This window comes from Scardinius erythrophthalmus (assembly GCF_964197995.2).
Source record: "Scardinius erythrophthalmus genome assembly, chromosome: 7".
Lineage (NCBI taxonomy): Eukaryota > Metazoa > Chordata > Actinopteri > Cypriniformes > Leuciscidae > Scardinius > Scardinius erythrophthalmus.
Window position 1 is genome coordinate 43618007 of NC_138227.1, and position 72089 is coordinate 43690095.

The following is a 72089-nucleotide window of genomic DNA, read 5'->3' on the forward strand; positions in this document are numbered from 1 at the left end:
ATTTGCTTGACCTGCAGCAACAGCAGCACATTGCAAAATTATTTATTTACCCCCAACTCTCTTTGCAGAACACACAGTCCTTGCTCCCCTTGCCTTCCCAGCTATTTCCTCATGCATAATGTTTTTCTTTTTCTCCTTTTCGCTGCAAATCAGTGCACAGACAATTTGGATCGCAAGCTTCTTGCAGGCTATCATTTTTAATAACAATTTCAGTCTCGCGCGAGAACTGCGGTCTTACGCACGCGGGATTTTGCGCTATATTTCCTTATCACTTCTCGCGTGTGTTTGGTTGCGAAACGTAGTTTGCGGACCAGACAGAAGTTGTCGGCAATTCTTCCTCCTGAAAGTCATGCAGTGTGAAACCTCCTGTCGCCGATGCATCGTGCAGTGTGAACACACCAGCAACTGAATGTTACCCCAGATAGTCACACAGTGTGAAAAGAACAGTGATCTGACTACTTTGAAAATCGTGCAGTCTGAACTCGGCTTAAGTTTGGTTTTCCCGCTCCTCATTATTAGTTAATTTGTGCCAGCTGCGTTCTGTTAATCATCCTTGTTCGTGTTTGCTATATAAATTGGTCCCTCAGATTTGTTCTGTTTGGTCTATGTTGCTTTAGTGTGTGTTGCCCTAGTGTGTGTGTTGCTCTGCCTGTTTGTTTATTCGTTGTATCTTTGCCATTAAAACTTTGTGTTAAAACTGAATCTTTATCTTTTTGCATTCTTGCAACCACCTGTGACAAAAATATTTTTATTTATTATTATTTATTTGAAAAACCTGGCTTGTTGTGCAATATAGTTTTTAGGCTTTATATTGTGATTTTAAGTTATATGGTTATGTTTTTTACGCTCTGTGGCTTTATAGTGTCATTTTAATTTTCATTTATTTTAGGGCTGTGCAATATGGACAAAATAATCATATTGCGATTTTTTGAACGAATATTGCGATTGCGATTTTATTTGCGATTTTGGCAACTGTTTTTGCTTTTTCAAACAAGCTACAGCCATACATTCTAAATGTATTCAGTGCACAAGAAGTGCATAACAAAACATTTCACAATGAAATAACATAGTATTAAGTTTAATAAACAAAACTGTAGTAAAATTGTCTTTAAAACAGACAACATAAAATAAATTAAGATTAACTAACCTCAAACTCTAGTTACAGTAATAACATACTGTACACAGTAGTACTAACTGCTTGATAAAACTGTAATAAATTGTCTTAAACAGACAACATGAAAAAAATAAAGATTAACTAGCCTCAATTCCAGTCATAACAATAATTAAAAACTAACGTAAATCAAAACAAAAAAAAACAGATTGCTCTCTTAAAGGTTTTTTGCAAGAAAAACCAGCATGTCCACCATTTCTGGTTTTAAGCATGACCGGTGACATGTCACCACATTTCCCCCAGTACTAAACACTCTCTCCGAAGGTGAGCTGGTGGCAGGAATACAAAGATACTTTTGTGCAACCCTGCTCATTCTTGGAAAATTTATCTGATGGAGTCTCCACCATTTCAGAGGATCTTCCTCATTGTCAATGGATGGAGAAAGCAGGTAGCTGTTTAACTCAGCGGCTATGGCTTCTTCAAGTCGCAGAGCTGCTTGCATGGCTGATGTCGTTTTGAAGAAGCTTCCTAAGGACTTCCGTGCTTTTTTGCCTTGTGGAGGTAGATCGATGTCAGGATTCTCTCTGCATGTGTTACTCACAGATTCAGATGCATCCTTCGACATACAGAACAGAAAGAAAATATTAAAAAGCCATATGAAATAGTGTTTATCTAAGGAGATGACAGTTTCATCCAGTTTACATAAATTAACTCACCTTGTGTGAACTCATTTCCATGTCAGACATGACCCTGGCCTTAATGTTTAGAAGTTTATCCTCATCAGTGTAGCTGGTTTTGAATCTTGGATCCAAAAATGTTGCTGTATCCAGAAGCTCTTGGGTAGTTTCATCCTCATAATGTTTGTTGAGGTAGTTCAGAATTTTTGACTTTATAGTCTTTGTCAAGTCAGTATCTTCATCCTCCACTGCAAGTATCTTGGTGTTCAGCAGGTGAAGAACCGGTTTCACATACGACACACTGATGTAGTTTTCACTGGAAAGGGCATCCGTGAACTCCTGAAGTGGACCTAATGCCTTACTTACAGATTCTAGAACATCTGTGTCTTGCCATTGGGGCACTAGGTGTCTTGTTTTACGGTCAGCTGACAGGACCTAGGACAGTGCCCTCTGTTGCTCCAAAACCCTGTCTATCATTTGTTGCATTGAGCCCCATCTTGTTGGGCATGATGTTATGAGGGCATGTTGGGGAAGCTGGAGTTCTTCCTGGGCTTCGGCTAACATCTTCTTTTTTTTTTCAACTGTGGGAAAAATGTCCCACTAGCTTTTTACACAAACCGTTGGCTCGGGAAATGCGAGGTTCATCTTTGATTGCATTTTCTAAAAAATTAAATATTGCAAAACATAATGAAAATGTGTATTTCATTCATTTAAATATAAAACTATTGAGTAACACTTTACAAAAAGGTGCTATTTGTTAACAACTAGTTAATACATTAGCTAAAATGAACTGACAATGAGCAATACTAATAATGTTAGTTCATGTTAATTTTAGCATTTATTAATACATTATAATCAAACGTTGTCATTGTTAACATTAGTTAATGCACCATGAACTAACATGAATAGCTGTAGTGACATGAACTAACATTAACAAGAATGAATAAATGCTGAAAAAGAAAATTGTTTATTGTTAGCTAAAATATTAGTATTTGTGGCGACATATATGCAAATTCATTCTCCGCCAGTAGGAGGCTGACATCAGAGCCATATAGAGAGAGAGTTGCGACAACTCCATTGACAACAATGGAACGCTTTTTTTACAGCAATGGCGGCTCGTAGAGCCTCTCAATAGTTCCCGGAAGTAAAAACAGCGTGGTAGAACAGACCGTTTGTGATGCACTTTTAAAAGGTAAAACGTTTAAAGAATAAGATTGTATATTATCAGTACATCTGAATCAAATAAACTTGTGTTTTAAAGCATGCTAGTTGATTGCGAAGCACTTCCTGGAACTATCTGAGGTCTACGTGAATCACGTGACAACTAAGCATTTTGAACTTCCGTTGTCGCAACTCTCTCTCTCTATGGCTCTGGCTGACATGAACTAACGTTAACAGAGAGCGGTTTCCTTGGTAACGCTATATACAAAGCATTGCAACGCTCGTCTGCTTTATCAGGCATATAAGTTATGGAAAAATAAAAAGAAAATGACATCCAAAAATTTCTGATGACAATCGGTTTCCTTCAGACTTATGGTACCAACTATGGTACAAGTTGAAAATACTATTACAAAACATTATAATACGTTTTCATATTAAACATATTTGCGCAATTTGTTTCTTAATAAAAAAGTATGCCCTACAAAGTGTCCTAATGTAAATTATACATTACTTAATGTGAAGTATAATATATGTATAATAAAATCTAACTTACCAATTGCCAAATGCAGTCTGTGTCCGAAGCACTGCAATCGTGTCCAGTTGTTCAAAGTGACAGCCTTCACTATATTAGTTCCATTGTCTGTGGTGATAGACACTTGTTGCTCTTCACAAAGTCCCCATGATTCTAAAGCTTCTTTTAAACCTTCAGATATATTTTCTCCAGTGTGATCTTCTGGGAAGAATGCTGTTTGCAAACATCGACTTTTCATTTCAAAGTTGTCATTCATATAGTGGACCGTTAAACTCATGTATGGCTCCATCGTTCTGCTGGACCACAAATCTGTGGTCGTGGTGGAGTATTTCACCTGCTTGAGCTCGTGTTCAACGCCCGCCTTAAATTTCTCATACATTTCGGGAATAGCAAATCGTGTGAAATGAGTGCGAGATGGCAGCTGGTATCTTTTGTCAAGTGTTTGAATTAGTCTTCGGAAGCCGTCTTTACTGACGATGTGCGCAGGCATCATATCTTTGCATATATGATAGGTGATTGCGTCTGTAATTTCTTTGTGCCGTTTTGATCCTTTCTCATAAGGCACGGCGCTTGCAAATGCTTGAGCAATGGATACTTGTTCAAGCTGTTTCGGGCTGGCTATGATGTGTGCTTTTGTTTGTTTCGATGGACTTTGTCGACATGCATTGATCATGCAGTTTTTTATGACGCTGTTTTAAAGGAGAACTCCGGTCAATTTTAACATTGAGCTCATTTTTTTGTACATTTGGAGTGCTGTCAATACAGAGAACAACGACAAAAATCGGTGTTGCCTACACCGAGTTATTCTATTTTTAAAATGTGCACCCTGTTGACTTCAATAGGGCAAGTAGTAAGCCTGCTTTTAGCCTCTTAACATCCTTTAAGTGTCATTACAAGTGCACAGAAAATGTGAGTGATTCCTTCCGAGTGAACACGGGTGGATCTGACTGCAGTAGATGTTAGAGATATTAATAAAAACGAAGTTAATTCAGCCAGCGGTCATACCTTTGTTTACATCCTGTTTTCGGTGGAACGCCATAGTAATCGATTGTCGAGTTCACGTGCATAGGTTTAGTTACCAATGATCAGGCGCGTGAACTCGACAATCGATTACTATGGTGTTCCACCGAAAACAGGATGTAAACAAAGGTATGACCGCTGGCTGAATTAACTTCGTTTTTATTAATATCTCTAACATCTACTGCAGTCAGATCCACCCGTGTTCACTCGGAAGGAATCACTCACATTTTCTGTGCACTTGTAATGACACTTAAAGGATGTTAAGAGGCTAAAAAGCAGGCTTACTACTTGCCCTATTGAAGTCAACAGGGTGCAAATTTTAAAAATAGAATAACTCGGTGTAGGCAACACCGATTTTTGTCGTTGTTCTCTGTATTGACAGCACTCCAAATGTACAAAAAAATGAGCTCAATGTTAAAATTTACCGGAGTTCTCCTTTAAGTGTTGGAATAGATTTGTAGTATTGCTCCGTTTCGTTGGAATAATCACTTCACAAGTCTTGCAAATTACCTTGCTCTGTGACACATCCTCTCTCCTGAATCCAAAATACTCCCAAACGACTGACGTTGAATTTCTCTTTGGCACCAATTCATTTTTATTTTGACCTGCATCCATATTTTATGTTCTTTCCTCCCGCTCGCCTATTCGGTTCTCCCGCTCAGCTTCGTCGTGCGCTGAGTGAGCTTTGATTGGTTAACATCTTTCTCCCGCTCAGCTTAGCTGTGCGCTACGTAAGCTCTGGTTGGTTAACATATTAAAATCATGCGCACAAGAACGCATTCTGTATAAAAATCTAAATAAATTAATAGATAAAATCGCAGCCTTATGCGGTTTAGAAATCGCATGTGCTTAAATCGCGATTTTTTTGCGATTGCGATTAATTGCACAGCCCTAATTTATTTTTATTTAATTCATTTTTGGATAGTTATCCAATTTGTTTTAAAGCTTTGTTGGCAAAAAAATAATCAATAAACAACAATTAAAGAGTGTGTACAGTGTTGTAATAAGCTATGCTACAAAAGTGTAGGTTTCATATGGGTTTATTAAAGCAACACCAAAGATTCTTTTGTACCTTAAAATAATGTTTCCAAATCGCTTCAAAATCAACTCGTAAAAGGGTGAACGGCACTTCTGCATTCGCTTTGCGACCCTCTATCGGCTATAACAGCACCATGCGAGTTTGCCAGATCAGGTAGTGGATCTGTAGTTCGTTCAAATGAAACTACAAATTTGACTTGCTTGCAAGCGTTACTATAGCCAATTCGTGGAGCCTATATGAAAAATAGCCGTTTCTAATGGCGCAAAACATCATACTTTCATAAAATCATGCAACATACTCTACCTTGGCTGCGTTCCAGTCCAAAATTGTCATGCCCTTCACTCGCTAACTTCCCTCCGTCTCGTTCACTCGGATGTACGTCATTGCTTACGTTGCACGAGTGCCCACTACTGGCAGAAACTGCAATGGGCTGAAATGAACGTCCTAAGCCCTTGATCACTTGGAATCAGCTGTGGAGTTGATTTATTATTATTTATTTATTTTTTCCTTTAAGAATTTGTATAATGCAGCATCCAAATGTAGGTGTGTTTAGGTTGTTTTAAATAAAAAAAATGTTTAATTAACATATCATAGAGTTGTTTGTTGTGGTGGTGATTAGCCGAGATCTGTGGTGACGTCACAATCGTACTGCATTGTGGGACATATAGGTGCCTGAAGTGTACATATGAAGTAGACTCGCTCCCTCGGTCAAAATCGAGGGAACGAGGGTCTGTCCATATAAACTTCCCTCGTCCACTTCACAAAGTGGAACGCACTTCAAAATGGCGGCAGGGATTCCCCCGAGGGGAAGTGCTTCGGGAAGTTCGCAAGTGCGTGTCTAAAAGTGGACTGGAACGCAGCCCATGTCTGTGGACATCGTTATTTCCAAAGCCGGTGCTGGATAAACAAATAGCGTTCGTGCGACAGTAGGCTGCGGTAGGCTAAATTATTTACGACAGCGGTAATGGACAATTCTGCTTCCAACCTGTGGGGGGCCGAAGAGGAAAAGGTGTTGCTTTAAATAACTGCACATTGAAGTTATATTGTTATACACAGCTTCTGTGTCTTTTAGGTTAATGGGGTCATGACATGTTTTTTTTTTTGTTGTTGTTTTAATGTTCCCTTAGGTGCAACAAAAAACTTTTAAATTTCAGTGATTTATGACCCTTTCCCATCCTGTTTCTCATCCTCTGATTCAAACTATCTGTTTTGGGGGTGTTTCCCCTTTAAGAGTTCAGTGTTAACGCCCACTGTTATGATTGGCTAACGTCATTGGCTAAAAGTAGTTTTAAGATGAAATACATTACTTACAGTTTGCGGCATCGGTGTTGGTAGTGATGGGCGATACTGCAAATTTCGGTATCGATCCGATACCAAGTAAATACAGGGCCAGTATCGCCGATATCGATACCGATACCAATACTTTTTCATTTTAAAAGCATGCACTTGAACTTGTATGCACTTTCCTGTGCTAGAGCAGTGTGTCATGATTTATGAGGTGAATGCATCATTATGCTAAATCTGAAAACGTTTTCATGACTACTAGGCCTAAATATTTTGTGATTTGTGCTCTCAACTCGCCTGTAATTAGTCAGTGACTTACAAAACTACCCTAATTATAGTACAAGCCTACTAGCCTACTGTTCAAAGGTTTGGGGTCTGTAAGATTTTTAATTCTCTTCTGCATTTATTTGATCAAAAATACAGTAAAAACTGTAATATTACAATTTAACATAGGCTATCTGTTTCCTTCGGTGACGCATTGCTGCCACAAACTATTATTTTTTCCCCTCAATTATGTCGTATGTCGTTAAAACAGCATCTTTTTCTCGTAATAACGAGATCTTATGTCGTTAAAACGACATATTTTCTTGGCCTTAAGGACATGTGTAGTCATGTACAAAATATGCCTTTATCCACATAAAATTGATAGCCTATCACGCCTTTATCACACTTCTACGTTCAAAAAGCTTAAGCAAATAGTAGCAGCCCCCAATCAGGCAAAATAAATCAATGAGGCCCTTTTTTTAAAATATATTTTATATAGGATATATATATATATATATATATAAGATTTATTTTGTTAATAGGCTATATCTTCATTACCTAGAGATATAATTAAACAAAAAGTAGTCAAAACACATCTAACAGAACATAGCCTAAGTTGTTTATTTTTTACAACATTGTGTGCTTATTTTGTTTAATTAACGAAATGTCAATTTTCGTCTTTATAACAGAAGATACAATACAATACAAAAATCTTCAAGACACAGCCTACAATCTTCACATGTATAACGGATTGTCAGCTTATAAACAGTCCGTTGTGTGGTGGAACAAGCAATGCTATGTTGAAATATGGTTAGTATCTTAATTTAAACTTTATTTTATTATTTTATTAGTTCATTTACTAATTATGCTAACTCAACTAATTTAATGTAAAGAGCTGGGTGCATATAATAGCCTAGTGGTCAGTACACTGCATTGACATTCATTGCTTTTCAGCTTATTGCGACCCGAGTTCAAGCCCCGGTTTGTCAAACTTTCTTGATACTATACTGTCTTATCATAATAAAAGGCAAAAAAATATGTTCTTTAAACTGATGCAAGTTAAGCCCCATCCACACACAAAAATAATATCAGCATTTTTTAAGCCATTACATCAACAACTCTCATAATGGGAGTGGGGGAACGGATTCCGACAGCTGTTTTTTTGCCGTCGGATTCTGTTCCCCCCATATTTCTGACACACTGAGGTTCTAATATTTATCAAACTGAAAAATGCTGTTTAAGCTCCATCCACACACAGAATGGAATAAGCATATTTTAAGCCGATACATCAACACCTCTCATCATTGGGGTGGGGGAACGGATTTCGACAGCTGAACTATTTGCCGTCGGATTATGTTCCCCCTATGTTTCTTACACAATGAGGTTATAATATTTATCACATTGCAGCTAGTTACTAAACCAAATAGCATAGTGGTCAGTACACTCTGCACTGTTATGCATTGTTTTTCAGCTTATTACGACCCGAGTTCAAGTCCCGGTTCGTCAAACTTTCTTGATACTATACTGTCTTATCATAATAAAAAGCAAAAAAAAATATTCTCTAAAGTGATGCAAGTTAAGCTGAATCCACACACAAAAATAAAATCAGCATTTTTTAAGCCATTACATCAACAACTCTCATAATGGGAGTGGGGGAACGGATTCCGACAGCTGTTTTTTATTGCCATCGGATTCTGTTCCCCCCATATTTCTGACACACTGAGGTTCTAATATTTATCAAATTGATGCTATTTAAGCTCTATCCACACACAGAATAGAATAAGCAAACGACTGGTACGTCACTTCGTACCGTGATGTCACTTCTTACCATGATCCCCAACGAGCTGTAATTACTATTAGAGTAATTACTCTTATATACCAAAAGATCAAGGCAAATTTGGTTTCTCATGTCATGACCCCTTTAAAAAAAACAATTTGTAAACCTTTTAGATGATTTATTATGGACTAAAACATAGTGAGTGACTTCATTATGCATGAATCCAAAATACATAACACTAGCCTTTTTTACTTATTTTTATTCAGAATATCACAAAGGACAACTCAAATCATATAACAAGGGGATATAGCCTATCATTAGAGAAAAATAAATTACAGCTGATCCAAAATTAGTAATAGTTAAGTCAAATATTTCCCATAGACTATTTGTATATGGCTATGATATTTACTGAAGATTAGAATCCACTCTCATTCTTTGCTTTATCGAAGTGATTTTCCCCCATCATACAGAAAAAGTTTAAAACATTAACCACATTCGATGTTATAAAAAAATAACCATCATAACAAAAAAATCACAAATATATTTAAACGTGGTCAACACAAAATTAACGAATCAGTCTCGGAGACAACTAGTTTTTTCCCGAGTCAATTAAAGATTCGTCACACCACTAGAAGACGGCGGACTGAGTGGCAGAAGAGAGTGAGACTGCTGCATTACTGGATTTAATAGGGGGAAATGCGAAAACGTGAGTAAAACAAACGATTATCAGTTTAAACTAAAGGTTGGACTCGATAGTGTTACTTACAGTTTACCAAAGATCCAGTGATCCATGGATATTGACATGCAGCCAGGAATCGTGTTTCCTGACATGTTGTACCTGATTTCGACACCAGGAAAATAAAGCAAATTTCCCTGTGAACGCAAATACAATTAAAGCTGCAAGCAGCATTTATCGGGGTTCAAGCAGTTAAGGCCTTTAAGGCATTTAAGCACAAAAGCATCAAAAGTTATTAAGATTTATTTAGCAAGCATGTAACCACTGACATAATAGATGGAAAAGACCATTTACAGCCAATACAGGCAATTTGCCATGGGATATATATGGTTTTAAAGCTTTTTAACAGTTATAGCGCCACCTATGCTCCGATCTCCATAGAATTGTTTACTGTGACCTCAAATTGAACCCATACACATGTGTACTGAGTTTGGTGAAGATATCTCATTTACTTCTTGAGTTATAGCCATTTGAGTAAAATAGGCTCCTCCCACAACGATTTGCCACATTCTAGAATTATTTAATATGATTCTAGCATGATTTACTATCATATACCATGTTCCAGAATGATTTATTAGGATTCTAGCATGATTTACCTTGATACACCTCATTTCAGTATTATTTACTATGATTTACAATGTTTCTAGCATGATTAACCACATTACTAGCAATTATGTGAAGTGTCAGTGCAAATGAGGTGATGAACACTGACAAAATGTTATTGTGTTATAATAGTTAGTTATATACGTGATTTTTAGTGTGTGTCCAAGTATGAATGCAAAAGCACATGTAAAAGCTCCAAAACTCTGGAATAGCCTTCCTGATACTGTTCGTTGCTCAGACTCGCTCTCCCAGTTTAAAACTAGATTAAAGTCGCATCTCTTCAGCCAGGCATTCATATAATATTTTTAATCTTACAGTTCAAATTACAATCCGGCCTCTAGTTAATAAACGCCAGAGGAGAACTGGCCCCCGACTGAGCCTGGGTTCTCCCAAGGTTTTTTTTTTTCTCCATTGGGTCACCTGATGGAGTTTTAGGACACTATTAGGTCACTTGATGGAGTTTTTCGGTTCCTTGCCACTGTTGCCTTTGGCTTGCTCAGTTGGGGATATTCTGGGGATATCTAATTTGATTTTATCAATAAATTCCACTAGAAACAAACCTTGTTGTAATATTTTAATTTAATACTGTGAAGCTGCTTTGATACAATCTGTATTGTGAAAAGCGCTATACAAATATACTTGACTTGACTTGACTTGACTTAAAATATTTCATTATTGAGTAGAATGGCCAGCAGAGGGCACTAGAAGACCACTTATTGGCTCACTTTCACTTTAAACCAGTTTTCTGCACTAAAGCAAACCAGTTTTTCCATGTTAACTCAATGCATGCTTACACACACACACACACACACACACACACACACACACACACACACACACACACACACACACACACACACACACACACATACACACACAGTTTAGTTAACCATGATTTACCATGATATACCACGTTCTAGTATTATTTACCAGGAGATAAACGACAATCTAGTATTATTTACTTTGATTTACCATGTTTCTAGCCTGATTTATCACATTACTAGCAATTATTTGAAGTGTCAGTGCAAATAAAGTGATTAACACTGACAAAATATGATTGTGTTATAAAAGTTATTGCTATATAAGTGATTTTTTTAGTGTGTATTCAAGTATGAATGCAAGCACATGTTGAAATATTTCATTAATAAGTAGAATGGCCAGCAGAGGGCAGTAGAAGACCACTTATTGGCTCACTTTCACTTTAAACCAGTTTTCTGCACTAAAGCAAACCAGTTTATCCATGTTAACTCAATGCATGCTTACACACACACACACACACACACACAAACACACACACACACACACACACACACACACACACACACACACACACACACACACACACACACACACACACACACACACACAGACACACACACACAGCATAGTTAACCATGATTTACCATGATTTACCACATTACTAGCAATTATTTGAAGTGTCAGTGCAAATAAAGTGATTAACACTGACAAAATATGATTGTGTTATAATAGTTATTGATATATAAGTGATTTTTAGTGTGTATTCAAGTATAAATGCAAGCACATGTGGAAAAATTTAATTAATAAGTAGAATGGCCAGCAGAGGGCAGTAGAAGACCACTTATTGGCTCACTTTCACTTTAAACCTCATGATTTTGACCAGTTTTCTGCACTAAAGCAAACCAGTGTTTCCATGTTAACTCAATAATGCATACTTGCTACATATGCTACACACAATAATGCTACACACACACACACACACACACACACACACACACACACACACAAATGTTTTAGTGATATTGGTGTCACATTCACCTTCATCACATTCACCTTCTGTCTTCATCACATTCACTATATGTCGTCATCACCTGCACCTGCTCCTCATCACCCTCCTCATCATCACCTGCTCCTCATCATCATAACCGTCACCTGTTGTCCTTGTCTTGATCTGTGTATTTAAGTTCCCCTCTCATCCATTATCATTGTCGGTTATTGTTTGTGCACTAGCACTCTGTTATGTTTGTTTTCATGTTGGAAAATAAAACCTTTGTTATATTTGTACCACACACACACACACACACACACACACACACACACACACACACACACACACACACACACACACACACCATCATTTATCATGATTTACCATGGCTGATACCAATACCAATATGAGAAAATGACTATTTTAAACAGCGGGGGGCAGTAAAATACCACTTATTGGCTTAACATGCCATTAATTCATATCATTTTCACCTTTTTAACTGTTATAGAGGCAAATTTTGTCCGATCTGTCTGAAAATTTTCATGCTTGTTCAGGGTGATATTTCACACGTTCTGACTTGTTTTTAAGAAGGTCTGAGCATTGATTAAAGAGATATAGGCTTTCGGGGACACTTGGTAAAGGCCAGATTTTGAAGTGAACCTATTATAGCTATCCAAATGAAGTAGTTCAACTTTTTCTGACAATTATTGATCTAGTGAGTCCAGAGAATTGTATTGCACTAGTTTTGAACATTATGATATGAAAATTATATGATCAGAGATGGAAAAGACCATTTACAGCCAATACAGGCAGTTTACCATAGGAAATATATGATTTTAAAGCTTTTTAACAGTTATAGCGCCACCTATCGTCCGATCTCCATAGAATTTTTCATGCTTGTTAATGATGTTATGTCACATATGCTGACCACTTTTTGTGAAGTTCTGAGTTTTTATTTAGGATTTATAGGCTTTTTAATGTATTTTGACACGCCCATTTTATAAATGACCCTATTAGAGCCATCCAAATGCAAAAGTTCAACTTTTTTTTGATAGTTTTTGATCTAGAGAGTCCAGAGAATTGTCCTAGACTGGTCTGGTTCCGATCGGGCGAAAAACCTAGGACTAGTTCGCAAAAGTAGGTTTTTAACATGTTTGCGAATATTTAATGAACGGTTTGATTGACAGCAATGGTTCTTGAGGCAAAGTTGTTCAGGATGAGGAGATCTATCAAATGATATGCATATTGTGTGGATATTTGTAACACCACGTGATTACAGAGCCATAAAACTCGTTAGCGCCAACTAGTGGCCGATTTCTTTCAAAATTCTTACAGACCTCTAGGGCCTTGAGTCGAACATGCCCATCGAGTTTCGTTCCGATCGGCCTCCGTTAACCTTGTCTAATAGGTGCTCAAATTTCATTGGCCGATGGCGGCCATGTTTTTTGAGATACGCCAATGTCCTCATACACATACATGGCACCTTGGACCAAGACACTGCATACCAATTTTCAAGTCAATCGGACTAACGGTCAGGTGGTTATAGCCTGTTTTATGTTTTTTTCATGTTATAGCGCCACCATGTGGCCAATCGCCGCGGTTTTTTTACTGTGACCTCAGATTGACCTCTTACACATGTGTACCAAGTTTGGTGAAGATACCTCATTTACTTCTGGAGTTATAGCCATTTTAGTAAAATAGGCCCTGCCCACGACGTACGTTTTGGCGCCCCTTAGCGTCCGTGAATCGAAATTTCAACTTTTTTTCGATAGTTTTTGATATTCAGACTCAAGAGAACATTTCTGCACTGGATTGGTTCCGATCGGGCGAAAAACCTAGGACTAGTTCGCAAAAGTAGGTTTTTGACAAAATTCAAAATGGCGGAAAATCTATCATGGCGGAAATGAAATCGGAGATATACGTTTTGTTCGTCAGGCGTCCAGCTTTCCAATGATATAAGACACTTGAGTCTACGACATACGGTCTAGTAGTTATGAGCAGTTTTGCGCTTTTGGTTGCTATAGCGCCACCTATGGGCCAATCGGGGTCATACTTTTATAGGTTCTCCCCAAATTGAGGACTACCATTTGGCCAAGTTTCAAGGTTCCAGCTCTTACGGTTTGGTCTGCACGATGCGTTTAAGGGGAAAATAATAATAATAATAATAATAATTAAAGCTGCAAGCAGCATTTAGCGGGGTTCAAGCATTTAGGGTCTTTAAGCACATAAGGCAGTTTAGTGAGTTGTCTGAGTTTTCGTTTAGGATTTACAGGCTTTTGAGTGTTTTTTTGCCATACACATTTTCTAAATGATCCTATTATGGCTACCCAATGGGTAAAGTTTAAGTTTTTTATATAATTATTGATCTAGAGCTTCCAGAGAATTGTACTGCACTGGTATATTTCCGATCGGGTGAAAAACATAGGACTAGTTTGCAAAAGTAGGTTTTTATTGTAATCGCAAGTATTTAATGAACAAATTAATTGACAGCAGTAGTTTTTGAGGCAAAGTTGTTCAGTATGAGGAGATCTATCAAATGACACGCATCACGTGATTACAGAGCAGTAAAACCTGTTAGCGCCAACTAGTGGCTGATTTCTTTCAAAATTCTTACAGACCTCTAGGGCCACGAGTCGAACATGCCCACCGAGTTTCGTTCCAATCGGCCTTCGTTAACCTTGTCTAAGAGGTGCACAAACTTTATTGGCCGATGGCGGCATAGACATACATGGCACCTTGGACCAAGACACTGCATACCAATTTTAAAGTCAATCGAACTAATGGTCAGGTGGTTATAGCCCTTTTCATGTTTTTGTGATGTTATGGCCTGATCTCCATTTTAAATAATTATTTTAAAGGTGCTGTAGAATGCATTGATATATTTTAAATTGTTCTCTGATATCTCTGAAACAGAAATGTCTTCAACAGTCAAGTAGTGGATAAAATCACTAATGTTACTTTCTGCTTGCGGTAGGGGTTGTAATGGAAATATAACATTAGTTGGAACTGCCCCCTTCTTGAGTATCAAACGATGAGCGAAACCTGCTTGATATTGTCCCAGGTTAGAAAAAGTGTCTGGGGTAAAATGGGCAGAGCAAACTAACAGCTTTGAATTAAAATGGTGAGGTATCCTGTTGTAAACATCAACCATGCCTGTTGACAGTTCTCTTTTGTGGGAAGGGAATGAAAAGTTCTCAAATCCGCAGCACAGCCTCAGACATAACATTTATATCCATGATCTGCCATTTTCACTATTGTCCTTGCTTGCTTCTTCACAACACCTGCAGATCTTCTGATGATTCGGCTGTGCAGGTCCACATTAACACTGCCTGGCCTAGAACATGGACTGGAAAATGCAAATTTGGGGGGTATAAATATTAATGATCCTGACTCCAACGTCACAGTCGGTGTTATGGTGGGATTCACTCATTTTTCAGCGGTCTTTTGCAAACAGGAGATTTACACATGAAGGAGGAAACAATGGTGTTTGAGGCTCACGGTATGTCAGTTCCATGTCCAGAACTCTTATCATTCAACTATGCCAAGATAAATACAGTTTTCAATTGTATGGCACCTTTAAAATAGATGATTAGTAATATAATGCTTACTTGGAGTCTGAAATGGCTTTAACAAAAGAAGAAAAATATTCTTAGATTTCTGTTCATTCTAATCATGTACAAATAAAGTAGCACAGTAAGATTACATTTATTTGAATGCATTAGTGAGTGTGTGATTGTGCTGTGTGTGCAGCGTGTCAATACTAAAAGTGAAGGTGTAGTTGATATCTTTGGTGATAATATCTGTAGTAATCATAAAAAAACAATTAAGAAATAAAGAATTAAAATTACAAATAATATTCTATTAAGATATGAGTTACAATAACATGATTTGCAATAGTAATTATATCAATAATATATGCACAATACACACAGATTAGACTATCAGGTCTGTGTTTTACAAAAACATTAGTATTGCAGCCAGTGTGAGTCTGTGGGATTTATAAACAGACAAAATATGATTTGAAATGTTATTTTAATGATTTTATTAAGTTTAAAAAATATTTCAAATGGAAAAAAAATGAAAAATAATAATTTTAGTGAGCAGAATGAACCAATGAGTGTTCTTCTTCTGGTGGTTAAAATGTAAATGAAAACAATAATACTTAAACAATAATACTTAATACATGCTTGAACACACACATGCACACACATTTTGTTGTAGATGTAGATATTTAAAATAAAAGATAGGTAACAAAATGATAATTGCAAATCTCCTCTGTATAACACCATTTTCAGATTTCAAATTAATCACTGAGAGGCAGAATTGTTCAAACTGAGAGCTCAGTAAAAATGAAGTGATAAACTTTGACAAAACATGACTGTGTTATAATAGGTGATTTTCATGCAAGTAATTTGATATAGTCCAAAAACTAATGCAAAAGCACAGATGAAAATATTTTATTAAGTAGAATGTCCTGCAGAGGGCAGCAGAAGACCACTAATTGACTCACTTTCATTTGAAAGACTTTTTTTATCCACCAGTAAAACAAAGCAGTTTCTCCATGTTCTTTCCATTAAGCATGCTTACACACACAGACACACACACAAACACACACACACACACAAAGACAAATATGTTTTCAATGTTTTTAGGATGTGATATTGTGAAAATATCTTCATCTCCTCATCTTGAACAACTTTGCCTCAAGAATCACTAATGTCAATCAAACCGTTCATAATCATAATAAAAAAAAAAATATATACAAATATCATAATAAAAAAAAAACATCATAATAAAAAAGATTGCTTCTTAAAGCATTTGTTTATTTCCCAATACTGAAGCGAATTAAAAGATCATGCGTAATCCTGCTGCTCCCTCTAGTGGACAACAGTGGTATTATAGCTTACATTTTACAGTTGAAGTGTTTGAATGAATGAATGGGAATTAGTTTTTTTACTTATATCTCAGGAACCAAAAGGCGAAAAATTCTGAAACTCAGAGCATATATAGTGCTTGAGGAGCCCTGTTGAATGAGACCATCAAGGTGTTTTTGGGCGATTGGGGCTGGGAGTTATGACTGTTATAAGGCATATCTGTTCGGGCTATTATCTCTGGAATGCCCAGGGCAAATAACACCACATTTGAATCGAAGCTAGCCAAGGACGCGCCCTTTCCAACGAGCTCTCACACAATGTTCGGGGTGGTCTGGGTCGGGAGTAATGGCCGCTCAAAATCGGGGGTCCCGCGGATTCGCGATGCGCGGGGGGCGCGCTCCCGAGGCCCGCGACGACACGTTTCGATCAAGAGCCCGGAGAGGTCCTCACCATCAAAATTTGAGCGCGCAACGACTTTCCGTTTTCGAGTTATGAATGAATTTGTATTCGGGGGCGTGGCTTAAATGCCGTTACTTTCGTTTCATTTCATTCATTTACTTTCGTCCATTTCCATATCTCAGTGTAACACAATTGTCAATAGTAATACTCAATAGATGAGTTTTGACAAAATGTGATTGTAAATGTTAAAATAATGATTTTATAAAGTCTAAATATGAATTTTATAACAATATTAGGGAGTAGTATGATGAAATGACAGCAGGGGGCAGTAAAATACCACTTATTGGCTTAATATGTCATTATATTCATATAAAATCACCTTTTGAAGAAGTTAAACTTTTTTTCTGATAATTATTGATCTAGAGAGTTCAGAGAATTGTGCTGCACTGGTTTTGAACATTATGATATGAACATTATATGATAGAAGACACCATTTACAGCAAATACAGGCAATTTACCATAGGAAATATATGGTTTTAAAGCGTTTTAACAGTTATAGCGCCAACTATGGTCCGCTCTCCATAAAATTTTCCATGCTTCTTAAGCAGGTTATGACACATATGCTCATCAATTTTCGTGAAGTTCTGAGTTTTCGTTTAGGATTTATAGGCTTTTGAGTGCATTTTACCACGCCCATTTTCTAAATGACCCTGTTAGCCATGCGAAAAATGCAAAAGTTCAACTTTTTTTTGATAATTATTGACCTAGAGAGTCCATAGAATTGTCCTAGACTGGTTTGTTTCCGATCGGGCGAAAAACCTAGGACTAGTTCGCAAAAGTAGGTTTTTAACATAATTACGAATATTTAATGAACGGTTTGATTGACAGCAATGGTTCTTGAGGCAAAGTTGTTCAACAAGAGGAGATCTATCAAATGGTATCCATTTTGTGACAATAAGTGTAACACCACGTGATTACAGAGCCATAAATCTCGTTAGCGCCAACTAGTGGCCGATTTCTTTTAAAATTCTTACAGACCTCTAGGGCCATGAGTAGAACATGCCCACCGAGTTTCGTTCCGATCGGCCTCCGTTAACCTTGTTTAATAGGTGCTCAAACTTCATTGGCCGATGGCGGCCATGTTTTTTTAGATACGCCAATGTCCTCATACACATACATGACACCTTGGACCAAGACACTGCATACCAATTTTCAAGTCAATCGGACTAAAGGTCAGGTGGTTAAAGCCTGTTTTAAGTTTTTTTCATATTATAGCGCCACCATGTGGCAAATCGCCGCGATTTTTTTACTGTTACCTCATATTGAGCTCATACATATGTGTACCGAGTTTGGTGAAGATACCTCATTTACTTCTGGAGTTATAGCCATTTTAGTAAAATAGGCCCCTCCCACAACGTACGTTTTGGCGCTCCTTAGCGTCCGTGAATCGAAATTTCAACTTTTTTTCGATAATTATTGATCTTCAGTTTCTAGAGAACATTTCTGCACTGGTTTGGTTCCGATCGGGCGAAAAACCAGGGACTAGTTCGCAAAAGTAGGTTTTTGACAAAATTCAAAATGGCGGAAAATCTATCATGGCGGAAATGAAATCGGAGATATACGTTTTGTTCGTCAGGCGTCCAGCTTTCCAATGATATAAGACACTTGAGTCTACGACATACGGTCTAGGAGTTCTGAGCAGTTTCGCGCTTTTGGTTGCTATAGCGCCACCTATGGGCCAATCGGGGTCATAATTTGATAACCTCTCCTCGATTTTTGTACTACCATCTGGCAAAGTTTCAAGGTTCCAGCTCTTACGGTTTGGGCTGCACGATGCGTTTTACGGCAGAAGAAAAATAATAATAAAAATCAGGACAATTACAATAGGGTTTCAGCACTTCGTGCTTGAACCCCTAATAATAATAAAAATCAGTACAATTACAATAGGGTTTCAGCACTTCGTGCTTGAACCCCTAATAATGGTAGTTCTATCAGTTATATAGTTCATATCGTCCACCCCTAAAACTTGTATAGTTTTTGTCAGTGTTTATTTAAAAACATCCAATTATGCAGAATATTAGATGGTAAATATTTCAATGATGACAATACAATATACACTACCGTTCAAAAGTTTGGGGTCAGTAAGAATTTTAATTTTAATTTTTGGGGGAAAGAAATCAAATAAATCAATACTTATATTCATCAAGGATGAGTTAAACTTATAAAAAGTTACAGTAAAGACATTTATAATGTTACACAAGCTTTAGATTTCAGATAAATGCTGTTCTTTTGAACTTTCTATTCATCAAAGAATTTTGAAAAAAAAAATGTACACAACTGTTTTCAACATTGATAATAATAATGAATGTTTCTTCAGCATCAAATCATCATATTAGAGTGATTTCTGAAGGATCATGTGACACTGAAGACTGGAGTAATGATGTTGAAAATTCAGCTTTGAATAAATTACAGTTTAAAATATATTAAAATAGAAAACAGTCATTTTAAATTGTCATAATATTTCACAATATTACTGTTTTTTTTAATTTTTTATTTTTTTTATCAAATAAATGCAGCCTTGGTGAGCAGAAGAGACTTCTTTTAAAAACATAAAAAAATCTTACTGACCCCAAACTTTTGAACGGTAGTGTATATATAGGGTATGATTTTACCCCTAAATTCAGCATATTCACACAAAATGATAATTCCTACTGTAAATCCACGTTTCGCTGCCTGGAGTCATTGTTTGTTGTTGTTGATGTTGTTGTTTAAGTTTATTGTCATATGCATATTCGTACAGAGTACCACAGCAATGAAATACAATGTGCCTTAGCACTCTCTCAGCACCAGTCAATAAATAAGATAAAATATATAGAGCTGAATATAATATATAATGTTTCTGTGAATTGCAGCGATACATTTGCTTCTCTTTTCTGTAGCTTCTGCAGTCTGTAAAAATATAGGCTACCTCAGATTTCTTGTCATATCTATTTATTATAGGATGTGCCTGACTATTTTTCTCAGATATTGCTTGTAGATTTGACAAATGAAAAAAAAAAAAAAAAAAAAAAAAAAAACAACAACATTGAATTAAATGTGATGTTTTAAAGTTTAAGACTGAAATAGTATTTTCTTGCAAAAAATATTTGGTAACACTTTACAATAATGTCTCATTTCTTAACTTTAGTTAATGCAGTAACTATAAATTAACAACAAGCTAAATATCTTAACAGCATTTATTAACCTTTGATAATGTTAGTTAATAAAAAAAATCATTTTAGTTCACTGTGCATTTACTAATGTTTACAAATACAACTTTTCATATTAAAAATGTAGTAAATGTTGAGATTAACATTAACTATGATTAACAAACAGCATATAATTATTGTTCATTGTTAATGTAGGTGTCAACAAATGAAACCTTGTTAATAAGTGTTACCAAGTTTTCTAATCAGTTTAGCTTTATTTACAACTTCAAAGCCTATTTTTTTACAGTGTAGTTGAGCCCTCTTTCACTTTATTCCCAGAAGGGACAATCCTTGCTCCTGGATTTTCAGTTCTATATCACTGAGTACTCATTTTCCAGTTTGATTTTGAGGTTGTGGTGTTATCTACCAACTCAGTTATTTGTCCTAAGGAAGACAACACTCCATGGGATCCTGTGAATCAGGCAAGAGGTGGCAGTTGAAGGGCCAGTTCAAGTTGATCAGGTTAAGAGCGTGACTGCATTGCTGCTCAGCCGTGGAGCAGATGGACTGGCACGGCTGCAGAACTCCACTCTGAGGGCTACAATGGGGCAAAAACATACCGCATACTAGCCGCCGAAAAGATTCAAAACAGGCAAGCTCCATCAGCACCTGCAAGAATATCAGAACAAATTTCCCAAATAAAAATGTGAATTCTATTGTTGATCAAGACAACTCTCTTGACTCGTTGAGAACGTGCTTTCTCACCCTGTACTTGTGCAGAATAGAAGCAGCCTCTCTCTGATCAGAAACGGTCAGCCAGATGTTTGGAAAGGATGTAAGATTGTAGCTTAGACCTCTGCACATTTCAACCCGGATAGGCTCACAAGGTGAAGCTGAGAAGAAAAAAACAAAATAAGAATGTGATTATTCAATGAGAGTGACTTTTGACTACTAAAAAAGTAACTTTTTAGCATGATATTTCAGTTCAAGGCTTTGCATTATATGGTCAAGCACAGTATGTTAGACATTAAATACGTCACATACTCTCTGTCTTTAAATAATATTAGCACATAATACAGTAAAATGGGAAACAACACGGTTACACATTTATTTATATATTTTTAAATATATTGTTGAACTAACAATGAACTATTGTGTTGGTAACCATTAACATAAACATTATTAATGCTGTTTTCAAATTTTGTGAATGATGACTTTAATTTTTGGATGAACTATACCTTAACTGGGTTTTTAATTCAAATGGAATAAGAAATTATTCTTTTAATGAAATAATACTCTAAACAAGGAACTGCCAATAGGTGGTGGTAAATGTCTAAATAAGGAATTCATTCATTCATTCATTCATTCATTCGTTCATTCATTCAAATGGCTGATTCATGCAGGAATGAAGTAAAGAGGTGTGTTTGACTTGAAGCAGTGCTGTGCAGACTGATCGGTGTATGACATCAAAGTACCGTGACAGTGATTCAAAAGCATACAGAGCCGTCAGCTCTCTAATCGCTCTCGTGGAACTTTAACGTCATACACTGATCGCTCTGTGCAGCACCGCTTCAAGCCGAACAAGCCTGATGGCTCTCTTTATGAATGGGCCATTGAATCATTGGTTCACCCGACTGATTCACTCAAAACACGAATTCAATCAGAAACACTGTTGTTTTGCTTGGAGATGCACAGTCATTCTGCTATGGCTTTATAGGTAACAAAAACAGACAATATTGTGTCTAAAATATAACACAATATTAATTTCTTATTTATTGATCTGTTGTATAAAATCAGTATCACATTTGCACTCGTGTTATTTGGAACAAAAACTAACAAGGACTATATCATCTGATATAAATATGAGACAAAAACTCATACAGGGGTATTTTTTATCCCAATATCTTGAATTTTAGGGGCATATTTCGGTGCATCATGTTTGTCACCATCAACCGTATGAAATGTCACATGACGTATGTAGGACTGGGTCGGGACGGTTGCATTAAATGTATTAAAAATTGTAAGGCATTATTTTCTTTACCCTAATTAATTTATTAAAGGATAATTCCGGTATTTAGCATTTGCAACGAACTCTGTGAGTTGCACAGTTTTGAAAACTAACGTCAAGGGTTGTTTTAAGGACGTGTTTGTGCATGCCTGTAGCCAGCCACTCTGAAGCGGTCAAAGGCGATTCTAGACGAGTCAAAAAAGTCGAGACAGGACCCATCGTCAACATTTCTGTGTCCACCACTTCATCCAAAACAAACCAGAAAAGAGACTCAAAGTGCTAAATACCGGAATTATCCTTTAAATTAATGCATTGAATCAGCAGCGCTAATATTTATATATTCTCACTGAAAGGAGGGTAGGTAGAGTTAATGCAGTCATGCTCATCTGCACCATCTGCGCAGTCACTCCATCCATCACACCGCCAGTCCTGGTGAAGACACTCCCCAGAGCCACAGGCAAACTGTGTTGGACTGCATGTTCCTTAAAGCAGAAAGACATGACGCAGTGCAGCTTTACAAACTGACAAACTTTACAGAGCTCTGCAAACATAGAGGTTCACAAAATATTGACAAAATTTTAAACTGACAAAAGCTGTGGAGTCTTGTGGTACTCACTTTCTGAAAGAGAGATGGCCTTAAATGATGCATAAAAACCACTGTCAGCAACACCGTCATCTGCCACAAACACAACAGTCATCACAGGTCCAGAAGAGGTCAGATCGGGAGGCAGCGCTGAACCACAATACCTGAATGATAGTGGTGCATAATATTTTGAAGTGAAGAATTCATTATAAAAATGCAGAAAGGACTGTGTGATGGTTAGGATTAGTATGTCATAAATACTGTGACTTCTTTTGCTTCTGTGTTAAGTGTGTGTGTTGAGGAATGGGAGTTTATGTACAACAGGGCAACACTTTAGAATAGGTCCATCATTAAAGCTACACTGTGTAGGATTTTCTCCCATCTAGCGGTGAAATTTTTATGACTACCAACTGAATATTACTTTCTAGCCCCTCCCATTCCGAGGGCGTTTTAACTCCTACGGTGGCCGTATTATTTCAAATCTTCCGGCAGTCACGAGTAATCTCCCCCTTGCATTCGTCACGGTGCCACTGAGTGCCAAAACGGGAAAGGCGAAGCTTGAATTTCCAGGTATGTCCCTCTTTGGCTAATGTATTTTCAAGATGGCTGCCGCCATTCGAGCGACTCACTCGTATGTATTCTAAATGGCAGATTCTACGCTTACGAGAATACTTGATAAGTTGGTAGAAGTAATTACACATTAAAGAGCACATATCATTTTGATAGAACAAAGTGTTTTTTTGCACTTTGTTCAACTTAAAAAATTACACAGTGTAGCTTTAATGAATAACTACACAGGAACACATGAGTAATGCACTATTAACATTCTACTATTAGCTACTATTAACTAACAAGAAACTGATTAACAAATTAGTAAGTAATAGCACTCAGTCGGATGAGGTAATTCACTATTAGCTAATCAGTAACTACTATTTTTTTCATACCTCCCAGAGGACTACTAAGAACTACTATACATGTTCATAATTTATGTGAATATTGCATAATATATCATTAACTCTAAAGTAAAGGTTGTGGTAACACACTAGGGGTCATTACCAAATATTAAATATTACCAAATCCTTTAGAATTAATTAATTATTTGAATCAGTATTCTAAAGTGAAAATCATGGTAACCCACTAGTAATGCTCAAGTGTTACTACTCAAGAAGCCATTACTATCCAAAACCTTACAACCTCAAAAGCGTACCCTGATTTCAGTCATTACTAGAGTGTTATCATGTTTTTCACTTTAGAATGACCCAATTATGGGTTTGGAGTGTGGCGGGGTAAACTTGTGTAGAGGTACATGAGGGACCATAGCTGATATTGTTACTGCAGAAATGCATCATCACAGTTTGTAAAAAGGATCAAATGCTGTCATTACAACTGTATAAATGCTCCAGTTCATCAAATACAACTCTCCCTGAAGAAAGGTCATTTAGCTGCTCTATAACTCAATTCAAGTAAGCTTCAAAATGATGCACATAATGTAGTTGATAAAAATTCAGTTCAAATATGTTAGACTATGTAGTGATGAATTTTAGAAAAAAAGTTTTGAAATGTAGACAAAAAGAAGCAAAAAACGTAGTGAAGTATTCTCACCTGCCCAGCACAGTGCTGGGAACCGTGTCTGTACTGTCGTAAACCTCCACATAGTCAAACTCACAGACATCCTGCGTTTCCAGACTGAAATTCTGAAAGCTTAGTCTAACAACTTGTCCATCTTCCACAGATATTTGCCACGTACACAGCTATAAGAGAGCAGTCAAACATTAAATAGTAGAGATAACTTAAATAATATAATAGAAACAGTCATGCAACAGAAACAAATAATAGTTACTAAATAGTTGGCCTACTGAACCAATACGTTAATAGATCAGTGCACAGCCAGGTTGGCAGGACTGGTCAACAGGTCCATATGTAATACTTATTTCATATTCCAAGGTGTTTCCCAATCATAGGGTATTTACATTGAAATCTTAAAAGAGACATGCCTTTTAAAAACTGACCCCTGGTTTCACAGACAAGGATTAAGCCTATTCCCAAACTAAAATGCATGTTTGAGCAGCTTTAACTGAAAGCAACTTGCAGTGACATATCTTAAAGGGCACCTATTATGCAAAATTCACTTTTACATGGTGTTTGAACATAAATGTGTGTTGGCAGTGTGTGAGCAAAACCACCCTAGAATGATAAAAATCCACCCAGTAGTTTTTTTACTATCTCAATAAATCATAAGCACTGTCTCAGAACACCCTGTTCTAGATTTCCCTCATTGTGACGTAGAAATGAGCTAAGCCCCACCAACATGATTTGATTGACATCTGGTTTTGGCATAGACCCCGCCCTCAGTGATCTGTACACCATCCTCCATTGTTTCAACGACAGCCGGTAATGTCTCCTAAGTGTAGTGTTCTGTTGCGGGATGTAAGAATGGACATACTAGTCTGAGCCACTGAAAACGCAGCGGATGGATTTTTTTTATGAAGAAAAGGCGCCACTTAAACTTCCTAAATACGAGAATCATTTTCTGACTGTTTAGTGAACGAGTTAATCCTCAAGTTAATGAAACAGGGTAGAAACTGAAAGTTCACAAAAACATATCCGCATAATTTCAACTACAGTGGTTCAACCTTGCGTGCGTCTTCCTCTGCTTGTAGGTCGTCTGTCAGAACGCCAGAACGGAGACTGATACAGAAGAGAAGAAATTACTGAATAAAGTCGATATTTTGTTTTTTCAAAAAGTTTTCTCGTCGCTTCATAAAATTAAGGTTGAACCACTGTAGTCACATTGACTATTTTAACGATGTCTTTCCTACCTTTTTGAGCTTTCAAAGTGTTAATTAAACAGCTGTGCTAGCTCCCCTCAAAGCTCTTCAGAGGGAAGCAGCGGTTATGGTCTCCTGAGTGTGAGGCTGTGTTTGACAAGGCGAAAGGTTTTGACACTTTACAATTCAAAGTTTCCAATCAGAGTAATCTGTGATGCATCGCAGTGTGTTGTTGATGCCGTCATTTCTCGCATACTCCCGGACGGCCAAGAAAACCAATAGCTTTTGCTTTGAGAATGTTGAGCAAAGCAGAGCAAAATTATGTTCAAATTGAAAGGGAGGCACTTGGAAATTAAGTAAAGAAGTAAACATCTGGTGTTGTCATCAAAGATGGTCCTGTGTAATACACTGGGGGCATTATGTTGGCCAAATGTCAAACTGACCATGATAATGCTTCTAAGGGGAATCTTACCGATCTTTGTGATAATCTGCCTGAAGAAACTGTTTGACTGTTCATTGTACTAAGTTCAGTTTAAAGAAAAAGGACATTGAATGATTATAGAGTTTAATCACAGTACATTCTGTTCTCCAGGTATAACTAAGGGTACAGTGTTATGCAGGTGTTTAATTGTTGAATAGCAATAGCAGAAACACTATAGGCCAGATTTACTAACAGCTTTTGCAAGTGCAAACCCTCTTTTGGTGTTAAGAAAACTACTGTCAGGATTTATTTGACACGCAGTGAAAAATTTGCGATGAAAAGGCATGGACACAGTTATTTTTGCGGCTGACCTTATTGCATATGCATTTGTAGGAGTTTGTCTACACCCTTGTCAGAACATATCTGTTTTTGTTTGCAAAGTTTATGCCATATAGTATCAGATTCAGGAACTGAATTACAGTGGTAGCAGTTCATAAAACATATACCTGTTGATGTGGGTAAGACTTTGGATGGTTTGGACTGGACAATGATCCATATTCTCCTGTTATTTTTCCTCCACATTCTAAAAATCAAAAGATTGCATCCATTATGGTTTTTACTTTCAAGTGAGATAAGAGACTAGAAGTATCACACTTTGTGTAGTGACTTTATTGGTCTGACCCTTGTGCTTCTGACTACAGTTGACTTCATCTGAGTGGTCCTGACAGTTTGGGTGGCTGTCACAGATGGAAATAGGTAGTAAGCAACGACCACCATCACACATAAACTCTTCTCTGGAGCAGCTTTCTGATTGCATGCAGGGAGAAAACTTTAGTACATAAACAGAAAATTTAGTTTAAAACACACCATGTGACATATTTTTATCATTTGTGATCAGGAGCCGTATTCACAAAACATTTTGTCTTACCACGAAGAGTTATAAATAGCAGTAAAAAATCTTATTTAAGAGTTTTCTCTTAAAACTTATTCACAAAGCTGCTGAGACCAACTTTTACTAAGGAATATAGAGAAGTCTTAAACTAAGAATAGGGGCGGGATTGACCTCGTTGCTATGGATGATGTCAACACACTTACTAACTAACTATGTATCATGTTGCCATATTCAAATAAAGGTTTAAAATATGAATGTTGCCATATTCAAATAAAGGTTTAAAATATGAATGTTGCCATACTCAAATAAAGATTTAAAAAAAAGCAGGCTAAGCGTCACTAATTAAACAAGTTTATGTTCAGCTAATTGTCAGCCTCTTAAGCCAAGTTCACACTACATGATTTTAAGCCCGATTTAAGCCCGATTAGCAAATCGTTGAGCTCGCCGACAGGCCGGGGTGTTATCGCGTGCAAATCGCGGGGGATTAGCGGGCGATGAACGCTCGCCAATCTGTTAGTATGGAAGAGCCAACAACGCAGCCCAGAAAAATATCTAGCATGCTAGATATCTGGAGCTGTCGCACGATTCAACCTCATGTGATGTCATGAGCTACAGCCAATCAGAGCAAGGCATGGGTTGAGGTCACCGGGTAAATACTTTTATATACTGTCTATGGTAAATACGCGGTTTTCAAAGAAACACAGAAGAAGACGAGTTTACAGAAAGATGAGCAACATTAGTATGCTGACAGTATGCTGATCCACTCTTTCACCCATACTCTCTTATTTTTTCTTTTGCGTTTTTTTTTTTTTTTTAGAGCAAATCATCGCGCAAACAGTTTGCAGCACTAATTTCTGTCTGACGTCCATATTCAAACAAAGACTCGCATGTTGTGTTCTTCTTCGTCTTCTTCGCTGGGTAGTGGCGCGCGTGCTGTTTCGCGTCATTTCCGGTTCGTTTAATCGCGTGATTTTACGTGACAAAACGTGGTTTGTAGACAAGATAGAATCGTTGGGTGACAAGAGTTGTTGTCGTGTAGTGCGTTACCTCCTGTTGCGCATCAATCACGTTGTGTCGTGTGGTGTGAACAGCTCAACATTTCACAGAGAGCAAGTCATGTAGTGTGAACCACACAGTTCAGCCAGACATTTTAAAATCATGTAGTCTGAACTTGGCTTTACATGTCTGAATCTCGATAGATTGCTAAATTCAAGCGACAAATTATGTTTTATAAACATAGTTCGGGAGGAGCACTATCTAATCAGCTCGAGAGGAGGCACATAAACTGTATACACAGCCGACTCACTGTGTTATCTCTACAGTTTTCTGCATCCCCCCACCCCGACGACTCACTCTCAGCCCAGCCGGGTATATGGGGGAGTACTCAGTGTTTAGGATAAATTCTGAGCTCAGAGCCCTCGATCCCCTCGGACAGCACGGCAAATAGGCTTATTTTACTCTTTTACTCAGAGCCCTCAGAGCTTATTTTACTCTTTTACTCTATCTGATAATTTGTAAGTGTGAACTGTGGCAGTTGTTTCACCAGACAGTTGTTTCAACACTGGACATCAACCACACGGCATACGCTAATACCTTTTCATATACTGTCTACTTTCTATGTATAACAGTTCTATCTAATAACGTATTAGACAGGACTGGTAAACGAATGAACACAGAGAATGCGGGCACTATGTGCTCAGCCTCTGGAGTTCTCAGCACCGTTAAAATAAATGTCAAAATGGAGAAAAAAACCTTTGGAGAAACCGGGAGAACTGGCCCCCCAACTGAGCCTGGTTTCTCCCAAGGTTTTGCTCTCCATTCTGTCACCTGATGGAGTTTTGGTTCCTTGCCACTGTCGCCATTAGGGGCTTTCGCACCAGGTAGTTCTAGGAACTTAATTCTAGGAACTAGCCACCAGGACGGTCCCCTGAGAAATGAAAGCTTTAGCATAAGTTCTGCTGGGAAGACTCAATTACTACGTCACTTATTGCCTTCACTTCTATCCAATCATATTCTTATGCTCACTGTATAAAAGCACGGTACTTACACATGTTTGAGTTCGCAGATACTGAAGCGACGATTACCCCCATCCTCCCCACCACCACCAGGATGGTCCCGTCCATACCTCCCAGGGGGGGTCGGCTGCGCCCCTGCCTTCATGTTTAGGCAGGAATTGCAGATCCGATACTCTCGGATTATGCACTACGGACGGGGCCTACGCCAAATGACTTTGTAGTTTATCAGCTTGCTGAGCTGTCAATAAATGTATGGTTTATTGAAATAACTCTCCCGAGTCTTTCTGGTAGAACTAATGATTCCCTTAGGAACATTTTCCTGGTTGTATTTACACCACAAGTAGGAACTTTGAAGTGACGTAAGCCGCGCTTGTTGTTGTGACTTTTATTTTATAAAATAAAATAATAAAATAAATAAAATTTAGTTTATACCCAGTGTTGCTAGCTGAGCAGAAATACATAATCGTGTTTCGCTTGGTCCCTTCAAAGTTGCGTTGGATTTCTTCCTTAGCATCAAGGTTAAGAGGCCCATCTATCACTGTTTGTCATGTTCGTAGAGTTAGTTTGTGGAGTAAATACATAGGCTATAATCTGTGTGTGTACACAGCGGTTTTTCTTTTTGTGTGCGTTTGTCACTGGTAGTTCCTATAGTGCTGATTTAGACCCTACTATGAAGTAGAAGCTAAATTAGTTCTTCCAAAAGGAGTTCCTAGAACTAAAATCATTCCTGTGGTGCGAACACGCCGAAATTCGGGTACTCCCGCCAATAATTCTAGGAACTATGAAAAGGAAGTTTGGTGGGAAAGCCCCATTTGTCTGGCAGGCTTTTGGCTTGCTTAGTTGGGGACATTTAAAATTCAACAATATTGTATATAAACCACTATATAAAGGTGACTTGACTTGACTATAAATCAAAATATTTATTGCATTTATAAGGGGAGAAGGCTCAGCACCCAAGCCTCTATCACATATAGCCTCAATGGTGTACAGTGGTGTACAGATTGCCGGCAATAGCCATTAGGATTGTTTGTTATTTGGTTTAAGGACTTAGGAGTCCTCTTGACTACTCCTAACTTTTCACAGATTTAGGACTAGGTGCTGGTTTTAGTGCTAAAATGTTTTGTGAGATACTCTTAGAGCAAAAATGTAGGAGTCCTAAATTTAGGACTGAAACGCCCATTATTTTTAAGATTTTCTCCTAAAAGAGAATATCGGCAAGTTTCTTTTAGCCTTAAAAGGTTTTGTGAATATGGCCCCAGAATATCATATACATTTTCACTGCTTGCTGCTCTCGTATTAGCAACAGTTTCAAATGTTTTAAAGTTTGAGGTAGAAACAGTATAATTAGACTCAGATAAAATTTTCACTATTGCATATTTATTTGATATGACACATTTAAATTGCATTTCAATATCGTCACCCACAACACAGACTGCTAGATCCACAATACTGTCTACAAAAACAATCTCAAAAACATTCCAGGCACTGCATATCAATAGCATGAGTCCATGCTTTCATGTTGCATTCTCTTTATACAGAAAAGTTATATTTTACGTACATCTGGCATGAAACAGTAACTTGTTGACTTTGATTGCTAGGCATAGCATTCCAACAGGTATAGGTCTAGATGTTTGAAACTAAAACTAAAGTATGTTAAGGTTGGGTTTAGGTTTGGGGTTAGGTGTAAGGTTGGGCCAGGTGTGTCCAATCCAGCTTCTGGATAGCTCCAACTCCAATTAAACACACCTGCAAATCAAGGTCTTACTAGGCATAATTGAATCTTCCAGGCAGGTGTGTTGAGGCAAGTTGGAGCTCAACTCCAGGAGCAGGTTTGGACACTCCTGGGTTGACTAGTGAAGAAAATGCATTGATATGAATTTATTTAAAATGGTTGATTAATAAAAATCAATTAAATTGATTCCACAACCATTTTAAATACATATAGATTGAAAAGGCAGGCACATATAGCAGGTTGTGAGGCTTGCGCCTCCGTGATCATGTTCAGTACTCATTGTGAAAAATGCTGCATCACTGGCGGTCTCTGCTGACTGGCCACAAAAGCAAATGCCACTGCTCTGGGTTGGGGTGTCATATCGTGACCCGCACCTGGGACAGAAGGCCCCTCCTCAGCGGGGCGGTCCATGGAAGTACCACCAACAACTCCATTATCTCCAAAAACCATAGCTGGTTGGACCATCTTGGTGCCACCAGTAGCACTAACTCTGTTCCTCCCCGATTTTCTGCAGTACCAGAGGCAGCAGTTTAATATTTTTTATATAATTCATATTTGTGGCCCCTTGGCCAGCAGTGAGCTAATGTGTCCACTCCCAAAGGGGACTGCGTCAGTGAGAAATAAAACTGGCAGTGGGTGGTCTAATATGTTCCAGATCATTTAGACCTTACTGGGATGTAGTTAAGCAGATGAGCAGCGCTGTCACGCCTGCCAGCCGGGGTGCCTATGATAGCCACCAGAGGGCGCACCTTCCATCTTTGTTATCTCATCATTGTCGTGTAGGCCTGATGTAAAAGATGAGGAGGACTCAAATGCAGTGATGAGAATTGAAAGTTTAATAATAAACTTTGTAACAAAAAACTCAGTGACACAGCAAACAAAAGTTTACCACTTTTTCACCACTTTGGTGGTTCCTGTGAGCACAGCCCGCACACATACGGATGTAGAGGAAGGAGGAGACCACCGACAGACAGAGAGATCCAAGAAAATGTCCAGCAATAGATGAGAATAGGATCCAGCAGGCAACAGTCCTGCACCGATCCCCACGGCTAGGTTTCCTGAACTCAGATCACAGGTAAGCAAAACAGAGAACACAAACAGACAAGGACTGCACACCCGACATGAAACAATCCACTGACAACACTGGTAGACACAGCTGGGAATATAAAGGGTAGGGGGAACGAGCAACAGGTGAGGAAGATCAGCTCGTGATTGTGCTAATTGCCCACATCACGATCTGCAGAAATGACAGGACAAAACAAAACAGCAGAAAGGAGCCGGTGACACACCCAGAACCATGACAGAACCCCCCCCCCCCCCTCAGGGATGCCTCCTGGCGTCCCCGGAGGACTCACCATGACACCGATGGAATTGGTCAATGAGAGCGCGGTCCAGCACGTCACGAGCCGGAATCCAGCAGCTCTCCTCCGGACCATAACCCTCCCAGTCTACCAGATATTGATGACCTCTACCCCTCCGTCTCACATCAAGAAGTCGTCGCACCGTGTAGGCGGGTAACCCCTCAATGAGTCTGGGAGGTGGCGGAGCAGAGGTCTGGGGCTGAAGTGGGGAGCGAATAACGGGCTTGATCTTGGAAACGTGAAACACCGGGTGAATTCTCTTAAACTGGGGGGGTAATTTGAGTCGAACAGTCACCGGGTTAAGCACCTTAATTATAATGTACGGTCCAATAAATTTGGGTCCCAGTTTACGTGCGGGAAGTTTGAGGGGAATGTCCTTGGTAGACAACCAAACCTTTTGACCATACACGTAAAGTGGGGGCCTAGAACGGTGACGGTCCGCCGACGCCTTGTTCCTTTCACCAGTCCGGGAAAGGGCTTCTCTGGCGAGCCTCCACGTACGAAGGCATCTCTGAATGAACGTCTGCGCGGACGGAACAATGGCGTCGGTCTCTTGGGAGGGAAATAATGGGGGCTGGTAGCCTAAACAGCACTGGAAGGGCGATAATCCCGTAGACGAGACCAGGAGTGAGTTATGTGCGTACTCGACCATGGTTAATCTAGAACTCCAAGTCGACGGCTCTGCCGACGCCACACAGCGCAGGACTCTCTCCAAGTCCTGATTTGCTCGCTCAGCCTGACCGTTACTCTGCGGATGGTAACCGGAAGATAAACTCGCAGTCGCCCCCAACTGTCGACAGAATTCTGTCCAAAATCTAGACACAAATTGGGGACCCCTGTCAGAAACCACGTCCACCGGGAGGCCATGGATGTGAAAAACGTGGTCTAAGACAATAGTCGCTGTCTCCCTCGCTGAAGGCAATTTGGGGAGGGGAATGAAATGAACCGCCTTCGAGAACCTGTCCACTACAGTAAGGACCACGGTATTGCCACTAGATGGGGGTAGACCTGTGACAAAGTCCATGGCTATATGTGACCAGGGTCTCGAAGGGATAGACAGTGGCCGGAGTAGCCCTGCTGAGGGTCGATTTGAGCCATTACCCTGCTGAGGGTCGATTTGAACCGCACACAACGGACAAGCTGAAATGAACTCTCGAGTGTCCCGCACCATCGAAGGCCACCAGAACCGTTGCTTGATTAACGAACATGTTCGAGTTGCTCCCGGGTGGCAAGCTAGACTGGATGAGTGACCCCACTGAAGTACGCTAGTTCGGACCGGATCCGGCACAAACAACAGACTCGCTGGACACCCCGCAGGAATCGTGACGTCGCGTAACGCCTCACGGACCCTGGACTCCACTCCCCAAGTAACCGCCGCAACCACCCGGTTGGGAGGCACAATGGTTACTGGAGAAGTGGATCCAGCCTCTAATTCAAAAATCCGTGAGAGCGCATCGGGCTTACCGTTCTTACTACCGGGGCGATACGAGATGTTAAAATCAAATCGGCCGAAAAATAATGCCCAGCGAGCCTGCCGTGAATTTAGCCTCTTAGCGGAACGGATGTATTCTAAGTTCTTATGGTCGGTCCAAACTATAAATGGAACCCCCGCGCCTTCCAACCAGTGACGCCACTCCTCCAGCGCCAACTTAACAGCCAGTAACTCCTTATTCCCGATGTCGTAATTCCGTTCCGAAGGAGTTAGACGATGAGAAAAAAAAGCGCATGGGTGTATTCTGTCGTCCGAAGGGGACCTCTGAGACAAAATTGCCCCCACTCCTACCTCCGACGCATCCACCTCCACAACGAATTGACGAGACGGGTCAGGGTTGGTGAGAATAGGAGCCGAAACAAAGCGGCTCTTTAAGGTTTCGAACGCCTCCTGAGCCTGCGTTGACCAACAGAATCGAATCCGTGTGGAGGTGAGATTTGTCAGTGGTAGAGCAACCTGACTAAAACCCCGAATGAAACGCCTGTAAAAATTGGCCCCCTGCAAGAGTTCGAATGCTGAAGACATCAACGGAAAAGGGTGGCTATTCTTTACCGTGATGTCATTCAGCCCTCGAAAATCTATACAAGGACGCAGCGACCCATCCTTCTTCCCCACAAAGAAGAACCCCGCCCCTGCTGGGGAGGAAGAGGGACGAATTATACCGACTAGCAGAGAATCGTTGATGTATCTTTCCATGGCCTCCCTCTCAGGACCGGAGAGCGAGTAGAGGCGCCCCTTAGGAGGAGAAGTGCCAGGAAATAATTCAATCGCACAGTCGTACGGGCGGTGCGGAGGAAGAGATGAAGCTCGGGACTTACTGAACACCGCTCTCAAGTCATGGTAAACCTCCGGTACATCCGCCAGGTTCACCGGTTCCTCCTGCAGGGTAGAAACAGACATTAAAGAAGATGATGCAGACATTAAACAATGAGACAGACAGAAAGGGCTCCATGCCAGCACTGAGTTAAGAATCCAGTCAATGTGCGGGTTATGTTTAACCAGCCAGGTGTGCCCCAACACCACTGGAGCAGAAGGAGAGTGTATGAGGAAGAAACGAATTTCCTCGGTATGATTGCCCAAAATAGTAAGGTTGACTAGCTTAGTAGAATGGGTAATCTCAGTGAGAGAGGTACCACATAGGGTTCTGGCTGAAATCGGTTCAGCCAGGAGAGAACGTGTAATGCCCAAGCGCTCAGCCAGTTTAATGTCCATAAAATCACCCTCCGCTCCAGAATCAATAAGAGCAGCCACTTGATGGTTAACCCCCTCCAACTGTAGAAAAGCCGGAAGAATGGAACAACCACCAGATGGTAGTTGTGTGTTGGTAACGCTCACCGTCATCTGTCCCTTAAACGGAGAACGTCGTCTCTGTATGGGGCATTCAGCCGCAATGTGACCTGCCTCTCCGCAGTAGAGACACAAGTTATTTGCCATGCGATGACGCCGCTCCGTGACGGTTAGATGGGCTCTCCCGATCTGCATAGGCTCCTCCTCCGTAAATAGCAATTGTTGTGAAGTAGCCCCTCTCGTGACTGGTGTGTTGTTGATGACGTTATGAGGAAACCCCGCCCTCCGAGTCTGGGTGCGAAGGGAGATCCGGTTATCGACCCGAATGGCGAGATCAATCAACCCGTCGAGTGATGTGGGTAGTTCCAAGGAATAAATCTCATCCTTGATGTGTTCAGCCAAGCCATGAAGAAAGTGGTCCCACTGTGCTTTGGGATTCCACCCACAGGATGCCGCGAGTGTACGGAACTCAATTGAGTACTCCGATACGGAACGAGTCCCCTGCTGCAACATCGTCAATGCTCGTGCCGCCTCGGTCACCAACGCTGACCGATCAAAGACCTTGCGAAGCTCCTGAGAGAATTCCTCATAAGATCTACAGCACTCGTTCTCATTGTCCCACATGGCTGTTCCCCACTCTCTCGCAAGCCCAGCCAGGTGCATGATCACAAACGCGACCCTGGACCTCTCCGTCAGAAAGCAGGAAGGCTGGAGTGAAAAAGTCAATGAGCATTGTGATAGAAATGAGCGACGCGAATTAGGCTCACCAGAGTAGGAAGCAGGTGGGTTGAGTCGAGGTTCGGATCGGCGAGGCACTACCACCTCAGCGTTTGGTGGATCAGGTGCTGTGGGAACCATGGGAGAGCTGGTCTGCAGCTGTTCGAGCCGGTGAGAAATCACAGCTAGCTGTTGTGACATCTCTGTCATGGCCTGACGAGAAGCTGCTAATTCCTCCTGCTGACGTCCTAGCAGAACGCCCTGCTGAGAAATGGCCCGACGCAGTTCCGTCTCCTCTGCTGAGTCCATTAGGTCAGTGGATTCTGTCGTGTAGGCCTGATGTAAAAGATGAGGAGGACTCAAATGCAGTGATGAGAAGTGAAAGTTTAATAATAAACTTTGTAATAAAAAACTCAGTGACACAGCAAACAAAAGTTTAGTCCTTTGGTGGTTCCTGTGAGCACAGCCCGCACACATACGGATGTAGAGGAAGGAGGAGACCACCGACAGACAGAGAGATCCAAGAAAATGTCCAGCAATAGATGAGAATAGGATCCAGCAGGCAACAGTCCTGCACCGATCCCCACGGCTAGGTTTCCTGAACACAGATCACAGGTAAGAAAAACAGAGAACACAAACAGACAAGGACTGCACACCCGACATGAAACAATCCACTGACAACACTGGTAGACACAGCTGGGAATATAAAGGGTAGGGGGAACGAGCAACAGGTGAGGAAGATCAGCTCGTGATTGTGCTAATTGCCCACATCACGATCTGCAGAAATGACAGGACAAAACAAAACAGCAGAAAGGAGCCGGTGACACACCCTGAACCGTGACAATCATGGACTGCATTTCCCCTAAACCCATTGCCTGGGCTCATTATGCCTGATTACTTTCAGCTGTTTCTCATTTCCCTTGTTAACTCTGCTTATATAAACCATGTGTATTCACTCATTTATTGCGAAGTCTAGTGTGCGGAAGTCCGCTATACCTTGGTTGTCTTCTGCTCCACCGTGTGGATCTACAGTCCTGTCTGCTCTGCTCTGCTGTGGTGGTCATCCGCTCTGCCTTGTGAATGACAAGCGTGCAAGTGTATTTGTTGCTTGTCTTATTTGTTTTTTGCAGTTGTCATTGCTAGGAAATATTGTTTTGTTTACTGTGGTAACACGTGCTGAAGTTACGTTTGTTCCCCTGCTGTGTCACATGGATTTTCTGTTTCGCTGAGCTATCGTAGCCATATTTTTTAAACAGTAAGGAGTGTCCAACGGCAGGTAAAGTACTTAAACAGTGTAAGGAAGTACACATTAGGAGAAGCAGTCAAGCAGCAGAAGTCAGCAGCAGTGTGTAAGTGTATTTGTTCATTGTCTCCTTTGTTTTTAGCAGTTGTCGTTGCTTGGAAACATTGTCCTCCAGAAGCTTGAGGACATCCTAAAGAGGCACAAAATCACTTTTATGGACCTTAACCTTGACTATTCCGCTCTATTCATATTCTTTTTATTTATAATTTATTTACTTTAAAAAACCTTGCTATGTGTACTGTTAGACTAACCGGGACTTGTCACAGTACTTTCATATTGTTGGTTTGATTGGTTCTATTGTTCTCCTTATTTGTAAGTCACTTTGGATAAAAGCATCTGCTAAATGATTAAATGAAAAGGTAAATGTAAACTTAACTCCCCATGAACTCCTCCCTCAATTGATAGCAGGTTCGCTCTGCAATTCAAGTGACCAGGGTTGTGCATAGAATTGAGAGAAGGCCCACAGGAGTCTTCTCAGTAAGAGCGAACACCACCTGGGTGATTCATGTCAGCCACCACCACCGTATTGCCTGTAAGAATAAGGACATGGTGATGCTGAACTTGTTGGAGGAAGTAACTGCTTTCAGTTCCAGTCAATTTATGTGCCACGGATTCTGTGCATTTAGTATAACCACTTGTCAAAGTTCTCATTACCCACTCATTACCATGCCCGGTTGCACCTACCAAGCGTCTGCTAACTGGTCAGTTTGCCATTCTGTGACAGGGATTTGTTCATACTGGATGATTGAGCTGGTGCATTGTGCTTTTATACAAAGAAGCTTGGTGACCTGAAGCATGGCTCTGCTTATGTTGTGCAGGTGTGACTGCTTTGTGACTGATATGAGACACAGCTTGACCTCTTCAACAAGGAAAAGCTTGGTATAAGCCAAGTGGTCTGCTCAGTTGACCGGGGAAAGGAGTGCAAAACCGGCTGCATGAACCTGATTTGCAGAATCTATTTAATGGACGTCTGATTTGTCTTGTGAATGGTTGGGCAACCTATAAAAATTTCTAAATATATTATAAGGTTAGTTTAGGGATTCATTGTTTTACATGTGTTGATGAATTCCCTTTTAGGCTCTGTTTACACCTGGTATTAAGATGCGTTTTAGTCAATCGGATCACAAGTGGACAACGCTATGTACAGGTGTAAACGGAGTCTAAAACATTTTGAGCTTGTCCACTTTCGACCACTTCCAGAGGCAGTCGCATATCCATTTGACTGTATTGCTTTTGTAGTGTAAATGTCACAAACAGCTAACACAAACTATGACAGCCACAAAAGACGCCTACTCTCCACCTACTGACCTAATGCGTAAACATTATTGGAAGCCAGACGGGATTTACCAATACCCAACTTTGGTTTGAAGATGAAAATCGTACCAAGCACTATGTTCTCTCCTCATACCTGACACTCACACTGTTCAGCATGCTCTCTTGGCTTTTAGAGCAGAAACGAAAGCTGCTGCTCTCCGTATGTTCTCCAGTTGTGTTTATATGCGAATTGCGTCAGCTTATTTCATCCATTAGATCGAAAGATCTAAGAAATCCCATACATTTACTTGTCCAAAGACACTCCCCTTGAAGAAATCAAGACAGAAGTGGCCGAAAGTGGACAAAAGAGACTGATCTGATCGACCAAAACGCATCTTAATACCAGGTGTACACAGGGCCTTGAACATCTTGGTTGGTTACCTATAGAAAGCAGAGTAGGACACCTAAAACTAAAAATGGTACACAAGAAAAGTTCTTCCACTTCCTGCAAATCGATCAATGAAATGTAACTGCATATTGCATATCAGATGCCTGTAAAAGGTGATTTTTTTTTATAATAAGAACTCACTAAAGATAGATATGCAGTGCCAGGAGATCGAGTTTATTGAGTTTATTATTATATATAAAATGTAAACTGTACAGTTTTAAACTATTAAAAGGAACATAATGTTGATATGTGTAAGTTATACTTACTCTGTCCTGGTAATATAGAATGGTATTGTGCAATGAACCCATTGCCACCAATATTCCCATCAGTGTGAAATGACACCAACACAGTACTGCTATTTGTATTCAATGTAGGTGGTGGAACATTGCCACAAAATCTAGGAAGAAGTGAATGTTAATTATTAAAAGTTTGAGAGGACAGCCTTGTAGAGAAAAATTTACTTAATAACTCATTTATTCCAATGTATGCAGCTTCAAAATATTCCATGTCTGTTGAAGATGTATCTTGTGTTTTTTTTATAGATAATTGTGTTTTTTAGGAATAACTGACGACGGGCCATTGGATTATTAGAAAAATAATGCACATCCAAGGTGGTAATGCGCCCATGTCAATGTACGTTATTTTTTTTTATAATATAGTAAATTATCCAGCTTATACAGTGGTTACCATGGCTTTTGTGTTTAGGACAAATTTCTCACATCTCATCCTAAGCCTCCGTTGCTAATTACAAAACATAATTTTAGAGCTAGTAACAGAGGCTTGTGCCATTGATATGCAGAGTAAAGCTGTGTTCACACTGCCAGTGATTTTGTCGCTGCATGTTGCCAGTAGCGGTGAGGCCACTAGTGGGAGTTGCCCCTACTGGTTGCCTAGTAAACTATATGAATGACATTCACACCCAATCCGAAACACACATTGTGGAGTGAAAAGACTAAATATAAATGGAATCAGTACATAAAATACTTAATATTAAAGATGAACAAAAAAGAAAGTGCCAGTCAGGCTGGGTTCACAAAACCATTCAGGCTTGAAGTCAGCACGGCACGTACCACTATGTACACAGAGACATATCATAAATTATAGGAAAATTGCTGACCGATAAAACTACTACCATCTTGTCGCCAACAAGGATCATGTTGTGACAGATCACGTGCGCTCTACTGACCTCACTCCAATTGGTTGTTGAGCCCGAAAGTCACACTTGATTTGCATAAATGTAAACATATCTCAACTTTGTTCCATCACTGAACACACTTACATCCTGTTACCAATGGAAATTGCTAGCTCTCCATTGAAATGAATGGGATCATGCCACTTTGTCACTCTATGTCAGATGCCCTATCATCTTTCGCCATAACGGACATGCACATGCGCCGGCCATTGAAAGTCCACGAGACAGCTAGTGCAAATGAAGTCTGCCATTTAGCACAGGACAGGGCCTGATATAATCTTTGTCATAGAATTCACTTGTTTGTTCACAGTTTGAATTATTTTCAAGACCTGATGTGAATTATTCATTGTTGCTTTCAGTATGACTATAAAAGTCAGCAAAATTATATAAACAGAGGGGCGGTGCCAAAATCAAAAGTGCACTATAGATGTTGATGTTTTTGGCAAAATTAAACTTTTCTCTTTTTTTTTTCTGAAGACCAATCACAACAGACTGGGGCTGGCTGACCAATCACAGCTGACTGGGCTTTAAGGAAGGTGGGTCTTAAAGAAACCAAAACCAAAACTAAAACTAAAGCATTTACACAGAATGTTCAAATAAGTGCTGCAACAATGTAAATTTTAGGGGGAAAAGTGGCTTTTCGATATTGACAAAAACTTAGCCAGCCTTAAAGGGTTACTTCAGGATTTAGCATTAAGCTTTGTATTAGTAGAAAACCTGTAGTATTTTCGAATTACCATGCTTTCCACCCTCATATCCCCCTGAGACAAGAGATTTATGTATTTTTTGTCTGGAAAAAATCCTCCGATGACGCAAAAATCGTCATTTTGCGTCATCGGAGGATTTTCTGGACAGAGGCTAAAGACTACAGCCAGTAGAAGGCGTTGTTCCGCATGTTTTCAGCCCGCCCATACAGGGTGGGATCTCACTCAGAATGTACACAGTGTCAGCCGTCTTTCTTTGGAAGCTAAGCTAGCAGGCTCTTGTTCTGTGGAGAAAGCTGAATAGTAGGAGAAAGCTGAGTAAGTAACCATCCTCCTTTTCCCGGACTTGTCCGGCGGGCGAGATCGTTCAAAATGTCCGGAATTCAGCTTTTGCTTTCTGCGGTTGCCATTCATTGTTTACATGCACACCTTTCAATCTAACTGAATTTGTGAATTTGAATGTAGTGTTTACATGAACGCTAAACAAGTGATCGGTTGATGTGCGTTTTACCATTGCTAAGAAAAATTCCCGCTCCTCCGTGAGAGATGCGAGACCCGGCGCGTCTCAGTAATGACGCCACCGGCCTCGCGCCGTTCTCCCGCGGCCATCAGCCTCGTCCTGCTCGCCACAGTAAACATGATGAATGGCGACTGTAGAACGCAAAAGCCGAATCCCGGACATTTTGGACGATCTCTAAATCCATTGCAAACTCATCACGTAGGCTAGCTTTGTTGTTTTCATCTGCGCACTCTTACTGGTAGGCGTGGCCTCCTAAGGCAGCGAAGCAAGTGCATTCTGGGAGTTGTTGTCTTTCATCCACATAAGCCAAAAATACATTTTCTGGCTTTTCTCAGTCTAGAAAGCTCCAAATTCAAAAATTTCTTCACATTTCTTCTACTTAAATGACCTATTTTACATACACATTCATCTTCCCAGAGGTGAAGTATCCCTTTAACTAGGGTTTCCAAAAAGTGATTGTGTTATTGAAGAATTTGTAACACTTTACAATATGTTTGAACTAATATGCTTTAATTCATGCTTAACTAATGCACCGATAATCACATGTTAATTTATGACTCATGAAGAACTAAACCATTAATTAATGATTACTGCATCAGTAACTAATAAAGAGTCTATATGATTAATAGATTAGAATTGCTGTTAATTAAAAGTGCAGTAGGTCATCTGGGAAATGCTAACTTTAGCCTACTAGCATTGAAAGCATACGACCCCACCCTCCCATCAAATCGCCGTCCAAACCCATGCCTCCTCCAAAACACGGACGTGCACAGACCAGAAGCGAGTTGACCAGAGACAACACTATTGGATTTCATCATGTGTCATTCACCGGTGAGAAAACTTCATAGTACATGGAGTAACAATACTACAATACCGAATGCAAACATCTTTTTAAAAACGTAATTAGATGCAGCAAATTTTCTGTTGTGTAGCTACCAAAAAGTTGTCAGTGTGTAATAATATTACTTGCATGACAGGGTTTCCACGATGAGAGTCTGCTTGGTTCCGATGAAGATATACAGTATAGATCGTAGATCCTTTGCCAGTGCCACGACAGTAATTTACACGACAGCCAGTGGCACTGATCCTCAACAAACGTACTTGGTTACTAACGTAACCTCGGTTCTCTCTAGAGTGCCCATAGAGCTGCGCGATCAATCAGCGAGCATTTGCTCAAGCATTTTCAGTATTCTGAGCCGAACATCGGGGCAGACAATACCGAACTTAGACCGAAAGCAGCTTAGCCTGCAAAGCGGGAACCTCTAGGTTATAAAACCTTATAAATGTAGACGGGGAGGCCCAGCCTGCCGCCATACAGATATCTTGCAAGGCAATCCCACTAGACCAAGCCCACGATGAGGCCATACCCCTCGTGGAGTGCGCTCTGACACCTAATGGGCACTGCAAGCCCTTAGAGGTATAAGCCAGCGCTATAGCATCGACTATCCATCTGGATAGGCTCTGTTTCGACACAGCAAGTCCCTTAGAACGTCCGTAGAATGAAACAAAGAGCTGCTCTCTCTGTCTGAAGACAGACGAGCGAGACACAAAGCCCTTAATGCCCTGACCGGGCAAAGGAAGCTGGCGTCCTTTTCCTCGTTAGAGACTGGCAGGGCGGACAGGGAAATCACCTGGGCCCTGAACGGTGTGTTGAGGGATTTAGGAACATACCCGTGCCTTGGTTTGAGTATGACTTTCGAGTGACTTTCTGGCCCTTATCCAGTAGCTCTTGTAGGAAGGAGAGAACCTCCGTTACTCCACAACCCTGGGGTGAAAAGCCACGTGCTGTGCTCCAGCTAGAGAACACAGACCATTTTGAGGAATAGAGCCGCCTCGTAGAGGGGACCCTAGCCTGCATGATCGTGTTTAACACCCCCTGTGGGAGATCAGTGGGTACCCGTTGATGGCCCACGCATGTAGGGACCAAAGCTCTGGGCGAAGATGCCATATCGAGCCCCTGGCCTGAGAGAGGAGGTCCCTGGTATTGGCCATGGGGCAGCGCTCGTCAGCTGCATCAGAACTGGGAGCCAAACCTGGTTCTTCCAGAACGGAGCCACTAGTAGCACTGAGCATCCGCTTTCCCTGATCCGCTCTAACACCTGAGGTAGGAGCGCAACGGGGGGAAAAGCATAGAGTGGGCAGCGGGGCCAGATGTGGGCCAGCGCATCCCTGCTCTTGGAGAAAAACTCCGGGCAGTGAGCGTTTTCTTGAGATGCAAACAGGTCTATTTCCGCTCTGCCGAATGTCTTCCACAGCAGTTGGACTGTCTGTGGGTGTAGAGACCATTCCCCTGCCGGAACATTGTTCCTGGACAGTCTGTCTGGTCCCACATTTAGGTGGCCAGGCACATGCGCTGCTCTGAGCGAGCGCAGGTTGTGCTGAGCCCATACCAGGAGATGTTCCGTCAGCCTGTAAAGGTTTCAGGATGTGATGCCTCCCTGGCGATTTATGTAGGCTACCACTGGCATGTTGTCCAAGCGTACCAAGACGTGGTGTCCTTTTATCTGGGGACGAAAGCGCCTCAGCACGTTGTCTACTGCCATCATTTCTAGGCAGTTTATGTGCAGAAGCTTTTCCCGTTCTGACCACTGGCCGAAGAACGGTCTGCCCTCGAGCAGCGCTCCCCATCCCGAGGTGGAGGCGTCCGTAGACACCACCTTCACACTCAAGGAAGTCCCCAGGCTTACACCTGACTGGTACCAGTCTGTCGCTGTACCAGTTTCAGTGCTGAGATGCATTTCTGATCGACCTTGAGGCAAAGAAGACCGGAAGTCCACGCTCGGCGCGGTATTCGCGCTTTTAGCCAGAACTGCAGCGGGCGCATGCGAAGCAGACCCAGCTGAAGAACTGCTGATGCTGCGGCCATGAGACCCAGCATCCTTTGAAACTGTTTGAGCGGGACTATAGCGCCGCGGCGGAAGGTTTCCGTCATGCGCTGAATAGCCAGTCTGCGCTGCGACGATAGTTGAGCTGTCATAGACAGCGAGTCCAGTTCTGTGCCCAGAAAAGATATTCTCTGACTGGGAGACAGTGAACTTTTCACCCAATTGACTTCGAGACCCAGATTCTCGTGATGCTCGAGTAAAATGGTCCTGTGTTCTATGAGCTCTGAGTGTGACTGAGCTATAACCAGCCAATCGTCCAAGTAGTTCAAAACTCGCATTCCCCGAAGTTTCAGGGGAGCGAGGGCTGCGTCCATGCACATTGTGAATGTACGGGGTGCTAAGGACAGGCCAAACGGCAGGACTGTGTATTGATATGCCTGGCCCTCGAAGGCGAATCTCAAAATCGCCTGTGACGTGACGCTATTTGTATTTGGAAATACGCGTCCTTCAGATCTATTGACACAAACCAGTCCCCCTGGCGAATTTGCGAGAGGATTTTCTTGGTCGTGAGCATTATGAACCGGCGTTTTGCAAGCGCTTTGTTCAGCTGTCTTAGATCCAGAATGGGTCTGAGACCCCCGTCGTTTTTCGGTACCAGGAAATATCTGTTGTATAGCCCCCCTTCGCTCTGAGCTTGAGATAAAGGCTCTATGGCCCCTTTGCTCAACAGTTTCGCAATTTCGGCACGAAGTAGATGTGCTACTTCCTTTTCTACCGTGGTTTTGATTCGCGCCGCACAACGGCGGGAACGTCGAGCGAACTGTAGCGAATAGCCTCTTTTTATAATGTTCAGCACCCATTCTAATACCCCGGGAAGCTTTGCCCACCCATTTGCATGGATAGCTAGGGGTTGAATGAGATCTGGGCTCTGGCCGCGACATAGTGGCGGCCGGAGAGCTTCGGTATGCTGTAACATAGACGCCGTGCTTGCAGCGTTTGAGGCGGGGGGCGCGCTGATCACAGCGGGCAGCCTGTCCGCGCTCGACTCTCTTTGGGCGGATAGCTGAGAGAGAGTGAGCGAGAGAACCCCGTGGGGTTTGTCATGTCTGTGAGTGAATGTGGGCGCAGAACAGCGGGCACATTTACTGCACTGAAAACACTGTCGGCCAGGGCTGACTGTATGTGTGTTGGTTTCATTTTTACAGAAACCGAAAGACATGCAGCGTGTAGTGTTTGTGGGCACTGGATCATGGGCACATTCACTACATTTAATGCACAATCGACATGAGTCGATTTTATGCCCGTGAGCCCTGTGGGGCGGGCTGTGTCTGTGTGTAGGAATGAGCACTGGGTAGTGGGCATTTTTACTACACTCATAACACCATCGGCCGTGGCCGGACATTTAACGCACAATCGGCATGAGCCGATTTTATTTGTGCGAGCCCTGGGCTTGTCATGTCTGTGAGTGAATGTAGGAAGCGCGGGACAGCGGGCACATTTACTACACTGAGAACACCGTCGGCTTGAGCCGACTGTATGTGCGTTGGTTTAGTTTTTACAGAAACCGTGAGACATGCAGTGTGCACTACATTTAATGCGCAATCGACATGAGTCGATTTCATGTGTGCGAGCCCTGAAATGTGGCGGGCTGTGCTTGTGTGTAGGAATGAGCACTGGGTGTGGGCATTTTACTACACTCATAACACCATCGGCCGTGGCCGGAATACCAGAAAATACACTCTTTATGGGATTTATCTGGGTTTGTGTGCAGGCAAGTCGGCTGTGAAACCGGCTTGTTTTTTGCTAAATACACTGGAACAGTCACATTTTCTGGAACTGAACGAGCGAGAAGTTTTGGTGGAAGTCCGGCCGCAGCGGGACTTGAACACTGTCGTTTCCTTAGACTGGCTAGGAAGACTTTGAGTTGCATAGAAACAGTAGCCCCGTTTACATGTAGCATTGTATTCCGATTATAACCAGTTTAAAGTTCAATCAGAATGAAAATGCTCCATGTCAACACCTCAATCGGAATAAAAATGCTCAAACCGATTGAAATTTCAGTCGGATTGAAGGGGGTGGAATAAACCTTTTCACGAACCGATCAAACGAAAGATTACACCATGTAAACGAGCTGTTCCGATTATAGTTATCTTAATCCTGTTCCCATATAGTTATCTTAATCCTGTTTTTATTTTATCTCTTTATACTGGACTATCCTCTTTTAAATATAACTGTATCCTTCTGGGAGAGAGTGCTAAAGCTCCTCAGGTAAAATTTTTGGTGGCATATTGTAGAAATTATCATTCTTTCTAAATGTGATGTAAATGTCCTGTAACTAGGCTACCAAATAAACAGAAACAGACGCGACTGACGTGCATGTATTAACAGTCGCCTGAACTTCAGAGGGAACTGAGAAATGTGTGAGAAAAAGGAGGTTGTCCGGCCTCCGCGGGACTAAAACACTCTCTTTCTGCTTTTGCCGGCGACGCACGCGAATGGGCGCGAGGGGTGGGGTAGCTTTCTTGCACGTAAAGAAAACTAGCCCAGTGACCGTCCGTTTCTGACATCCCTTGCGAACGGCGCAGATTGCGCGGCACGAGCAAAGGGAGAGAGAGCGGGAAGAGAGAGCGCGTCATCATAACTTTAATATAACAATAACTTTTTTATAACAAAAATGAACCATCACTGAACTTACTTAAGCTGTACTATGACGCTATTTTCTTCTAGATCTGCTGTACGGCCTAAACAAAATTTTTGTTGCATTATTTTCCTGTTATCACTGTAAAGCTGCTTTTAAACAATCAGTATTATAAAATGTGCTATATAAATAAAGGTGACTTGACTTGACTATCAATTGATACCAAATGTTATTAAGGAATTGATACATGATGACACATTTAATTAATAGCAATTCATGTATTACTTAATCTATTAATCATATAGAATCTGTATTAGTTGCTGATCCAGTAATCATTACATAATGGTTAAGTTCTTCATGAGTCATACATTAACACATGATTATCTGTGCATTAGTTAAGCATGAATTAATGCATATTAGTGCACCTGTATTGTAGTGTTACTAAGAATTTTATTGACAAAGTTTAGAATTTGGTGTGGGCAGCCAACATGGGTTAAGGTATTTTTGAAGTTCTTTAAGGGTGCATAGGCCTACAGTGTATAATAGTCAGTCAAAATGAAATTGAACCAATGAAATTGGTTCAGTTGAATAGAAATGAAATCCTGATTGACAAATTAGTTCTTGCACTGTATTCAACGGCTTTTTAAATGTAAATGTTTCCCCATGTCAATTCTGGTTGTCGTTTATGATTCAATAAACCACTTAGGGTGAGCAAACCTTGTGACTGCAGATGTCTTCTCTGTCTCCTCTCTGACTTCTAGCCAATCAAACAAGCAAGGAAAGGGTCCCTCTATAGCCAGAGATGACACTTGGATCTGCACTAGGAAAGGAGGAGACACCCTGATCACCCACACACAGTGAGAATCAGGAGGGTACAAGTCTGGGTGATTTGGAGAACTGAGAGTCCCCCCAGAATCCGTCAGCACGCCACCACATTCTGTAAAAGCAGATAAAAAGCTAATTCATATTGAAAAGAAAGTTGAAAAAGGTGAAATTTAAATCATATGAAATGTATGCATTTGATTATGGATGCTGTATCCCTAGAGTATTTGGACACTTAAGTCACATTTAAAATGTCTGACTGATAGAAACAAAATAACAAACCAAAGGGCATCTGCAACAGAATGCTACTAGAGCTTTTTTTTTAATTAACTTTACTTATCTTAGCTTTATTATTATTATTATTACTATCCATTCGTTTTAACTAACGAGCAATATTTAGAAGATGTGGTATATGTGGCATATGCATATAGATGGTTATTGGTATATGGGTTAGGCTACTCTACTATTCTGTTAAAGGGGACATATCATGAAAATCTGACTTTTTCCTTGTTTAAGTGCTATAATTGGGTCCCCGGTGCATCTACAAACCCAGAAAATGTGAAAAGTGACAACCGAGTAACTTTGTTGGTAACACTTTGGAATGCTGTTTCTTTCTTACTACATAACTAATAATGAATTACTGAAGAACTAATAGGTCATTCTTTCTTAACACTTAAGTCACTACTGTTAACTACTAAGGAAGATGTGTTAACTAATCAGTATGTAATATAATTTTATGATTGTGTTAAGTATCAGTTAGTTAATCAATAACTGATGAATTCTGTCATACCTCCTGAAGAACTACAATTAATTATCTACTAATTAAGGTTCAAGAAAAATAACTATGAAGTAACCAATGAACAGTCATACACAGTAGTCACTACAATAATCCGGTTTAGCAGTGGAGTGGTGTATGAAGAACGCAAATCAAGTACTTGAGTAAAAGTACAGATACACCAATAAAATATTACTCCAGTAAAATTATAATTAGGCCTATTCATTTTCAAAATTACCTTAGTAAAAGTACAAAGGTAATTCGTTTTTAAAGTACTTAAAAAGTAAAAAGCACTGATCAATGTTTTTTTTTTTTTTTTTCTTGACAGTTTTAGTCAGCACTAATAAGAAAGATAAGTGCAGATATTTACCTATAGGCTGTACATTGATCTGCAAATAAGCAAACTTTTTATTTCATTAGCAAAACTTATCTTAATGTGTATTACACCTTATACACATTGTACATTTTAAACTTCTTTTGCACCATTCCAGTTCTGGCAATATGGCGGTAGCCGACACTTTACAGTGATTTGGTGATGCAAGAGCGCGGGCATTTGCATCCTCTTCTAGAGAGTTCTCAGCGCCGCCAATTTGGTGTATTTCTTCTGCGAAATACAGGTTTGTGTACGTTTTATTTAATCTATAAAATCATTACTGTGCTGTAAATCATTTTATTTTATGCAAGGCAACATACATGGACGCGATGTCAGTTAGCCTACCTAGCTAACGAGTCGGTCTTTTTTGCGTGATGGAAACGCCTGATCCCTTGAATAAAACACATGATTTTATTTCTAAAGATACTACATCTATTTACATCAGATGTTAAAATATGTGCTTAGAGTTTGTTTATGGGCAGGTTATGGAGTCAGTCACAGCATCTTTCAGCTATGAGTGAAACGCAGGCCTGCAGTCTGAAGTTAAGCAGTTTCCCCGCCGAACACGAGCCCAGCTCCCGCAAGAGATCCAGCACCACTAGCCTACTGTGGAAACAGGAGAACAGAGACCGGCTGATTACACTTGAATTGCTTTTAAAGGTTTAACTTTTGATTTTAAAATGTTTGTTAAACGAGTTTAAATGTTGGCAGTATTGGGTCCGTGTAACGCTTTGCAGTTCTTTGTTCAATTTGAAATTTAATAATCAGAAATGAGAAAACGGCCCCTTTATTCGTTTTTTCGTTTTTTAAAAAAAAACGAAAAAACGAGATTTCGGCTTGATTTTTCGTTTTTTGGTTCACAGGCAAAAAACGAATAAATGACTTCAAAATTCGTTTTCCACATCTGGGCGGCCTGACACGCCCCCTTCCGCCGATTTGTCAAGCAAATCTGAGCATGTGACGTCATCAGTTGTCGCTCAGGTCAGGTCTGTTCAACAAAATAATAGTCCTCAGATTCTTAAACTGTACAGGGCAGGTCCTATTGGGCTTTCTTCTGTGCAACTTTACACGTTTCACAGAAATCATTACATCAGAAATATTAATTATTAGTCTGCCACCAGCCTGTTTTATTTAGCTGTGTGTGGTGAAGCTGCGCTTGACAGCGCCGAGCGGGAGAGGCTCACTGACCAATGTTCAGTCAGCAGTCAGAACTTTTCTTTTAGACGCTCCGTTTTGCCACGGGATGGTGATTGCAAATAGGCTACTGTAATGCCAATCGGCTGAGGGTGGCTACCGATGATGGTGAAATACATTTTTACTGAAACTGTAATCATAGCCGCGACCCGTGAGAATGAGACAGATGATTGACAAGACGATAGCGGAGGCAATTAAAGGCGCAAGATAACTTATGTTAACAAAAACATAAATTAAAAAAGTGTTTAATATAAGTGACTTTGTCTTTGTTTTATTGTTTTTGTTGTTTTTAATCAAATAATTGTGAACCACAAACTGAGCCTTTGTTTTAAAGGGCAATTTCCAAATATATTTTATTTATTTGTTATTATGGGTATTTTATAATACAGCATAAATAAAAACAAACACACGTAATATATACGCCTGCAAAACACCACAGTTTTTTGGTTTTGTTTGTGTGAACTTTCATCCCCAACCATATTTCTTCATGCTCCACGCTCAGCACCCCTACTTCCCATGGTAGGCCTACTAACTGTAATTAACATGTAAAATCTTTGGTATATCTATATGTAATATTTAAAAACACTTTACAGTGTGATGGAAATAAACTTTTCTTAAAGCGTGTTGTATACTGTAATAGACAATTGTCCTGCAGAATGATGAGGTTTTTTGTAAGAAAAACATTGCGAGCAAATGTCGAATTGTTGTTTAAAATATAAATCAACAACGTATAAGAGGCTTTAGGCTGTCTGATGAACTCTGTATGAACAAACACCCAGCTTTGCAGTATAGGTGGCACAGAAGCAGCATCTGACCCTGCATTTAGATGTACATTACACACTGTCTAATGCAGCTCAAAGGAGGCACTGTGAATTTGCATAGCAATTTCATTCTAAGTGGCCATTAAATGTGAAGTGACAACATGAAACACTACTTATATAAAAAAGCAAGTCAGCCTGATAATGATTGAATACCAATTTACTCATTTAGGCTCACAATAAGCAGATTACATAATTATACCATGAAAAAAAATTATATAGGCTATATATATATGTGTGTGTGTGTGTGTGTGTGTGTGTGTGTGTGTGTGTGTGTGTGTGTGTGTGTGTGTGTGTGTGTGTGTGTGTGTGTGTGTGTGTGTGTGTGTGTAAAGGTATGTCACTTACTGGTGGAACCCAAACAGAAGTCCAGTTCTGGCTGTATAATCAAACAATAAAAACGAGAAACAATGCATGCCATCAAGAACATTTATTGATTCCACAGGAACTTGATCCAGTTTCCCCCATTTTTACTAATAACTACTTTGTGTTAATTCAGAGGACAGTAAGGCAAACTATTAAGCATGAACTTGATGAACAGGATCAATTAACATTTTCAAAGCATTTTGGAACTCTTCTTGGTGGAAATTGACAGCACATTCAAAAAGAGATGAAATGTCAGGATACTGCATAGAAAACGTATGGAGTTCAATTGCCTTTGCAATATTTTGCATTTAGATATTTTTGTATATATTTTATAGTTTTCAGATGATTTGATATAATTTAATTGATTAGTTTGTTAAATACACATACTTTATCTGTTTGATTATTGTATTAGGCCTATATTTAATACAATATTTCTTCAGTTTAAACCATAAACGCATGTTCTCCATTCAAGTGGACATCTGAAAATCTCTTTGAAAAATTTGTAAAATGAAAAATAAAATCTGTTTCCATGCCCTAAGAGCAATAAAAATACATAGGAAAAAAATCCTGACTGAGGTTATCATAATTCATGCATGAAATGGTTAAACACTTTTTTTATTTATGTTTTTGTTAACATAAGTTATCTTGCGCCTTTAATTGCCTCCGCTATCGTCCTGTCAATCATCTGTCTCATTCTCACGGGTCGCGGCTATGATTACAGTTTCAGTAAAAATTTAGTATTTCACCATCATCGGTAGCCACCCTCAGCCGATTGGCATTACAGTAGCCTATTTGCAATCACCATCCCGTGGCAAAACGGAGCGTCTAAAAGAAAAGTTCTGACTGCTGACTGAACATTGGTCAGTGAGCCTCTCCCGCTCGGCGCTGTCAAGCGCAGCTTCACCACACACAGCTAAATAAAACAGGCTGGTGGCAGACTAATAATTAATATTTCTGATGTAATGATTTCTGTGAAACGTGTAAAGTTGCACAGAAGAAAGCCCAATAGGACCTGCCCTGTACAGTTTAAGAATCTGTATCCATAGTAGAGGACTATTATTTTGTTGAACAGACCTGACCTGAGCGACAACTGATGACGTCACATGCTCAGATTTGCTTGACCAATCGGCGGAAGGGGGCGTGTCAGGCCGCCCAGATGTGGAAAACGAATTTTAAAAGTCATTTATTCGTTTTTTGCCTGTGAACCAAAAAACGAAAAATCAAGCCGAAATCTCGTTTTTTCGTTTTTTTGAAAAAACGAATAAAGGGGCCGTTTTCTCATTTCTGATTATTAAATTTCAAATTGAACAAAGAACTGCAAAGCGTTACACGGACCGTATTGTACATGTTAAAACGAAATAAAATATATGCTGTATTAAGAAATGTTCTCATCTGAAATAAAGGAAGATATCATGAAAATGAGTCATTGTCGTGTATTTTACAAAGGTTTAGATAATTACGTTAATAGTGTTTTTGTTTTTGTTTTTTTTTTTACGTTTGATTTGAGTCAGAATTATGTGATAATTCTTTAATAATTACTAATGGGTTCCCTATATTTTCACTTTAGAATACTGTTTCAGGTTATAAGTAGGCTAATTCCTGGATAATTATTTGATAATTCTTTATTAATTACTAATGGGTTCTCTATATTCACTTTAGAATACTGTTTCAGGTTCTAAGTAATTCCTGCAGAATTATTTGATAATTAGTTATTAATTACTAATAAGTTCCCTATATTTTCAGTTTCCCTTAGTCGTTGCCTCAGATACATGAATTTAATCAATGGCATTCTATGCTGAGGAATACAGACACACACACAGTACTGTATATAAAAACTAATCTAAGGTTAGTTATGGCAAGGTATTTTAGTGGGGTTCCTTTCTGAAGTTGATTTCTTACAGAACACACTCACAAAACCACACAGGCAGAACAGCCCGTTTTTGCTCACACCCAAAAAAGGGGAAATTTGACAATCTATAAAAAAGATCTGGGGGTATTTTGAGCTGAAATTTCACAGACACATTCTGGGGACACCACAGATTTATATTACATCTTGTGAAAAGGGGCATAATATTTATTTAGATTTTAGTTAGGTTTTGCTAGTCGTAGGATGCTGTTCTCTGTGGTTGATCGTATTCGTGTTTTGGGTCAGATGTTCCTGTCTACTGAGTTTTGTCATTAAAAGTGTGCGCGCAAGTGGATTCTCTGCCTCATCTCTCAGCAAACGTTAGTTTGGTCCAGATATCTCCAGTGTGTTTGTATTGTTTATCAATAAAGACTTTTTTTTTTTTTTGGATTCTCCTTCCTCTTGTCATTGCGATTAATCAGCCACCATTACAACAGCAGAGCATATAATAATTATAGTTTGTCTGTTTACAACAATGGTCATGCACTCATTAGTTAAATAATATATATTTAATTTGTCATTATTATTTACTTACTATAAATTGTATATGTAAATGTAAAATTAAGTCATGACAACCACCCTTCTGGTGACAGAAGTAGTTAATAATATTATATTAATTATTTAAATTATGTTAATGCATGTTAAATGACAGATCCACTGCCATCTGAATGGGCCTATTCTCTTGTTTGATTTGATTTGTACAATTTACTTTAATCAAAATGTTCCAAAAAACTAGAAATATCATGGCTGACCAGATAGGAAGAGAAGTAAAACTGCTGCATTTACTATTGGACCCAGAAATATTGCACAAAATAGGTCAGAGCAAAAATTTGATGCCAACAATTTTTGGTACAGTCACAGACTCTAGCCTTTCTTACAATTTTACTCTACAGGCCCATGCATAGACAGAAGGGGTTATGTAATTATGTGATTGTCACTGTTGTGTTAGCTAGAGTTTCTGTCAGGACCACTATCGTCAAATACGATTAATAATTAGCATACAGTTAGGATTGGTAGTATGGTTCTGTGCTGGGTAAGAACTCCCTGCGCATCCATGTAGCCTAGCATGGATAAGAGCAGCAATAACCCCCCTTAGGGTAAACAGAACAGAACCAACAAGAATGTATTGCAGATATCATTTTTGATATTATTGTTCAGTATTTCATGAACAATGCTCACCTAACAAGTCAAATAACATTATTCTGTATTATTAATGTTATAATAATAACATTATTATTGTTCTGTAACAAAAATTTTTTCTGTTAAATTCATATTCAATCAGTATAGTTCTGACAGCAAAGTTTTACTTCATTAATTTACTCCTTTATTATCATCCAGTCATAATGCAGCTCCTTTAAAGGTCTTCTAACATCTAAATAATTAATTAAATCAGCTCATCATAAGTTCACATTGTCCTAGCAGAGTAACACTAGTATTGTGCACATGAACCCAACCTTAAATGCCACTTGGGTTGATACTTTGTAATAAAATGAGAAAAAAATTCAAACAAATGTCCAAACACATTTTTGGGTCACTTCATTTAAAATAGTATATGTAAATAGAAGACCATAAACTTACTCGTAAAGAATGTGGGCTCTTTCCCAGGCAGGGGTAGTGTGGAACTATGTGTAGAATGGGGTGCAGTCGGTCTCAAAGAAAGATTCTGTGAAATTCTGTCTCCAAACCGAGAGTCTAAAGGGGAAATCTCTCCTTTATTACTTTTAACCTCTGTGAAAAGCAAGAAAGAGTAGAATAGTGAGAAAGCAAATTTAGTTATTTTCTCTACTGCTGAAGCATTTACAAATTTGATAACTATTATGAGGTAATTGTAAAAAATCCTGTCAGGTTTCTCAATCAAGCTGATGGATGCAAAGTTCTTTTTTAAAAGGCTTTTTTTGAGAGGAGGAAAATTATTCAAATTTGCACTGCATTGTGAGCACAAAAGCACTGGGGGAGGTGCCAGTGGCCTAAGCCACCTATTTAAATGAAAAGACTTTAAGGGATGTGCCTTGACCAGCATTTAATTTATTCCAAAATAAAACAGATGAAATAGTAAATGTTAATTGAATAGAAATTAAATAACAAAAAAAATACTGTAAACAGTGTTACGGGATGTAATAGCTCATGGGAATAGCAGTCGATTGCTTTGGTCTTTCTTGTTTTATGTTTCAGCCTTCTGTGTTACTCATTACAGGCCCTGTTCCAAATGGCTTGGCACTGGTCTGTTAAGTCCAAAAGTCTGTAGGGAGTCCACTTTGTCATTTTAGATTTCTGAAGACTGCTCGCGAGCACACCCTTTGCGGCTTATATGCCCCCTTTGTGCCCACACTGTAGCGATGTCCGAAGCAGACTTCTACCTAACAGTCAAATTATCATTATACCACGAAAAAAGTGTGGACTCGGAGGAAGATTGCGAGGTCTTAGTGATCCATTTGGGATGGGCCACAGTTGCTAAGGTTCACTCACGTGTCTGCCTTTTAATTTTATTCTTAAAGTGAGTTCCTAGAGTTTCACACTATAAATGTATATATTCACACTATAAACTAGAATTACATATCTTGTACCTTAATTTCAAAGGCAACATAAGTCATTTTCAAATAACTAAAATATATTGTAATATAATGCTGTATATTTTCAAATCGCTAGGTGTCAGTACACTCGCTGGCTGTTACCTAGAGTGCCGCGGGCTTGCTATTTGCTCCAAACAACTGCGCTTTTGACGCAAGTTTACAATAAGGATAAGAGCGCGGCAAGTCAGCAGCACTGAAGCGTGTAAAGATGCTTTCCAGACAAGAAGCGGTGAGTTTTTGTTCATTTTCCTAGCATTATTGTCATTTGATTATTATTAATAATCAAACACTAATTCGCAAATACATTTTGACGGCCGTTCTGAATCGCCGAAGAAGGAAACGTGATGCATTGGAGAATCTAGAATTTTCTACCGCCAATACGATTCATTTTTCTGTGCGTTCCCACGCAGCATGCACACGTCTTAGCAAGCTTGTAGTCGTGGCCGAGTGGTTAAAGCGATGGACTTGAAATCTATTGGGGTCCCCCCGCGCAGGTTCGAATCCTGCCGACTAAGTCGACAGCATGCCCCTGCTATAGGTTGAAACCTTCTGGAGGCCTTGCTAAAACTTTATAAAAAGAAAAAAGTCACTGTTACAGTACTACCATTGAAAAGAGTAAGGTTGGTAAGAAACAGTTTTGTCTGCAAGCTAAAGATGACAAGACCCCTTTGTGTTCAGGGACACGTCAGGTAGACCGGTAGCTCGCCATGTTGTTTACCCTTGAAAAGAGTTAGGTTGGTAAGAAACAGTTTTGTCTGCAAGCTAAAGATGACAAGGCCCCTTTGTATTCAGGGACACGTCAGGTAGACCGGTAGCTCGCCGTGATCGTATAGTGGTTAGTAAATCGAGCTCTATGTTACGTTACCACCTCTCCTCACCCCCTCCTTCAGACCACTTTTTTGTGCACGGCGCGTGCCCTTGACGTGCTCTGGATGTTCGAGTGAATTGAAACTGGGATCTTCTTTGAGAGCACGAGCTCTCAGGTTCGAACCCTTAGTTTTTAGTTTGGAAGAATCTTGCTTCAGAGAGAATATGGTGCGTATATATTTTCTAATCGCTAGGTGTCAGTACACTCGCTGGCTGTTACCTAGAGTGCCGCGGGCTTGCTATTTGCTCCAAACAACTGCGCTTTTGACGCAAGTTTACAATAAGGATAAGAGCGCGGCAAGTCAGCAGCATTGAAGCGTGTAAAGATGCTTTCCAGACAAGAAGCGGTGAGTTTTTGTTCATTTTCCTAGCATTATTGTCATTTGATTATTATTAATAATCAAACACTAATTCGCAAATACATTTTGACGGCCGTTCTGAATCGTCGAAGAAGGAAACGCGATGCATTGGAGAATCTAGTATTTTCTACCGCCAATACGATTCATTTTGCTGTGTGTTCCCACGCAGCACGCACACGTCTCAGCAAGCTTGTAGTTGGGCCGAGTGGTTAAGGCGATGGACTTGAAATCCATTGGGGTCCCTCTGCGCAGGTTCGAATCCTGCCGACTACGTCGACAGCATGCCCCTGCTATAGGTTGTAACCTTCTGGAGGCCTTGCTAAAACTTTATAAAAAGAAAAAAGTCACTGTTACAGTACTACCATTGAAAAGAGTTAGGCTGGTAAGAAACGGTTTTGTCTGCAAGCTAAAGATGACAAGGCCCCTTTGTATTCAGGGACACGTCGGGTAGACCGGTAGCTCGCCGTGTTGTTTACCCTTGAAAAGAGTTTGGTTGGTAAGAAACAGTTTTGTCTGCAAGCTAAAGATGACAAGGCCCCTTTGTATTCAGGGACACGTCAGGTAGACCGGTAGCTCGCCGTGATCGTATAGTGGTTAGTAAATCGAGCTCTATGTTACGTTACCACCTCTCCTCACCCCCTCCTTCAGACCACTTTTTTGTGCACGGCGCGTGCCCTTGACGTGCTCTGGATGTTCGAGTGAATTGAAACTGGGACCTTCTTTGAGAGCACGAGCTCTTAGGTTCGAACTCTTAGTTTTTAGTTTGGAAGAATCTTGCTTCAGAGAGAATATGGTGCGTGTATATTTTCTAATCGCTAGGTGTCAGTACACTCCCTGGCTGTTACCTAGAGTGCCGCGGGCTTGCTATTTGCTCCAAACAACTGCGCTTTTGACGCAAGTTTACAATAAGGATAAGAGCGCGGCAAGTCAGCAGCACTGAAGCGTGTAAAGATGCTTTCCAGACAAGAAGCGGTGAGTTTTTGTTCATTTTCCTAGCATTATTGTCATTTGATTATTATTAATAATCAAACACTAATTCGCAAATACATTTTGACGGCCGTTCTGAATCGCCGAAGAAGGAAACGTGATGCATTGGAGAATCTAGAATTTTCTACCGCCAATACGATTCATTTTTCTGTGCGTTCCCACGCAGCATGCACACGTCTTAGCAAGCTTGTAGTCGTGGCCGAGTGGTTAAGGCGATGGACTTGAAATCCATTGGGGTCCCCCCGCGCAGGTTCGAATCCTGCCGACTACGTCGACAGCATGCCCCTGCTATAGGTTGTAACCTTCTGGAGGCCTTGCTAAAACTTTATAAAAAGAAAAAAGTCACTGTTACAGTACTACCATTGAAAAGAGTTAGGTTGGTAAGAAACAGTTTTGTCTGCAAGCTAAAGATGACAAGACCCCTTTATGTTCAGGGACACGTCAGGTAGACCGGTAGCTCGCCGTGATCGTATAGTGGTTAGTACTCTGCGTTGTGGCCGCAGCAAATCCGGGTCACGGCAAGTTTTTCTGGGTGCCAATGAAATCGAGCTCTATGTTACGTTACCACCTCTCCTCACCCCCTCCTTCAGACCACTTTTTTGTGCACGGCGCGTGCCCTTGACGTGCTCTGGATGTTTGAGTGAATTGAAACTGGGACCTTCTTTGAGAGCACGAGCTCTTAGGTTCGAACTCTTAGTTTTTAGTTTGGAAGAATCTTGCTTCAGAGAGAATATGGTGCGTGTATATTTTCTAATCGCTAGGTGTCAGTACACTCCCTGGCTGTTACCTAGAGTGCCGCGGGCTTGCTATTTGCTCCAAACAACTGCGCTTTTGATGCAAGTTTACAATAAGGATAAGAGCGCGGCAAGTCAGCAGCACTGAAGCGTGTAAAGATGCTTTCCAGACAAGAAGCGGTGAGTTTTTGTTCATTTTCCTAGCATTATTGTCATTTGATTATTATTAATAATCAAACACTAATTCGCAAATACATTTTGACGGCCGTTCTGAATCGCCGAAGAAGGAAACGTGATGCATTGGAGAATCTAGAATTTTCTACCGCCAATACGATTCATTTTTCTGTGCGTTCCCACGCAGCATGCACACGTCTTAGCAAGCTTGTAGTCGTGGCCGAGTGGTTAAAGCGATGGACTTGAAATCTATTGGGGTCCCCCCGCGCAGGTTCGAATCCTGCCGACTAAGTCGACAGCATGCCCCTGCTATAGGTTGAAACCTTCTGGAGGCCTTGCTAAAACTTTATAAAAAGAAAAAAGTCACTGTTACAGTACTACCATTGAAAAGAGTAAGGTTGGTAAGAAACAGTTTTGTCTGCAAGCTAAAGATGACAAGACCCCTTTGTGTTCAGGGACACGTCAGGTAGACCGGTAGCTCGCCGTGATCGTATAGTGGTTAGTAAATCGAGCTCTATGTTACGTTACCACCTCTCCTCACCCCCTCCTTCAGACCGCTTTTTTTGTGCACGGCGCGTGCCCTTGACGTGCTCTGGATGTTCGAGTGACTTGAAACTGGGACCTTCTTTGAGAGCACGAGCTCTCAGGTTCGAACCCTTAATTTTTAGTTTGGAAGAATCTTGCTTCAGAGAGATTATGGTGCGTGTATATTTTCTAATCGCTAGGTGTCAGTACACTCGCTGGCTGTTACCTAGAGTGCCGCGCGGGCTTGCTATTTGCTCCAAACAACTGCGCTTTTGACGCAAGTTTACAATAAGGATAAGAACGCGGCAAGTCAACAGCATTGAAGCGTGTGAAGATGCTTTCCAGACAAGAAGCGGTGAGTTTTTGTTCATTTTCCTAGCATTATTGTCATTTGATTATTATTAATAATCAAACACTAATTCGCAAATACATTTTGACGGCCGTTCTGAATCGTCGAAGAAGGAAACGCGATGCATTGGAGAATCTAGTATTTTCTACCGCCAATACGATTCATTTTGCTGTGTGTTCCCACGCAGCACGCACACGTCTCAGCAAGCTTGTAGTCGTGGCCGAGTGGTTAAGGCGATGGACTTAAAATCCATTGGGGTCCCCCTGCGCAGGTTCGAATCCTGCCGACTACGTTGACAGCATGCCCCTGCTATAGGTTGTAACCTTCTGGAGGCCTTGCTAAAACTTTATAAAAAGAAAAAAGTCACTGTTACAGTACTACCATTGAAAAGAGTTAGGTTGGTAAGAAACAGTTTTGTCTGCAAGCTAAAGATGACAAGACCCCTTTGTGTTCAGGGACACGTCAGGTAGACCGGTAGCTCGCCGTGATCGTATAGTGGTTAGTACTCTGCGTTGTGGCCGCAGCAAATCCGGGTCACGGCAAGTTTTTCTGGGTGCCAATGAAATCGAGCTCTATGTTACGTTACCACCTCTCCTCACCCCCTCCTTCAGACCACTTTTTTGTGCACGGCGCGTGCCCTTGACGTGCTCTGGATGTTCGAGTGAATTGAAACTAGGATCTTCTTTGAGAGCACGAGCTCTCAGGTTCGAACCCTTAGTTTTTAGTTTGGAAGAATCTTGCTTCAGAGAGAATATGGTGCGTATATATTTTCTAATCGCTAGGTGTCAGTACACTCGCTGGCTGTTACCTAGAGTGCCGCGGGCTTGCTATTTGCTCCAAACAACTGCGCTTTTGACGCAAGTTTACAATAAGGATAAGAGCGCGGCAAGTCAGCAGCACTGAAGCGTGTAAAGATGCTTTCCAGACAAGAAGCGGTGAGTTTTTGTTCATTTTGCTAGCATTATTGTCATTTGATTATTATTAATAATCAAACACTAATTCGCAAATACATTTTGACGGCCGTTCTGAATCGCCGAAGAAGGAAACGTGATGCATTGGAGAATCTAGAATTTTCTACCGCCAATACGATTCATTTTTCTGTGCGTTCCCACGCAGCATGCACACGTCTTAGCAAGCTTGTAGTCGTGGCCGAGTGGTTAAGGCGATGGACTTGAAATCCATTGGGGTCCCCCCGCGCAGGTTCGAATCCTGCCGACTACGTCGACAGCATGCCCCTGCTATAGGTTGTAACCTTCTGGAGGCCTTGCTAAAACTTTATAAAAAGAAAAAAGTCACTGTTACAGTACTACCATTGAAAAGAGTAAGGTTGGTAAGAAACAGTTTTGTCTGCAAGCTAAAGATGACAAGACCCCTTTGTGTTCAGGGACACGTCAGGTAGACCGGTAGCTCGCCGTGATCGTATAGTGGTTAGTAAATCGAGCTCTATGTTACGTTACCACCTCTCCTCACCCCCTCCTTCAGACCGCTTTTTTTGTGCACGGCGCGTGCCCTTGACGTGCTCTGGATGTTCGAGTGACTTGAAACTGGGACCTTCTTTGAGAGCACGAGCTCTCAGGTTCGAACCCTTAATTTTTAGTTTGGAAGAATCTTGCTTCAGAGAGATTATGGTGCGTGTATATTTTCTAATCGCTAGGTGTCAGTACACTCGCTGGCTGTTACCTAGAGTGCCGCGCGGGCTTGCTATTTGCTCCAAACAACTGCGCTTTTGACGCAAGTTTACAATAAGGATAAGAGCGCGGCAAGTCAACAGCATTGAAGCGTGTGAAGATGCTTTCCAGACAAGAAGCGGTGAGTTTTTGTTCATTTTCCTAGCATTATTGTCATTTGATTATTATTAATAATCAAACACTAATTCGCAAATACATTTTGACGGCCGTTCTGAATCGTCGAAGAAGGAAACGCGATGCATTGGAGAATCTAGTATTTTCTACCGCCAATACGATTCATTTTGCTGTGTGTTCCCACGCAGCACGCACACGTCTCAGCAAGCTTGTAGTCGTGGCCGAGTGGTTAAGGCGATGGACTTAAAATCCATTGGGGTCCCCCTGCGCAGGTTCGAATCCTGCCGACTACGTTGACAGCATGCCCCTGCTATAGGTTGTAACCTTCTGGAGGCCTTGCTAAAACTTTATAAAAAGAAAAAAGTCACTGTTACAGTACTACCATTGAAAAGAGTTAGGTTGGTAAGAAACAGTTTTGTCTGCAAGCTAAAGATGACAAGACCCCTTTGTGTTCAGGGACACGTCAGGTAGACCGGTAGCTCGCCGTGATCGTATAGTGGTTAGTACTCTGCGTTGTGGCCGCAGCAAATCCGGGTCACGGCAAGTTTTTCTGGGTGCCAATGAAATCGAGCTCTATGTTACGTTACCACCTCTCCTCACCCCCTCCTTCAGACCACTTTTTTGAGCACGGCGCGTGCCCTTGACGTGCTCTGGATGTTCGAGTGAATTGAAACTAGGATCTTCTTTGAGAGCACGAGCTCTCAGGTTCGAACCCTTAGTTTTAAGTTTGGAAGAATCTTGCTTCAGAGAGAATATGGTGCGTATATATTTTCTAATCGCTAGGTGTCAGTACACTCGCTGGCTGTTACCTAGAGTGCCGCGGGCTTGCTATTTGCTCCAAACAACTGCGCTTTTGACGCAAGTTTACAATAAGGATAAGAGCGCGGCAAGTCAGCAGCACTGAAGCGTGTAAAGATGCTTTCCAGACAAGAAGCGGTGAGTTTTTGTTCATTTTGCTAGCATTATTGTCATTTGATTATTATTAATAATCAAACACTAATTCGCAAATACATTTTGACGGCCGTTCTGAATCGCCGAAGAAGGAAACATGATGCATTGGAGAATCTAGTATTTTCTACCGCCAATACGATTCATTTTTCTGTGCGTTCCCACGCAGCATGCACACGTCTTAGCAAGCTTGTAGTCGTGGCCGAGTGGTTAAAGCGATGGACTTGAAATCTATTGGGGTCCCCCCGCGCAGGTTCGAATCCTGCCGACTAAGTCGACAGCATGCCCCTGCTATAGGTTGAAACCTTCTGGAGGCCTTGCTAAAACTTTATAAAAAGAAAAAAGTCACTGTTACAGTACTACCATTGAAAAGAGTAAGGTTGGTAAGAAACAGTTTTGTCTGCAAGCTAAAATGACAAGACCCCTTTGTATTCAGGGACACGTCAGGTAGACCGGTAGCTCGCCGTGATCGTATAGTGGTTAGTAAATCGAGCTCTATGTTACGTTACCACCTCTCCTCACCCCCTCCTTCAGACCACTTTTTTGTGCACGGCGCGTGCCCTTGACGTGCTCTGGATGTTCGAGTGAATTGAAACTGGGATCTTCTTTGAGAGCACGAGCTCTCAGGTTCGAACCCTTAGTTTTTAGTTTGGAAGAATCTTGCTTCAGAGAGAATATGGTGCGTGTATATTTTCTAATCGCTAGGTGTCAGTACACTCCCTGGCTGTTACCTAGAGTGCCGCGGGCTTGCTATTTGCTCCAAACAACTGCGCTTTTGACGCAAGTTTACAATAAGGATAAGAGCGCGGCAAGTCAGCAGCATTGAAGCGTGTAAAGATGCTTTCCAGACAAGAAGCGGTGAGTTTTTGTTCATTTTCCTAGCATTATTGTCATTTGATTATTATTAATAATCAAACACTAATTCGCAAATACATTTTGACGGCCGTTCTGAATCGTCGAAGAAGGAAACGCGATGCATTGGAGAATCTAGTATTTTCTACCGCCAATACGATTCATTTTGCTGTGTGTTCCCACGCAGCACGCACACGTCTCAGCAAGCTTGTAGTTGGGCCGAGTGGTTAAGGCGATGGACTTGAAATCCATTGGGGTCCCTCTGCGCAGGTTCGAATCCTGCCGACTACGTCAACAGCATGCCCCTGCTATAGGTTGTAACCTTCTGGAGGCCTTGCTAAAACTTTATAAAAAGAAAAAAGTCACTGTTACAGTACTACCATTGAAAAGAGTTAGGCTGGTAAGAAACAGTTTTGTCTGCAAGCTAAAGATGACAAGGCCCCTTTGTATTCAGGGACACGTCGGGTAGACCGGTAGCTCGCCGTGTTGTTTACCCTTGAAAAGAGTTTGGTTGGTAAGAAACAGTTTTGTCTGCAAGCTAAAGATGACAAGGCCCCTTTGTATTCAGGGACACGTCAGGTAGACCGGTAGCTCGCCGTGATCGTATAGTGGTTAGTAAATCGAGCTCTATGTTACGTTACCACCTCTCCTCACCCCCTCCTTCAGACCACTTTTTTGTGCACGGCGCGTGCCCTTGACGTGCTCTGGATGTTCGAGTGAATTGAAACTGGGACCTTCTTTGAGAGCACGAGCTCTTAGGTTCGAACTCTTAGTTTTTAGTTTGGAAGAATCTTGCTTCAGAGAGAATATGGTGCGTGTATATTTTCTAATCGCTAGGTGTCAGTACACTCCCTGGCTGTTACCTAGAGTGCCGCGGGCTTGCTATTTGCTCCAAACAACTGCGCTTTTGACGCAAGTTTACAATAAGGATAAGAGCGCGGCAAGTCAGCAGCACTGAAGCGTGTAAAGATGCTTTCCAGACAAGAAGCGGTGAGTTTTTGTTCATTTTCCTAGCATTATTGTCATTTGATTATTATTAATAATCAAACACTAATTCGCAAATACATTTTGACGGCCGTTCTGAATCGCCGAAGAAGGAAACGTGATGCATTGGAGAATCTAGAATTTTCTACCGCCAATACGATTCATTTTTCTGTGCGTTCCCACGCAGCATGCACACGTCTTAGCAAGCTTGTAGTCGTGGCCGAGTGGTTAAGGCGATGGACTTGAAATCCATTGGGGTCCCCCCGCGCAGGTTCGAATCCTGCCGACTACGTCGACAGCATGCCCCTGCTATAGGTTGTAACCTTCTGGAGGCCTTGCTAAAACTTTATAAAAAGAAAAAAGTCACTGTTACAGTACTACCATTGAAAAGAGTTAGGTTGGTAAGAAACAGTTTTGTCTGCAAGCTAAAGATGACAAGACCCCTTTGTGTTCAGGGACACGTCAGGTAGACCGGTAGCTCGCCGTGATCGTATAGTGGTTAGTACTCTGCGTTGTGGCCGCAGCAAATCCGGGTCACGGCAAGTTTTTCTGGGTGCCAATGAAATCGAGCTCTATGTTACGTTACCACCTCTCCGCACCCCCTCCTTCAGACCACTTTTTTGTGCACGGCGCGTGCCCTTGACGTGCTCTGGATGTTTGAGTGAATTGAAACTGGGACCTTCTTTGAGAGCACGAGCTCTTAGGTTCGAACTCTTAGTTTTTAGTTTGGAAGAATCTTGCTTCAGAGAGAATATGGTGCGTGTATATTTTCTAATCGCTAGGTGTCAGTACACTCCCTGGCTGTTACCTAGAGTGCCGCGGGCTTGCTATTTGCTCCAAACAACTGCGCTTTTGACGCAAGTTTACAATAAGGATAAGAGCGCGGCAAGTCAGCAGCACTGAAGCGTGTAAAGATGCTTTCCAGACAAGAAGCGGTGAGTTTTTGTTCATTTTGCTAGCATTATTGTCATTTGATTATTATTAATAATCAAACACTAATTCGCAAATACATTTTGACGGCCGTTCTGAATCGCCGAAGAAGGAAACATGATGCATTGGAGAATCTAGTATTTTCTACCGCCAATACGATTCATTTTTCTGTGCGTTCCCACGCAGCATGCACACGTCTCAGCAAGCTTGTAGTCGTGGCTGAGTGGTTAAGGCGATGGACTTGAAATCCATTGGGGTCCCCCCGCGCAGGTTCGAATCCTACCGACTACGTCGACAGCATGCCCCTGCTATAGGTTCAAACCTTCTGGAGGCCTTGCTAAATCTTTATAAAAAGAAAAAAGTCACTGTTACAGTACTACCATTGAAAAGAGTAAGGTTGGTAAGAAACAGTTTTGTCTGCAAGCTAAAGATGACAAGACCCCTTTGTGTTCAGGGACACGTCAGGTAGACCGGTAGCTCGCCGTGATCGTATAGTGGTTAGTAAATCGAGCTCTATGTTACGTTACCACCTCTCCTCACCCCCTCCTTCAGACCGCTTTTTTTGTGCACGGCGCGTGCCCTTGACGTGCTCTGGATGTTCGAGTGACTTGAAACTGGGACCTTCTTTGAGAGCACGAGCTCTCAGGTTCGAACCCTTAATTTTTAGTTTGGAAGAATCTTGCTTCAGAGAGATTATGGTGCGTGTATATTTTCTAATCGCTAGGTGTCAGTACACTCGCTGGCTGTTACCTAGAGTGCCGCGCGGGCTTGCTATTTGCTCCAAACAACTGCGCTTTTGACGCAAGTTTACAATAAGGATAAGAGCGCGGCAAGTCAACAGCATTGAAGCGTGTGAAGATGCTTTCCAGACAAGAAGCGGTGAGTTTTTGTTCATTTTCCTAGCATTATTGTCATTTGATTATTATTAATAATCAAACACTAATTCGCAAATACATTTTGACGGCCGTTCTGAATCGTCGAAGAAGGAAACGCGATGCATTGGAGAATCTAGTATTTTCTACCGCCAATACGATTCATTTTGCTGTGTGTTCCCACGCAGCACGCACACGTCTCAGCAAGCTTGTAGTTGGGCCGAGTGGTTAAGGCGATGGACTTGAAATCCATTGGGGTCCCTCTGCGCAGGTTCGAATCCTGCCGACTACGTCGACAGCATGCCCCTGCTATAGGTTGTAACCTTCTGGAGGCCTTGCTAAAACTTTATAAAAAGAAAAAAGTCACTGTTACAGTACTACCATTGAAAAGAGTTAGGCTGGTAAGAAACAGTTTTGTCTGCAAGCTAAAGATGACAAGGCCCCTTTGTATTCAGGGACACGTCGGGTAGACCGGTAGCTCGCCGTGTTGTTTACCCTTGAAAAGAGTTTGGTTGGTAAGAAACAGTTTTGTCTGCAAGCTAAAGATGACAAGGCCCCTTTGTATTCAGGGACACGTCAGGTAGACCGGTAGCTCGCCGTGATCGTATAGTGGTTAGTAAATCGAGCTCTATGTTACGTTACCACCTCTCCTCACCCCCTCCTTCAGACCACTTTTTTGTGCACGGCGCGTGCCCTTGACGTGCTCTGGATGTTCGAGTGAATTGAAACTGGGACCTTCTTTGAGAGCACGAGCTCTTAGGTTCGAACTCTTAGTTTTTAGTTTGGAAGAATCTTGCTTCAGAGAGAATATGGTGCGTGTATATTTTCTAATCGCTAGGTGTCAGTACACTCCCTGGCTGTTACCTAGAGTGCCGCGGGCTTGCTATTTGCTCCAAACAACTGCGCTTTTGACGCAAGTTTACAATAAGGATAAGAGCGCGGCAAGTCAGCAGCACTGAAGCGTGTAAAGATGCTTTCCAGACAAGAAGCGGTGAGTTTTTGTTCATTTTCCTAGCATTATTGTCATTTGATTATTATTAATAATCAAACACTAATTCGCAAATACATTTTGACGGCCGTTCTGAATCGCCGAAGAAGGAAACGTGATGCATTGGAGAATCTAGAATTTTCTACCGCCAATACGATTCATTTTTCTGTGCGTTCCCACGCAGCATGCACACGTCTCAGCAAGCTTGTAGTCGTGGCTGAGTGGTTAAGGCGATGGACTTGAAATCCATTGGGGTCCCCCCGCGCAGGTTCGAATCCTACCGACTACGTCGACAGCATGCCCCTGCTATAGGTTCAAACCTTCTGGAGGCCTTGCTAAATCTTTATAAAAAGAAAAAAGTCACTGTTACAGTACTACCATTGAAAAGAGTAAGGTTGGTAAGAAACAGTTTTGTCTGCAAGCTAAAGATGACAAGACCCCTTTGTGTTCAGGGACACGTCAGGTAGACCGGTAGCTCGCCGTGATCGTATAGTGGTTAGTAAATCGAGCTCTATGTTACGTTACCACCTCTCCTCACCCCCTCCTTCAGACCGCTTTTTTTGTGCACGGCGCGTGCCCTTGACGTGCTCTGGATGTTCGAGTGACTTGAAACTGGGACCTTCTTTGAGAGCACGAGCTCTCAGGTTCGAACCCTTAATTTTTAGTTTGGAAGAATCTTGCTTCAGAGAGATTATGGTGCGTGTATATTTTCTAATCGCTAGGTGTCAGTACACTCGCTGGCTGTTACCTAGAGTGCCGCGCGGGCTTGCTATTTGCTCCAAACAACTGCGCTTTTGACGCAAGTTTACAATAAGGATAAGAACGCGGCAAGTCAACAGCATTGAAGCGTGTGAAGATGCTTTCCAGACAAGAAGCGGTGAGTTTTTGTTCATTTTCCTAGCATTATTGTCATTTGATTATTATTAATAATCAAACACTAATTCGCAAATACATTTTGACGGCCGTTCTGAATCGTCGAAGAAGGAAACGCGATGCATTGGAGAATCTAGTATTTTCTACCGCCAATACGATTCATTTTGCTGTGTGTTCCCACGCAGCACGCACACGTCTCAGCAAGCTTGTAGTCGTGGCCGAGTGGTTAAGGCGATGGACTTAAAATCCATTGGGGTCCCCCTGCGCAGGTTCGAATCCTGCCGACTACGTTGACAGCATGCCCCTGCTATAGGTTGTAACCTTCTGGAGGCCTTGCTAAAACTTTATAAAAAGAAAAAAGTCACTGTTACAGTACTACCATTGAAAAGAGTTAGGTTGGTAAGAAACAGTTTTGTCTGCAAGCTAAAGATGACAAGACCCCTTTGTGTTCAGGGACACGTCAGGTAGACCGGTAGCTCGCCGTGATCGTATAGTGGTTAGTACTCTGCGTTGTGGCCGCAGCAAATCCGGGTCACGGCAAGTTTTTCTGGGTGCCAATGAAATCGAGCTCTATGTTACGTTACCACCTCTCCTCACCCCCTCCTTCAGACCACTTTTTTGTGCACGGCGCGTGCCCTTGACGTGCTCTGGATGTTCGAGTGAATTGAAACTAGGATCTTCTTTGAGAGCACGAGCTCTCAGGTTCGAACCCTTAGTTTTTAGTTTGGAAGAATCTTGCTTCAGAGAGAATATGGTGCGTATATATTTTCTAATCGCTAGGTGTCAGTACACTCGCTGGCTGTTACCTAGAGTGCCGCGGGCTTGCTATTTGCTCCAAACAACTGCGCTTTTGACGCAAGTTTACAATAAGGATAAGAGCGCGGCAAGTCAGCAGCACTGAAGCGTGTAAAGATGCTTTCCAGACAAGAAGCGGTGAGTTTTTGTTCATTTTGCTAGCATTATTGTCATTTGATTATTATTAATAATCAAACACTAATTCGCAAATACATTTTGACGGCCGTTCTGAATCGCCGAAGAAGGAAACGTGATGCATTGGAGAATCTAGAATTTTCTACCGCCAATACGATTCATTTTTCTGTGCGTTCCCACGCAGCATGCACACGTCTTAGCAAGCTTGTAGTCGTGGCCGAGTGGTTAAGGCGATGGACTTGAAATCCATTGGGGTCCCCCCGCGCAGGTTCGAATCCTGCCGACTACGTCGACAGCATGCCCCTGCTATAGGTTGTAACCTTCTGGAGGCCTTGCTAAAACTTTATAAAAAGAAAAAAGTCACTGTTACAGTACTACCATTGAAAAGAGTAAGGTTGGTAAGAAACAGTTTTGTCTGCAAGCTAAAGATGACAAGACCCCTTTGTGTTCAGGGACACGTCAGGTAGACCGGTAGCTCGCCGTGATCGTATAGTGGTTAGTAAATCGAGCTCTATGTTACGTTACCACCTCTCCTCACCCCCTCCTTCAGACCGCTTTTTTTGTGCACGGCGCGTGCCCTTGACGTGCTCTGGATGTTCGAGTGACTTGAAACTGGGACCTTCTTTGAGAGCACGAGCTCTCAGGTTCGAACCCTTAATTTTTAGTTTGGAAGAATCTTGCTTCAGAGAGATTATGGTGCGTGTATATTTTCTAATCGCTAGGTGTCAGTACACTCGCTGGCTGTTACCTAGAGTGCCGCGCGGGCTTGCTATTTGCTCCAAACAACTGCGCTTTTGACGCAAGTTTACAATAAGGATAAGAGCGCGGCAAGTCAACAGCATTGAAGCGTGTGAAGATGCTTTCCAGACAAGAAGCGGTGAGTTTTTGTTCATTTTCCTAGCATTATTGTCATTTGATTATTATTAATAATCAAACACTAATTCGCAAATACATTTTGACGGCCGTTCTGAATCGTCGAAGAAGGAAACGCGATGCATTGGAGAATCTAGTATTTTCTACCGCCAATACGATTCATTTTGCTGTGTGTTCCCACGCAGCACGCACACGTCTCAGCAAGCTTGTAGTCGTGGCCGAGTGGTTAAGGCGATGGACTTAAAATCCATTGGGGTCCCCCTGCGCAGGTTCGAATCCTGCCGACTACGTTGACAGCATGCCCCTGCTATAGGTTGTAACCTTCTGGAGGCCTTGCTAAAACTTTATAAAAAGAAAAAAGTCACTGTTACAGTACTACCATTGAAAAGAGTTAGGTTGGTAAGAAACAGTTTTGTCTGCAAGCTAAAGATGACAAGACCCCTTTGTGTTCAGGGACACGTCAGGTAGACCGGTAGCTCGCCGTGATCGTATAGTGGTTAGTACTCTGCGTTGTGGCCGCAGCAAATCCGGGTCACGGCAAGTTTTTCTGGGTGCCAATGAAATCGAGCTCTATGTTACGTTACCACCTCTCCTCACCCCCTCCTTCAGACCACTTTTTTGAGCACGGCGCGTGCCCTTGACGTGCTCTGGATGTTCGAGTGAATTGAAACTAGGATCTTCTTTGAGAGCACGAGCTCTCAGGTTCGAACCCTTAGTTTTAAGTTTGGAAGAATCTTGCTTCAGAGAGAATATGGTGCGTATATATTTTCTAATCGCTAGGTGTCAGTACACTCGCTGGCTGTTACCTAGAGTGCCGCGGGCTTGCTATTTGCTCCAAACAACTGCGCTTTTGACGCAAGTTTACAATAAGGATAAGAGCGCGGCAAGTCAGCAGCACTGAAGCGTGTAAAGATGCTTTCCAGACAAGAAGCGGTGAGTTTTTGTTCATTTTGCTAGCATTATTGTCATTTGATTATTATTAATAATCAAACACTAATTCGCAAATACATTTTGACGGCCGTTCTGAATCGCCGAAGAAGGAAACATGATGCATTGGAGAATCTAGTATTTTCTACCGCCAATACGATTCATTTTTCTGTGCGTTCCCACGCAGCATGCACACGTCTTAGCAAGCTTGTAGTCGTGGCCGAGTGGTTAAAGCGATGGACTTGAAATCTATTGGGGTCCCCCCGCGCAGGTTCGAATCCTGCCGACTAAGTCGACAGCATGCCCCTGCTATAGGTTGAAACCTTCTGGAGGCCTTGCTAAAACTTTATAAAAAGAAAAAAGTCACTGTTACAGTACTACCATTGAAAAGAGTAAGGTTGGTAAGAAACAGTTTTGTCTGCAAGCTAAAGATGACAAGACCCCTTTGTATTCAGGGACACGTCAGGTAGACCGGTAGCTCGCCGTGATCGTATAGTGGTTAGTAAATCGAGCTCTATGTTACGTTACCACCTCTCCTCACCCCCTCCTTCAGACCACTTTTTTGTGCACGGCGCGTGCCCTTGACGTGCTCTGGATGTTCGAGTGAATTGAAACTGGGATCTTCTTTGAGAGCACGAGCTCTCAGGTTCGAACCCTTAGTTTTTAGTTTGGAAGAATCTTGCTTCAGAGAGAATATGGTGCGTGTATATTTTCTAATCGCTAGGTGTCAGTACACTCCCTGGCTGTTACCTAGAGTGCCGCGGGCTTGCTATTTGCTCCAAACAACTGCGCTTTTGACGCAAGTTTACAATAAGGATAAGAGCGCGGCAAGTCAGCAGCATTGAAGCGTGTAAAGATGCTTTCCAGACAAGAAGCGGTGAGTTTTTGTTCATTTTCCTAGCATTATTGTCATTTGATTATTATTAATAATCAAACACTAATTCGCAAATACATTTTGACGGCCGTTCTGAATCGTCGAAGAAGGAAACGCGATGCATTGGAGAATCTAGTATTTTCTACCGCCAATACGATTCATTTTGCTGTGTGTTCCCACGCAGCACGCACACGTCTCAGCAAGCTTGTAGTTGGGCCGAGTGGTTAAGGCGATGGACTTGAAATCCATTGGGGTCCCTCTGCGCAGGTTCGAATCCTGCCGACTACGTCAACAGCATGCCCCTGCTATAGGTTGTAACCTTCTGGAGGCCTTGCTAAAACTTTATAAAAAGAAAAAAGTCACTGTTACAGTACTACCATTGAAAAGAGTTAGGCTGGTAAGAAACAGTTTTGTCTGCAAGCTAAAGATGACAAGGCCCCTTTGTATTCAGGGACACGTCGGGTAGACCGGTAGCTCGCCGTGTTGTTTACCCTTGAAAAGAGTTTGGTTGGTAAGAAACAGTTTTGTCTGCAAGCTAAAGATGACAAGGCCCCTTTGTATTCAGGGACACGTCAGGTAGACCGGTAGCTCGCCGTGATCGTATAGTGGTTAGTAAATCGAGCTCTATGTTACGTTACCACCTCTCCTCACCCCCTCCTTCAGACCACTTTTTTGTGCACGGCGCGTGCCCTTGACGTGCTCTGGATGTTCGAGTGAATTGAAACTGGGACCTTCTTTGAGAGCACGAGCTCTTAGGTTCGAACTCTTAGTTTTTAGTTTGGAAGAATCTTGCTTCAGAGAGAATATGGTGCGTGTATATTTTCTAATCGCTAGGTGTCAGTACA

At 41.2% G+C, this 72089-nt stretch overlaps 1 protein-coding gene across 1 annotated transcript; it reads right to left on the minus strand.

The window, feature by feature from the left end:
• Positions 1-20856: 20856 nt before the first annotated feature.
• On the minus strand, positions 20857-47686 carry LOC308693848 (membrane frizzled-related protein-like; the record flags this gene model as incomplete). The annotated part of the gene is made up of 10 exons (XM_081370940.1): positions 20857-21081; positions 21178-21305; positions 22768-22902; positions 23037-23167; positions 24606-24754; positions 26699-26775; positions 26874-26999; positions 38960-39090; positions 47290-47509; positions 47677-47686. The coding sequence occupies 10 exons, from the start codon at positions 47684-47686 to the stop codon at positions 20857-20859; spliced, it is 1332 nt and encodes a 443-aa protein (XP_081227066.1).
• Positions 47687-72089: the final 24403 nt, after the last annotated feature.